The following is a 72,089-nucleotide window of genomic DNA, read 5'->3' as shown; positions in this document are numbered from 1 at the left end:
CACCATGACGATGCCGATGAAGACCGCGATGATGGTGGTCACCATGTAGTAGACCACCACCCGCATGCCCATCTTACCTGAGGCTTTGCTGTCCAGAGAAGAAATACCTGTGACCAGACTGGAGACTATGAGAGGCAGCACCAGCATCTGCAGCATCCTCATCAGCAGCTCTCCAGGGAAGGAGAAGTACTTGATCTCCCTCAGGGTCAGGTTCTGGGGCCGCAGGGCAACGCCCAACATCACACCCAGAGCCACTGCTGCGATGGTGAAGAGCACAAAGAGGTTCCGGCGTAAGAACGCCTTCACGCTCTCCCTGGTGACGCTGCTCATCCTGTCCTTCACGCTGGTCGCTCTCTTCTCCATGGCCCTGTGTAGCCGGCGCCACAGGGGGCCTCGTTCGGGGACGTTGGGGGGCTTGTCTGAGTCCTCGTTCAGGAAAAGGCTGGTGGCGTTGGCTGGTGGCTTTACCACATTACCGTGTATGATGGCTTGTATGCTGCAGTCCGGCCCCTCTGTCTGCACCTCGAACCTCAGCACGTCTTTGGTGCGCACTTTGCCCTGGGAGTACTGCATACAGCACTGGACGTCTCTCTGCATCTGGACCCCGTCACCTTGTCATCAGTTTGGTAACGACTAATTGTCCAGTTCCTCAACCAATAGAAACGTACAGTTCCTCAACCGATAGAAACGTGCTGTTCTGTTTCAGACGAAGTAGAAGTTTGCTCCCCACCGACCTCTTGCTTCCGTGGGATGACATCTTATCCAGTTCAGATGGTGAAAGTTTGTTTTTTTACTATGATGTTCTCTGGTAACATCTAGCTAAACCTTGTCAATAAAGTTCATCAAAGAAAGAGGCGTAGAGTGGCTTTTCAAATCAGGTGTATTGAACTGGTAAAAACTGCAAGACAAACAGCACAAAACATGTTTCAACAGGATGTTACAAAATAATAACTAAAAACATAATATTCCCAACAAATGATGACTAATATATAAAGCTAACAATCCAACACTTATATTTCGTACTTACAACATTGCTTTGTGTAAAACTGAACATGGATGTTGAATGATGAACAAATGTAACTTCTCGGTCTCTCTCTGGCAAAGAACGAACTCCCAAACCGGAAGTAGATTAACCGGAAGTAGATTTGCGGTAAACAGGAAGTGATGTCACTACAACAAATATGAACCTTTTAACTTTTCCTAAAGAAATAAAGAAAGTGTTGCGGGACAACACATACACCTTTATAAGATGTAGGTCCGCTGCATCAAAAAAGGAAACAATGACTGAGATATAAATAGGTTAGAAGTCACAATTCAATTCCAATTCAAACAGTAAAATTTCACAAGGTCAAGTGTTGATCATTGTTCAGAAAGTACCCTTGTTGTGCTTAAAAATGCCTTTCCCTGTCAACAGATGCAATTTGTGTTTCTTCCGTATTGAAGGATTTAATTTAAAGTCAGTTAGTTCTGTGTATGTGAATATTTGACATGTGTTACATGTGTAGAGTAATAACTGTAGTGTTTTGGGGGGGGGTTGAGTGAGGTTATGCACACATTGAATAAAGTATTACATGTATACCCAGCTCGAGTTCTTCTAGTTCTAGTTCTTCTCCACTAGTTCTTCTCTCTGGAATGACACCATCAACACCACGGTTCAGCCCAGACATGGCCTTAAGTTCTTTTATCTCCTTTCGGGTTTTTTCAGATGTGTGAAGGTTATTGCTTTTTTCGAACATCAAGAGCCGTTCAGTGCTTGTGAACGGCCAACTAATGCGTCTACTGTTCCTTTTTAACATCTCTTCCCTCAAAGTCGCTGCGCCCGCCTGCCCGCCTGCCCGCTATACCACACTTCTGCATGATGCCAACAGAAAGACACATTTCTCCCTGCCGGCATTCCCTTCGCTTCCTGGCATCTGCGCTCGTAATAGTCTCAGAAAAGATAGAGAGGAAGAAAGAGGCACAAACCATTCAAGCTTTTCCGCCTCTGCCTAATGTCATCATGCTGATGCTTGTGTAACCTCCAAATGCCTAGCGGGGGGAAGACGCATGCATAATCCACAGTTGTATTACACTACTGTATATGAATCATTGGAGATTGCATCTGTCTCCTGTCATTTCATCACATTGCAATTGTTGTTGTTGTTGTTGTTGTTGTTGTTGTTGTTGTATGTGCAGTCACCATGTCCAACCAAAATGATTACCCTAAGATTACCGAAGTATTACCCTAAGATTACCAAAGTATTACCAAAGAGTAACTACATTGCATTCGATCATCTAGGTACATTGATGGCTAGTCATTGATTGATTGACTGGTGGCTCTTGAATGACATGGTTGTTGAGGATTACCTGTTGAACAAATTGACTGCCAGACCTCATAAGGTCATTTTGTGTATTTCCAGAATTGGTTGGTCTGGATTTTTAGAAATGTGTTTTATGACTGTCCATATAGTATGACGCTTTTTCATAAGGTCATTTGTGTATTTCCAGAATTGGTCTGGATTTTAGAAATGTGTTTTATGACTGTCCATAATAGTATGAAGAATAGTTGTAGCCTACTATTGTTTCTTCATTTTCTATTAGACTTCCAATCAGTGGGATGCTTCGTTTTACTATACCTAACCCAGGCTTTATCCCTTTCTCTGGACAGATGAATCAAGTCATGAATCAAGTTATGTCTGCCCTTAACGTTTCTGTATCTGTATCTAACATAACGTATCTGTTCACAGATATCGGTGAATTCAGTGAAAAGGCCACTCCCAATCCCTGGGCTGTTGGTATTAATGTGTATTCATTTTCATGGATTAATGATTGCCAAATGAAAACCTGAACAGCAGACCTGCCTCAGGAACTACGTTTAATGACGATATTTACATTACAATGAACTATTTCACATACCAATACTTTGAATCAAATGCGCTTGAAATAATAGCCTTGGCCTTGGACCTTAACATGAATAATAATCATAACAAGACAACAGAAACAATGTTATGATTAGAACACGGTTCATCACTTTGTTATTTGACTGCTGATCTGTTATACATTGTTTGGAATGGCAGATCAAATTATATTTTAATTTGCCTTCTGGTGAAACATACTGGATAGATTGATTATCTTTTAATTATTTCCATCTCAGATGCAATAATAGTCTCTGTAATGGACCACTCAATCAGGATTCAGAACATCCCATTCCACTGACACATGCCTTCTCTATTTGAACGACCACATCAACCATGAGGTGGACTCGGGCAAGTACTGCGGCATGGTCATGCTGGACCTCCAGAAGGCCTTCGACACAGTAGATCACCACATATTGTTAGATAAACTGAAAGCAATTGGGTTCGATATAACATCGGTGAGCTGGATGCAATCCTACTTAGAGGGGAGGGAACAGGTGGTTAGTGTGAACGGAACACTGTCCCCCCCCCTCCCAGTGACCTGCGGCGTTCCACAAGGAAGCATATTGGGACCTTTACTGTTCCTAATATATGTGAATGACATGTCATCAGCATGTGATTGCAATTTGTTCCTGTTCGCGGATGACTCGGCTCTGCTGGTCTCTGACAGGGACATACTGCAGGTGGAAAAAGCGCTAAGCACTGAACTGAGTAGAATCTGCATCTGGCTAGCTGACAATAAACTATCAATACACCTAGGTAAAACTGAAACCATCCTATACGGATCCCCATCTAAACTCAGAAAGGCTGTAAATTTCAAAATAAAAGTGGGTAACATTAATATCACAAGAAAAGAGGATATTACATACCTGGGCTCCATCTTAGAGGCAAATCTTTCCGGAGATAAAATGGCAGCAAAAGTAATCAAAAAAGTGAACCATAGAACTAGATTCTTGTACAGGATATCCTCACTTGTCAGTAAAAACACACTGAGGACCCTATCAGGAGCTCTCATTCAATGTCACTTCGACTATGCTGTAACATCATGGTACTACAGAACCACAAAGGCCCAAAAAACAAGACTCCAGACAGCCCAAAATAAACTGGTTAGGCTTCTGCTAGGCCTCAACCCTAGGACACATCTAACCGCTGCTCATTTTTTGAGCCTTGATTGGCTACGAGTAGTTGACAGAGTGCAGCAGCTTGCACTGGGCCTGGTCTTCAAGATACGCTACACCACAAAGACACCCAAGTACCTGTCAACATACTTCCAAAAAGTGAACAACGTCCACACATACAATACCAGAGGAAGCTCCACGAACCACGTTCAACCGCGTTGCACCACAAACAAGGGGTTAAACTCGTTTGCATACTATGCAGTAAAAATGTGGAACGCCCTTCCTATAATCTTAAAGGAGTGCAAAACACTGCCCACCTTCAAAACCACTCTCAAAAAACATTTACAGGAGGCTGCAATCCGTAACTGGACCCTCTAAATCAAAAATCAGATTAAAAGACCCGAACTACCCACTGTACATACTTTGTGTTTTGTCCCCCGCCCCCACCTGTGGTGTATGTCCCCACCTGTCCTACCCGCTGTACATACCTTATGTTTTGTTGTATTGTTCTTCCCATGATGGATGTATGTTTATCTTGTAGATAGTACTAGTTATTTGTCTGTATTATCTTGTAGATAGTACTAGTTTTTTTGTCTGTCTTACATGTAACGATGAATTGAGAATCAAGGACCCCAATTGAAATAAGCCAGTGGCTTTCTTGGGTTTTTATCCTGTTAGTTGACCTTGTATGTAATATGTACTTTCATGTACCTACTTCTGCAAATCTTCTAATAAAGTTTTCAATCAATCAATCAAAACTCTATGTACTTGCGAGCAAGGTTATTGATTGCACTTATTTTTTTAGAGAGATGATGATGTTTTCTCAGTGTGTGTCGAGTGTCTTTCGGTCTCTTGTCAAAAGCAAAGCCGTTTGTGAGGTGACGGTGTTTGTCTGGACATGTTTCCCACCAGGAACAGTCCGGAGCTTGTCAAGTCGAAGTGTCAGGTTTGATGTTCTGTCATTTGCAATCACTCTGTGTATGATGTTATTAGTCCATGTACTGTATGATGCGCTTTAACAGCAGGGACACTGCAGACCTGTCAGCCTCTTGTTCTATCACACTGAGCTCTCGGAATTTCATTTGAACTTGCAGACGGACATTGACGATGATGGGGGGGGGGGGGGGGGGCTGGTCAAGCAATGAAGACCACCTGTGTGACTGTATTAAAGAGCTCTGCTGGGCAATCACTTACTCTGCTATCAGATTGCAGTGGCTGAATAACAACACCTTTTTTCTTCCTCCTTTCCTTGCTTCCTCACTGCTTCCTTGTCGTTCCATCTGAAGGACAGATTTTCTCCGCTCTGTCAGTGTGGGTTGTCTTTTTATAGTGTCACAGGCCAGGGCTGTGCTGAGTGAGACTGTACCGGTCAGGTCACCTGTCCCTGGCCCAGCTGGCGGGGAGGGGGGGGGGGGCAGGAGGACATGCTGGTCTGTCAGTCAGGGCCGAGAGGAGGGGGGGGGGGGGGGGGGGTGGGGGGGGGGGAGTGGTGAAGGAAAGTTCTAGAAGCGGTGAAGGAGAGAATGGAAGCTGTAAACTGTGTCTCGAGCAAAACAGGAAATGTCTGAAGGGGAGCCTTCTGGCGACCGATGGAATGAGAGAACTGAATCAAGTTAAATGAAATTTAGCGCCGGACAGCTGTGGAATTTAGCACTCGTATGAACGGACTGATGGGGGGTCAGCGTCACGGACGACGGCCCGGTGGCTTCTCGGTGAGTACTGAAAGAAGGAAGTTGGAGAAGCCGAGGGCAAGTCGCACTCCTGAACTCCTGAATAATAATAATAATAAAAAATAATAATAATAATAATAGAACTGTTCCAAATGTGTTCTACATCCACCCCACAGGGGGTGAAAGAGTTTAAGGGAAGCTGAATGATAAATATGACCCAGAGGGAGAACCAATGAAAAGGCAGTTTGGAAACAAGAAGTCAGAGAGTGGATGTTTTGGTGATGGAGGGGGTGGGAGAAGAGGACGCTGAGAGGTGAAAGGGTATAACAAGGGCAGGTGAGAGGAGGAGGAGGAGGAGGAGGAGGAGTGAGAGAATGAGAGAGAGAGAGGGATTGCCAATGGTAGAGGTGAAAGAATACGATTTTGGAATATAACGAATATTAGGACTGACGGAAAGGAAGATGAGAGGTGACGCAACGTTTGGAGCGGACAAGAGGGGGCGGAGTGGTAACGTAAAGTTGAATTATGTGCGGAGGTTAAGGAATGAGGAGGGATCAGTCTACATGGGAGAGCTTATAGTTATAGGCATGGAGAGGACTTGTCGATTTGCACTCAATATACACTATAACCAAACCATACCATAGCACTATTCCACTTCATTTAATTGGAATCGGATGATACATGAATACCAGTCAGTTATAGGAGAAACATTTCGAATCGAATTACGGTAAGCTGTAGCCTCTCAGCAGTTGTTGCGTGTCATTTATTAATTTGAAGGACACTAGCAAAGCTACGTCTTTAAAGAAACCAATTAATGTATCACTCTGCTGCTTTTCCGTTCATCCCATCCCTTGTCGTCAACCCTGTCCTCACACTGCCATCACCTCTTCGTTTACCTCAGAGAAAACAACATTAACAGTAAAGGCACACAGAACCGTCAACGTTCACCTACAGTACAAGCATTTGTCTGCACTGTGTGTGGGCACAAAGTGAGAAACAGAAAAAAAAAAGCCCACATGGAAATAGTCTAATTAGGCCTACTCTGATAAGGGTTCAATACATATTGAGCATGCAAAGGTCCTCCGATTACAGCCAGGGTCTTTCCGATAGAAGCCGGAGAATACTGAGTAGGATTTATATAGGCAGCACATCTGATATAGCTAATCAAATGCAATTAATCTCCATTGTAAGGGTATGGCGTGGTTGTAAAGTGCAGCAGGGCCCTGGCATCATTACACACTCGGATGCCCAGTGCCTTTTAAGAGGTGCGCAGTGCTCTATTTGTGCATCGGACCGTGCGGTGTACAATCAGGGCCAGGGACGTTACCCTTGCTGTGTGTCGTGACACCGTAGCCCTCATCGAGGTTAGAACCTGTGGCGAAGCAATCTGTGTAGAGATAATCTACGCGCGTGTTCTAATCCGACAGTCAGGCTTTGTCAAAGATATGGAAAGGAATCTCATTTTGATGATTTAAATTTGTTTTTGTTTTTGTGTGTGTCTTGGGGGACTGTTTGTGACTTTGGCATAATTGCGTCTACCCACTGAGAAGGTGATGTTATGTTTCTGTTTTTTGGATTTTGGATTGCCTAGTCTGTTAGTACGCAAAGGTCCGTGATAGTGATGTGACGCGCGAAGACCTTGAGAAAGGCGTTTTGAGGCATCTTGGGTTGCACTGCCATTAGAATTTCAATATTTTACGAGGCATTTTGCTTTAACTGTGTATGACCATGCATGCATGTAATTGCAATGTTTCTGCAACGAGTGAGGTAAATTATCATCCCTTCAGCTTATTCATTGTAGTGTAGTTAGTTCATATTACTATGTATTATGTGAGAGAATTTTGTAAGGTAGATCTCTGAAGCGTGCTTTAATATGATCACAATGAAGATTCATGCTAATGTCTCGTCCCTGAATATCGCCGCTGACAAATATATTCTAGTGTGATGTAATTCTATTGTGTTTTCGAGATATGTCAAGCATTCAAATGACACAAACAATTTGTCGTTTTCACTCCAATGGATTTCCCAATGCAATTAGACAGCCCGTTGCAGTCAGCTTGGTAAAAGCAGGAGAGAAATCACCATGCTACATTTATTGTTATTAGATTCTTGCATGGATGAGAGGAACAATCCTTCCCCTTTTGTAATGTCATGTAAATTAATCTGCTCATCCATAAAATCAGATCAAGGATTATGAGAAACGCTGAATCAAATGTTTTTTATGATCCATTAACCCCAGCACATATTTATTGCAAATTGTGTTTGTACAGTATGATCAGCACAATAATAACAACCGCAAACAAAATCCCTGGGGAAGGAGATGCCTGGCTTGGAGGCTGGGTTCCCAGGACTGACACAAGGTTATTTTCAATCAAGACAGGTGGATGTCTGAGTACAATTCCCCAGTAAAAAAAAAAAAAGACAATTGTCCCTGCTCTATGAAACTACCCAAGCTGGAAGCTATAGCACAACGCTGCAGAGTTAGCATGAATCTACCGTGCATTAGTGTTGGAGTGCTGTCGGGTTTGGGCAGCTCAGTTGATTTGTGCACGAAACTATCAACACCCAGGATGAGTATGTATGTATGAGCATGCAATCTCTCTGTGTGAACCTCTTGACACATTATATCCTGTGTCTCTATTCCCTTTTGAACAGGCACCACCATTACCATTAAAAGGGATTAAAAAAAGAAAAACATTCAAAAGTAGACGCTGCATTACCATACCTCCATCCTGCAGGGAAAGAACAATAGGAGATCTATGACCGGGTCTATGACTGGGTGGACACAGGGGTGACGGGACCGACATGCTTTGAGGGGACAAAAGGTGGAAGGGGGGCTTGAGGGAGACAGAGGGGTTGGGTGGGTTGACTAAACCAGAGGGGGACTGGAGGGAGATGGAGGGATCAGCAGGGGAACCTCGCTGCTGCAGAAGAGGAGAGAGAGGGACGGTGGGAACACGGCAGGGTCAAGGAGGGTCAGGAGGCACAGAGCCCAGGGAAATGGAGAGGTGAGAGGAGCTGGAGGCATGGGGTGAAAGGTCATTTGAGAAATTGGAATCAGAGGGGTCGCCCTCTGTGTGATGTGCGATAGAAATCTTTTTAAGGTCTGTGTTTTTTCTGGAGCAGATGAGAAAAAGTGGACGTGCTGGCCTTTTTGTTATAGAACAGTCCTGATAAGGATGTTATGACCACAGCCTACTGCTCGGTTTGCATTTCGGTGAGTTTTACAACACAGGGGAACAGATTGGAGACACTTTGTACTTCGCCCCCTTGATCTTTTCCAGCTTTGTGGATGTGCTGTGATCAGGTAGGAGTGAGAAATGTGTGGGACTCATTACCATACTCATTACCATGCTATTTGTGAGTTTGAGATGACTCCATTTGCTGTTCAATTGAACAAAACAATAGTTCCACACCATATGTTTGTGGTTCTTTCTTTATTTCAGAGTACACTTTTTTCAGTTTCATTTCCCATGTATCACATCAAGAGGGCAATGAAATGTTGATACATCACGTCAGATTTCAATCTACATTCCCTTTCTCTGACCAAAAATAACCACGACATGACTATGTATACCCAAGATGACGCCAGGCAAGTTGTTTTCTATTATTTGTGTTCCATTTAATTTATTATTTATGTCACAAAATAGAATTTCCATCTTTTCCCAGAACGCAAATATTTGGCAGGAAAAAAAGGGCACAGTAGTTTGCCTGAAGTACCCCCCACTTCAAAGGTGCTTCCTGTATGTAGACAACATCTCGCTGATTTCCCAGGGTGGAGCAGCTGAACACGCTGGCCTGTGTGAAATGACAAACGAAAAGGCTTTTTCCTCTCCCCTCGGATTCCCCTCACAAACACGGCTCTGATGAAACTAATTTTGCCCTGGGCTCTCCTCACCTGCTCGTAACCACAACAATAAATTATCAAATATCGTCGTAGTAATTCCCAGTCCGCTAAAACCTGCGGAAAATATACAACCGTGGGACATATCCGTTTCCCTCAAGGACCATGGGAAATATCATTGAGGCCTGTTATTTTTCCTGACTGCAACAATTACAAATGTCATGGAAGAAAAATCACAAGCTGCGCAAAGGGCCCTTAGCACTTTTTTGGGGGTGACATTGCCAAACGCAGAGGGGTTGTATATTTATTTCCTGTTTTTCTCTGCATAACATTATTCATGAATATTAATGTCGCCTCGTGGTGTGAACTGTTTGCAATACTCAGTGGACTGGAGTGGGCCATGAGACAAAGCAGAGGAACATCATACCCGCTAATGTGAGATGGGAGTTGCGGGCTTCCAATGGAATGGGTCGGAACAGCAAAGACAGACGAATCGCTGATATAACCACTCACCGACTCATTTGCAAAAAAAACTGTGTGAGGGAACGCAGTTGACTCCAGGTCAGGTATCATTAAGGCCAATCAAAAGTTGCTGCAACTCTTCCATCACTTCAAAACATATTAATTTGAGACTTAGCCCCTGAGCCATGTAAAAAATCGACTAACTCCACCAGAAATGAAAAGACACAAGGGGGGAGGGAGGGAGGGAAAGTGTGGCTCTGACCTATGGTGGGTCTCTTTTACCCTGATACTAGAACTGCTTTTTGGAACAGACCGGGCCAAACTTTGGGTCAGCAGGGATTAATTAGCTTTTCTGAAACCCGGCCCAGCAGATGTCAAGGTAATCTTGGGATGTGGGCCACAGAGGTCAACGCAATATCTTAGAGCGGGGAGAGGATGAGAGCTGAGCCCCCCCCAGTGCCCACAAGCTCAGCCATCAGAACCATCAGTCACAAACAAGTACACATCACTCAATGCAAAACTCCAGACCCTCTCCGTCTCCGTCTCACACTGGCCTCATTACCGACTCACAGCTCCATAATTGGGTCACTCTGCAGTCACTGCTGCAGATCCGTATACTGCGAAACAAGCGTTCTGAAAGACGTCGTTTGCCCGCTTCTACTCCGTGTGTCACACCACCGACGCACGCGTGAGACTCCAAAAACGCCTTTGATGTTGACATTCAGTAACGCTACAAATACGAGCATTTGCATTTCATTTTGTTCTGAGTTACTTGTTGCATATCTTTCGAATATTATGTGTCAGTATCGATTTGGTCTGAAACAGCTAGTTTTAGATTGGGAAAGTATGCATATGGACATACTATAATGTGTCCTACACATTGTTACAATGTGGATATATTCTAAACTCTAAAATGCACATCCTCCTCCATAAACCACTTTTAGGGTAGGCAACAGATTCAGCAATACAGGTGTAGAGGGGAACTATCTGACATGATATGAACAGGATGCTGGAATACTCTGGAGCTGTTTCACATGTACTGTACCGTACAGTACTATAGGTCGATCGGGCTGAAAATAGTTCCATTCTCCCTGTTCCCCGTCGACCCCGCTGTTCTGTGACAGCGACCCAGTCTGCAGTGGCACAGTGCTGCTAATGACTCAGAAAATGCAGCCAGACACAACCACTCCACAGGAGGCAGCAGAAATGGCCACCATTAACGTTCTCTGTGCACAGTCTAATAAGCAGGTCCAGCACTTAGAATGCAGGCCTCATCAAGTCCAGCAATTAATATGTTTAGTGTAACCTTGATGGGAGAGCATTTATTTCAAAATGAGCCCTGTTTTTTTAGGTTTTGTTTTGTTTTGATTTCAAACTTGGAAACCCAAGAAAACAACAATTAATGATTGGCGAGACTTGTGAACAGTGTGTTTCGGCAAATACTGCTACTACTTTACTTTTTTCCTTAATTTTAATGAAATTCTGTCTACATTCTCCTGACATTGATTTCCTTACAGAAAGAGAGAGGACACAGACCACGTTTCTCTCTATTAATATTTCGTTTGCTGGCAGTGGGAGTTGTGATTCATACTTTTAATGGGATGCTATTTCGGAGCCGCCGGGGTGGTTGTGAAATGCCACTTCCACATCTCCTCAGAGACGCGGAGCGAGCGCCCAACACCCAGACAGTTCCTGGTAGAGGGAACCTGTCAGGCTAAAAGAGCTCCAGCTCTCATTGTAATAACACGACCGATAAAAATTGGAGGCACTGATTTCTCCGCCTGCACAGCCCACAGAGTTGCCTAAAATGACTACAGGATCCCGTCGTTTGCTCCTGTTAAATGCACGGAGAGAAATAATCGCAAAGATCATGGATCAAGGAGGCCTTCAGTGCTAGCTATTCACGTTCTGATATGTGTCAGAGGTCTTCTAGTGTTCGTCTACCTAAGCCAAGGCCATATAAAGCACCTTGAGAGAGGATGAACATAGACCTTGAGGAAGGAAAGATATTGTGTGAATATTATTATATTATTGTGTCATATTCTTCCTTGATATACTGCTATGGTCTTGTCAATCAACATGTTATATGCACTCTCTCTCTCTCCCTCCCTCCCTCCCTCCTCTCGCTCTGTCTCTCCATCCTATCTTTCTTTGCCTCCCTCTGTCTGTGTGTGTGCGTGCGTGCATGAAGAAATACAGAGAGGAAGAGAAAGTGAGAGAGAGAGAGAGAGAGAGAGAGAGACAGACAGAGAGGATGAGCAATACATGGTACGACGTGAGGCCTAAAGGAAGATAACGTATTGAGATGACGATGCTTGTATAATTTTGTGCCCACAACATTTGAGTCCTTGTACTTTGCACAATAGTTAGTGAATTGCCAGTACAGCATCTGTTCTGCATCACTGTTACCGGTGAACAATTCAACTGTATTGTTCTTTCATATCTTTTAGAACCAGCAAAGGGAACCATTGTTGTTTACTTTTGTTTCCCAGTGAGGGGCATCTTTCTTCTTCCGGTGGCTTTTGTTTTCTCCGTCATTGACTGTAGGAGATGAAAAGTGATTCATTCATTTTTTGTTTGCTACTTCAAAAGGAAAAGCGTTTCCTTCCCAGGGTGATTTATACATACAGCAACAGCGTGCCAAAGGAAGCAAGCCCCAAATCGTTCGTTATCCAAGAAAGTGTCATTGTCAGTATGTTGCTTTTTTTTTGATCCAGTGCTTCGTACCCCGAGGCTTGTCATGTAATATGCAGAAAGAATGTTCTAGTTCTCTGTTTTCGTTTCATGCTTTTAAACTCTTTAACAAGCTTCCCTTTTTCAGTTCCGCATCCGTGACCAGATCCATTCATCTGCTTGTCTGTTCCCTGTACAACCTCTGATGTCAGTGACATGTTTTAATGGTACGAGGCCAACCCATTTGGGGCTATTATCACACAAGAACCCTTGTTTTATCAGTTACGAGCAATAACAATAAACCTGCATGAAATTAACTAATTCAGGGGACATATTGTACTACTGCTAGTTTCTAAACGTATTACACAATGCACTAAGCTCTATGCAGCTGCTCAAATCAAACATAGTGAGCCAAACTGCTCCACCATTCAGCTCAGAAGCATTTAGCTGATTTTCTATCCCACCTAATCTCATGGGCAGCCTCTAATGGGTCTTTGTTAGCCTATCGAAAACCTGCAATTATTGACAAAAGAGCATCAGAGTGTATTTGGTTGTACACGCTGTTTCATCATGATCATGGACGGTAAATATTTATCCAGCACGCCGCCTTACCTCACTTAAGGCTTGATTAAGGAGTCCTGTTTAAAGAACGAGAGTCATAAATATTTCAGGTGGGAGAGAGATGGGCGCTCGGCCTCTGTGTTATGACAGGGATCCCTATACATCACGAGTTCCAGTGAGTACCTCTTAAGAATATGGCAATCCGGACATGATGGATAGCTTTCACATTAGCCCTTGTCTAAAGCCCTCTTGGCATCGGACTCCGAGGCATTCAATCACACTTTGCGATGTGTGGCGCAAATATGGACGTAAATACCCATGCAATCTGTCATGGTTGGCCATAGCACATTGGGGAGCAATTAACTTTAATCAGGCTTCGCTTGGGTCAATAATTCCAAGAGCAATCACAATACATGAGGCATTTTGACATTAAAGATAGACTTTATACTCAGCTTTTCCTCGCTGACAACTTCATATTTGTTACGGGGGGGCCATTACAGTCAAAGGTAAACATAATGTGATTTTGTTCACTCAGAATACCTGCCTGCCTGTTTTTTTTTTTTTTTTTTACCCTTTGGAAATACAATAAGTCACGATTAAGTACGATCATGTGCAACTACGGAGAGCGGCGCTGTACTGTATTGTTGTGTTTCACTTGAATACTCTGAAGGTCCATTCCAGCAGGATGGGCTCTTGGGCAGCTTATAGGGATTTGAGCTTTGAGTCTTGTGGCTCTGCCTTTTTTCTTTAGTTCTTTGATTTCTATATGGGATAGGGGGAAAGGATCAGCAGGGCTGGTATTACTTCTAAACTACGTGTTAGAATGCACTGTGGACCACTGTCTCGTACACTGTTTGACCTATCGGTTGGTTTATTTATGACTTTGACCCTTTGGCAGCTGAAATCCAAAGGTGATGTCTCCCGTAATGACTCCAAATTAACTTGTCCTTCAACAAGACAATTATATTAAGCTTTGACCTTAATGGCTTTGGACATGGTCCCTGTGCACCTTCGCTTAAGACACCAGCCACATTTGTGGGCAGTCACCTTGAAAAGACACCATTATTAGACACAGGGAAAAACCCTCGTAATGAATCGCCACTCTAAACTTCCACATTCAAAATAACATTGCTTTTTTGGTCAGGGCAAGACTTCATTATTCAGAGAAGCGTCGTTGGAGAAGAGCCAACAGTTTGCCCTACTGTGAATGGGTACCTGAAGGGTGGGTTCAATCCTGTGTAAATGTAGCTTTCATTAACCGATGCCCCAATGTGAGTCTTATGCCCAAACAGAAATCTGAGAAAATCAATGCCCGTTGTGAGGCCTGCGCCACCCCACTCTCCTTGGTCAGAATCTGAAGTATTTCCCTTCAACAACACTTAAATATTACATCGATTTTTTTGTCTTTTCACTTGTATCCGAAGCGCAAGAGGAACATACGGTGCATAGCTTTGATACAGATAATACAAGAGGGTTGAGCGAACTGGTAAAAAGGGTTTAGACAAGGAACTATTGCCCGAGATCCCTGGTAAGACAGACTCAAGTTGATGTGTTAATGGCCCAGAGACAGAGACACACACACACACACACACACACACACACACACACACACACACAGCTTGAGTATTGTAATGGTGACAGTGGTTTATCTATGAGAGAAACAGAATAATGATACATTAGTATGATTGCATATTAGACCAAATGAACACTGTAATTATCAATAACTTGCAGGAATGAATATGGATGCTATGGCTGAGATGATATCAAGGCATAACACACAGAACAGAACTTCAAAAAACCCTGCAACCCTGCACCGCTATGCTAGCAGTAGGTTACATGAACATGACATAGTTATAGTTTAGTTTTGATTACCAATATATCTGAACATCAAGTACTTCAAGAAGTCCACCCCTAAAAAATACACAATTATGCATTCAAACAATTATAAAACACTCTAACTGAACAGTTGTCACACACTTTAAATGGTTTTGTTGATCTCAACAGCAACTAGCCTAGATACATTTAGATTGTCCAGACGCACAACTGACCATTGATCAACTGTCACTATTAAAACAAATCCAAAACAAAAAAGCAGCTCTAGGGTCTAATTATAATTCAAAAGGACAGACATGTCCAGTAAGCAGAGAATCCAGAAGGAAATACCTACAGTATTATTGTTTCACTCTGACACTCTGGCCCAAGCCTGGAGGATTCTACTTCCTGGTTCCTGCCACTACCTTCCGTGATTGGTCAGGAGAGAACACGGACAGGTCAGAGGTACCGATAAGAGTCATGGGGACTGTTCTGACACGAATGGACTGGTTGCAGAGAAACTCTCTCTCCTTCAATGAGGACCACTGTGTGGAAATAGCCCTTGCCTGTCCAGTTGGCCAGGATCATGGATGGACCAGGCCCGATAACTAAGAGGGAGAGGGGTTTTTTTTGCATTATAGTCTGTCAACACAGTATACACATGTATACACATACAGTACATGTCTGGCTGTTTGTGTGAGACTGATGTCAAACGTCACGATGTACATGCTATTCCACTGTTACGGGCCATGTCTGGGAGCAGGCAGCTGACATTCTACAGTAGCGTCGCACAGGACACTGGATACCCTCATCAATATTCAGACCGCGTCGTAAAATGTCATAAACAGATGGCTTTTCTGCTCTCTTTACATAAACGCAAAAAGAAGTCGCTACCCCCCCCCCCCACACATCCCCCACCTCCCCTTCCCCCCCCCCCCGCCCCTCGCCTACAAAACACAGCAGAGGATGAAATAATGGGATGCCACAGCATAATGACTACATTTCTGATGAATTCAGTCTTTTTTAATGGATTTATAATTAATGCGTGTACGGTGGTTCTGATGTCATTCCCCCCCCCCCTCCTGTGAAAGATAATGCTCCATAACCACCAAATCATCTCAGTCTGGTAGAGATCAGTGGAGGTGAAAGGGTTGATGATAACAGCTCTATTCAGATTCCCGGTGCTGCGGTTTAATGCCACCATACATCCATCCGGCTGTATGACTCAAATATTCTCACACGGCCATTTGTCTTATGTGTCAGGGCACTTGACATTAAAGACGGCCAGGCTTGCATCTCAAAGGGGGGGCTGAGGCTGACTAGGCTCTGGCAGCAGACTAAAGACTCTGCTGATAGATCAGGATTTAAAGTTGCACTCCTAGATGACTTTGTGAAAACTTGAGTCAGTCAGAGCCCTGATGGGGAGAAGCATGGGAAGAGAAGAGAGTGATTGATTAAATTACATTTAGTTCACTTTAGATCACTGTTGGTGTTTAATGAACAATTTTCTTCTGCCTTTATATGAAAAGAGCGTGTGTTCTTTTTCAAGAAAAGAATGACATGGTTAAGTGATGGCTCATGTCTGTGGTTTTTCTCTGCCGTATGCTACTGGTGAAACCAATTGGGGAAATAAACCTTCAGCAGTGTTATATCTGATATAAGTCTTGACAATGATTTATGTCTCCCAGATACCCGTTTTGTCACAATTCTGTCACATTCACTCAAATTGATCAAGGTACAATTTCATCAAATGCACCCCAAAGGCTCCTTTGATCTATTTTTGACATTTTTCCTCACATACCTGACAAGCAATATATGCTAATTACGGTGGTCTTATATGCATCCTCTTTGGTCCAATTTGGTTCCAACTCTTTACTCTGATTGCGGGTCTAATTTCGTTGGTGAAAATACCCTTATTATTTCCTGATAAGGGCATGCCTATTGAGATGTCACAATGTTGCTCCCGCTGAGCAATCACCCTATCCCTTCAATTTAGATTCAAAATATCAATTCCACTGCTCTCAAGAGAGATGGATAAACGCAGCATGCATGCACGCACACCCACTCACACACATACACCCCCCCCCCCCACACACACACACACACACGCACACACACACACACACACACTCACACACATACACACACCCCACCCACACACACACACACACACACACACACACTCACACACATACACACACCCCACCCACACACACACACACACACACACACACACACACACACACAAACACCCCAACACTCACAAGGACGCCTCCTCATTGTCATCTGAAATCAGACTTGTATGACGCATGACTGCACATTGTATCCAGGGGCAAATTGAAATACTAACGTCTCCCCCCCCCCCAACCCCCCCCCTGTCTGCCCCTCACCCCGACGGAGTGCATGACCAGACAGGGTTGCGAGCAGCATGAGGCGCGAATCCAGGGCAACCGTACGAGGCGGTGGCTCGATTTAGTGTGTCTAAAGAAGATGGGGCTGGTCTTGGCGAGAAAAGAGGTCAGCAAGAGGTCTAGTAACCACTTGCAGGTGGTTGCGGCAGTGAAGTGAGGGGATAATTGTGTCTTCATAGACCGCACACCCCTCAGGAGATAATTGTTCTATGATTCATATCAGGTATGGGCTGCTACTGCACTCTATCCATGTGAGGTCTGCTTTCTGAGATGGTGAAATATGGATCATACAGAAACGGAGCATGGAGCTGTTGGTGGCCAGCTGCACTGTGACATTTTGTATTAATTGAAATTGATTCTCCAATCTAGGACACACGGGTCATTAATTTCTAATCTCTGCTCAATCTATAATATATCGTATTCATTAATGCAGCTTTTTGTAACTTTTTTTTTTATGAATAAAAATGACGACGTGGATGGCGTTCTTTAATTAAAGTCAAGGCCCCCGTACCCTTTTGTTATTTTACGGAATTTCATGCATCCACAGCAAAATAATTGACTAATCTTGAACTGACTGATGTTTTGTATCGCATTTGCAATGTTTTTACATTGGCACTTTGATTAACATTGTTTTTTTAACTCGCTTTTAATTGTTGAGAAAAAGCGTTCATTGCTGAGAAAGAGTTTTAATGTTAGAGTAAACTAATGATGCCAGTTCTACTTTAACAGTTCTGCTTTTTTGCATCGATGCCAATGGGATATGCAAAATATACATTTGAGATGTGCGAGTGTTTCTGAAGTTATAGTAAATTAAATAATGATGAGGGTATTTCAGATGCAAATCATTTGGTGATTTCCGAAACCCACTCGAATAAACCTGTGTTCACTCAAATCCTGTTTATTTGGGTTCCTGCAGGACATCCATCATTTTCTCCTTGAAACAGGAAATGAACATAGCCATCTTCAACCACTACGCTCCCTCACAATGCACCCTCTGATTGGCAGTTGATTATGTTTGCATATTTGCCCATAATTGTTCGTGTTGTTAAGTGCGCCGCTTTCCCCCTGATTGCTGTGAGGTTTGGGATGACAGGAAGCGGTATTCTGCTAGCATCAGACACACTCATTGGATCACATTCAAGGTCCCTTAAGACCACTCCAGACTTCTCTCGAGTGGATTTGAAGTGTCTTGTATCCTTTGAGTAGCTAAATTCCTGAATAAACAAAGTAAAGCACAGTGCATTCCAAGAAGCCTTCAAACACTCAAATATCTCATTTTTGTCTTGCTAGTGAAGGAATCTAAAGAGCATGTGGGTTAGGGTCAGGATTTGATATGGTTACAGTATTTCGACCAATAATGATATTATGCTCTCAATAATCTCAAAGGATGGTATTTAGTGAAACCACACTAAATAATCATCAACGCATCAATCAATAAATAATCAACAGTGTATAAATAAATATATAAATAAACAATACATAAAGAAATACATATTATGAAACAAGAAAAGCAATCTAAACCATTGTAAGCATAAACAATTAATTTCAGATGATATTGGCATCCCCGCAGTCCCCCTGATAGTCTCATTTGAGCCATGGAATCATCATTGATTTTGATTCCATTACTGGTCTGAAATGGCGAGCAGGACGTAAGATAACAAAAACATCTCATAACACTGAAGCATGTTAATAATAGGCTCTTTGCACTGAGGCTATCCCTGTCCAGTAGTTTCAGGTCAAGATTATTCTCTCTGGAATGCAGAGCATTAAGGCCAATGCACACGGCGTGCGATTTTGTCGCACCGCAAATTCGATTCCATTGTTTTGAATGAGACAATGCACACGGCGTGCGATGCGATATTGTCGCTCGACAACATTCGATTCTCAATTCACACCAACAAAGTCGGACCAGGCAGGCTGAGAATCGAATGTTGTCGTGCAAAAAAATTGCACGTCGTGTGCATTGGCCTTTACACTCAATAGTCTCAGTTCAGCTATAACGCAAAAATGCTATTTGCGGTCTTCTGTGGCTCAGTTGGTAAAGCATTGTGCTAACAATGCCGAGGTTGTGAGTTTGATTCCCACTGGGACCATATATACTGAAACATGTATGCACTCACTGCAATGTAAGTCACTTTAGATAAAAGCGTCAGCTAAGTGGCATATACCGGTACTAAATAGTCTCAATTCAGATGAAGCTATAATAATAACGTAATAATAATAATAACATTTTATTTGCATAGCGCTTTTCCTGCAAATGTTGCAGCTCAAAGTGCTCCAATCATAATATAATCATTATTTTATTATTTAGTCATTTAAAGGCAATATTAAAAAGATGGGTTGACATTTGATGAGGTTGCATCCCTAATGTAAACTGGCAGTGCATTCCACAATTTGGGTATGTGGTACACAGAGAAAACCAGCGTCAGAAGACCTGAGAGCTCTATTGGGCTGATATGCTAAATGATATGATAGAGACCATAAAAAGAAAAGCACAACCTATATTTCATTCGCCAGTAAACAAATCATGTATATGACTAGTGAGTTGGGGAGTCATGTGAGGAGTATTAGCCTAGTATATAGCCAAATGTAGCCTGAACAAGAATATCCAATGTATATGTATTATTTATATGCATAACGTATGGCTATAGCTTCATCTTCTCAAAATGGTTTCCCCTTTCTCTGCTTAAACAAATCCATAGCCATAACATAGACTATCAACAAGGTGCATTGAAACATGTGTGCCTATAGCCTAACAAAACGGTGCTATTCATGCAGCCTAACCAAGGACTGTCTGACTTGTTTGCTATTCAATTGTAGGCCAAATGAATCGGTTATTTAACAACTAGACAGCATAAGCAGCACCGGCAATATCTTACATTTCCCCAAAATAGTCAATTCACCTCTGGTTGGCTGAGCAGAACCAACATAAAAATCCACTAGGTTTTGGACTTTTGCATCCATTTCAGGCCATATTTGTGATGCTAGCCTAGGCTGCAGGACATTTATTATCTTGAACTGCACAAAATTCATGTGCTTGTTGGAGCCAGGCCAGCAGACCAATATGTGCTCCCTCCTATTTGAGTTTGACAAGCTAGTGTGCATCTAACCATGCATGTCCAGCAACTGTGAAGACACATTGACCCGCTCTTAATGGGGGTACACAGCCCACTCACCCGGTTGCGGGAGGCTAAAGACTAATTCTAGCTATAGAGATGAATAAATAAGATGATGATATATCATCTTTCACCATTGATAGACAAATCACGAAAAATGAAAAGAGACAACCGAGAGTCGCTTATAGGACCTAGAATGAGCATAGGTGATCAAACTGGGCCATGGGGGAAGATCCGGCGTTTAGCCTGTAAAGACAGAAAACACATAAACAGTAGGCCCAGTAGACACTACTGTATGTAGACTCAGAATCTAATGTGGTCTGTTGATGTAGCATCAGCAAAATGCCTCATATTGGCAGCGGGACAATGTATATTTCGTGAATTTGACTCCAATGATCCATACATCAAATGTATATAGGGTAGATATCAGAAATGTATATATTTAATAAAAAGAACAATAATTAAGGGCAGCTAGTACTAAGGGAATTACAAGAGATAGAACGCACCTATGCACTCCGCAAGCCTCTGCTGCAATTACCTACTCAGGAGGCTGGCAATGGTGTTTATTAGCATTAGAACAGCCGTGCCTTTTTTACCTACAATAAGAGCCGCCTCGAGGGTCAAATGACCATCGTCTTTACAATGGAATGCTGCGATTTACACACAATGACCACTAGTTGGCCGGCTTGTAAAATAGCCAGCCTCCTACACCAAAAAACTGCAAAAGCTTATCCTGATGTGATTTTGAAAATGTAAGGATACTGGGTGGTAGAACGCACATATCTAGGAAAAGTCATGAAAGGAGGGTCCTGAAATTTGATCGAGTGCAACGATATCACTTTTTTTTACTCACAGGGTCAAATGATCCCAGTCATCCCACCCATGGAGGTTCTAGTGTTAGGATACAGGCAAAGGTACTAAAACACAAAGGGCAAATCCGTAGTCAGGGTTTGGTAACAAAGAGGTCAAAACTAACAAAGCTATCAAAGACACGGACGGGACCATGTGGGAAAAGGTTGTGAACGATAATATCGATAATAACGATAATCCCATCAAACCCCTTGCCCCAACCTCTATACCCACTGCCACCGAGGTTGCTAGCCTACAAAACACCACTATTCTGTCATGAACTGACCTGGTAATGAAGCATTGTTCTTTTTTATTTGATAACTTGTGTGATCGATTGATAATGTGAAACTTGTGAACAAATCGCGAGCGTCCATGCTTTTCTAGGACACTACTGATGACGTACCAGGGTATTGAAGGGTTGTCCAATTTCATAGGGGAGGATTTCAACCACTACCCCTTGTAACTCTGTTCCGAGGGGCAAGTCGAAAAGCGAGGGGCACTCGGAAAAGAGGGGTAGGGGTAAAAATAAGAAAAGGGATTGGGCCCATAGGGTGATCGGGAACTAATGAGGAACAGGTGAGGGTGATTAGTAGGCTGGGGATGTGGAGAGGGCATGGCATGACATCCGTGTTCCCGTGTGTTTTTCGTATTGATAACCCAGTGTGCGTATGCTCGATCGCCCTGCACATGGCTGCTCACACGTTCTTCTCGCGATTTTCTAGACGAGAGCGAATACTCTCGTCTAGAAGGCACAACAGCGGCTCTACTTCCTGAGAGTCCTCAGGAAATACCACCTCAGACAGGAGCTGCTTGTGACCTTCTACCGCTGCACAGTGGAGAGCATCCTCACCTACTGCATCTGCGTGTGGTTCTCCAGCTGCACAGCCGCAGAGAGGAAAGCGCTACAGAGAGTCGTGAGATCGGCCCAGAAGATCATCGGCGCCCCCCTCCCCTCTCTGGAAGAGCTGTACAACACACGCTGCCTCAGGAAGGCCTCCAAGATCTCCAGAGACCCATCCCACCCTGGGAACGAACACTTTGTTCGGCTGCCCTCAGGCAGGCGGTTCAGGACCATGTCCGTAAGGACAAATAGACTGAAGCTCAGCTTCTACCCTAGGGCCATTCAGACCCTGAACACAGCAAAGACCTATAGTCCAGTCAATCTGTGGTTTAACCCAGGGGAAATTGCAATAGTAATCATTCAAGTTTTTTTGTGATCCCTAGGGACAACCAAATAACATATTAAAAGTCTTAGTCTTAATATTTATTGGATCAAGGTAAATTCAGGGGTCGAAAATGTGGGTTTTTGTGCCAGGCGCAACACAGCCAGTTAATAGGATAAAAAAATTAACTAATAGATATCACCATGAAACTTGCCCAGTTAATCACTTACATTAAGACTACTATTTTTTGTATTACAAGTTTTCTGAAATATTATGTTTAAATATGCAAATTAGGCATTATCTAATGAAATATGTGCTAATTTGCATAACATTCAAGATCAGAAATCTGAACATTGGATAAAGCCAGGTTAAAAATTCTTGTTTCATCTTGTTGTCATATTAGAGTCAAGGTCCTCTATAACAGGGAATTTGGATAACTCTTTTTATCACTCCATAAATCTGAAAATGCTGTCAACAGCCATAAAAAGTAAGCTTTGCCATGTTTTTAGGAGTAAATGTTACATAAATCAGGCTATGAATGATATATTAACAAACCCCTCTATAGCAGAACTCGGAATGTAGATAGGAATACAACTGGAAAGTTTGGTGTATGTAAGTGCTACTGAAGTGGAGATTTCTGGCTCAGAGTATGAGAAAAAACAATTTTTGAGAAAACGGCCTTTACCCACAATTATATTTTTATTTTATTGTATTCAAACAAAGTCAATCAAATTAGTTTATAACACATTTATTATCATTGACATTTCGGAACATAGAGAAATGTTAATGTTTTTCTATGAAAACCATGTTGCATATCATATACAGATTAAACACTTCAATGAGAAATAAACCACATAAACCTATAAACCTATTAAAACTTTATAAATACAATATTTTAAAAATTAGACAAAGCTTGAAATATGCCTTTACTGTAGGCCTACATGTAACCTTCACTCCATGTCCTCATCCCAATGTTGTGCCGACATATTCGCGCACACACCTCTGCATTCTGAACAGGCTACAGAGCAATCAAGTCCTTGACGACGGCATTTGCAGCGCATAGTGCCACAACCTGACTTGCAATTACAGCGCACAAGCTCCAACAAGTATTGAGGAGCAGGGTCCTGGTCAGAATGGATGGGAATGAGGCATGAGTCTTGGATCCTCCAGCCCCATTCCTCTGGTGGTAGCGAGTTTCCCATCCATTCCTGAACCTGATGGTACACTCTGAAGCTGTGAAGCATGGCAGACGACGATGTTGGCGGCAAGTTGCGAGGGTGGATAGCCGTTTTGCTGTCAGTCACTTTAGTATAAAAACTTTTCAGCCTGAGGTCATTGAGAGAATCCATTTCTGCTCCTTTGTAGATTAGTATCATTGCCCTTTCCCCTGCAGCAGCAATGTCATCCTTGGTAGCAGATTGTTTCTGAAAAATGCTGGCCTGTACTCTGAATGAGTCGCTTTCTCTAACCAGACCCAGAGATACCCCTTTCCCAACCCCAAAGAGTCTGGATGTTGTATCACAGCCAAGCATGGCATGCGCGAATAAGATGTTGTTGCTAACGTCTTCACCCAACACATCTCTTGCTTGCCCAATGTTCAAAAACCTGTAACTTGATGAAGACGACTTCTTGGGCTCAGACATGAAGTACAGTTCTCCTTGCTGATAATGGTGTAACAGAAGAATGAGGAGGTCGGTGTCGTCTCCAACAAGGACAGTTCGATGTTTCAATGCTGCTGTCACTGCAGTTTGAACTATGAGCACATCGGCGTCTCCCTGAGCATTGTGAATGTCAAACCCTGCAAGTGTTAGTCCCTCCCCCAACAGGTTTATGAAACGTTGTTTGTTCTCATTGTTTGACAGAAATTCCTGTTTTTTCAACCTCAGTGACATGGTTGACGGGAATGAAACCTTCCGGCCAGTGTTTGTGTTCCTCCTTTTATGGGCACCATCCTTTGTAGATGGCTGGTTGCTGTACCCATCAAACACAATCACCACTGATTGCCCATAATGTTTTCGAACATAACCTATGTACGTTTCCACTATTGCTCCATATGTTTTTCCTATCTCCCAGGGTAGTCGGTGGAGGAGGGCCCCTCCATCTAAAACGTACAGAATGTCTCTTTCTGGCACATCATCATGAGGGACTGCGTTCCATATTGCTTTTGCAATTTGGGGTTTGTTCGCTGGGAGAAACACTGTTTTCGTTTCGAAGAGCGCAGGTGGATACCCGCAGAGTTCATACTTGAAGGCTTCAGCTAACTTGTCTGCCTGTGTCCCAGCAATCACTAGTCTCTGAAACAAGAGCTGCGAATCAATATGGACAACTTCTTCTTTGTTCAGTTTGACTGTGGATTTGGAATCCATGGTGACTGCATGTGCTTTCCTCTTGAAGGTATATTCTGTCACCTTTTTCCCTACCATGTCCTTTAAGACCTTTCTACCAACTTCTTTTGAATGGTCCACATTCACCGCATTATGGGCTGTCACACCAGTGATTAGGTGCTGAAGGTGTTCATACCCGGCAAACGGATTTTGTGACTCCAACAATTGAAGTATTTTGATAGTGTCAGCGTTGTTTCGTGCCTGTCTTGATGCAGAAAGGTCCTTGTGCTGTTCACTAGTTTCATAGTTTACCCCTGTCACTTCTTTCATGGCATTGTTGATTTCAGATGTTGCAGGGTTGGAAAGAACCCACACCAAACGTTGTGTTTCAGACATACCCCTTCCCCGTGTCAGTCCTCCGGTTGATTTCATACTTCGCATGAGGGCTTGTTCTATTACAAGGTCGGGGGATAGTCCGGCCCAGTATTCATTTGATCTACGAACAACTTGCAGACCATCTTCCTGAAATCGTTTGTAAACTTGGGGATGTGTGTCTTCTAGTTGGCGCATTTTCTGGAGGTATATGGTCAATGATTTTACATACAAGTTATGTCCGGAGGCAGCCATGAATGGCATCATGTCTGTCAGGGTATCAAGGTGCTGATCCCAATTTCCAGTTCTCTCCGATCCAATGAATGCACGGACTAGGTCGATCATCTCCATGTACTGTAGCCAGAGTGCTGCTGTCCGGTCATCTACCATGGTTCTCTTCTCTGCCTCCAAACGCTGAGCTATGATCTGGAGTAGTGCACTTGCATTTGTCCTGGTTGCAGTGGCAGCCATAACACTGTCATACAGATCTGAGGCTTCTGCTAGTTCTTCTGGTACTTTGGCATGGTCTGTGGATTCTCCATCTGGCTGATCAGAAACTGTTTCCTCACTGTCATCACCAACAGTACCATCTTGAGTCAACTCTGACACATCCTCTGAGTCCACAGCATAGTTTGCTTTGATTGGGACAGGCAGTTTGACATGAAAAGTTTTCGCTGCCAGTAGGGTGTTCAGTGCTCCATCAACCAGGAAATGACCTCGTATGGCCCTGGCAACTGCTTTTCCTTCGAGCATTTTGGGCACCGTATTTGGTGTGTACACTAATTCAAGGATTTCTTCCAAGCCAGAGCCTGACATCAAATGGCCAACTGCGCCAAGGAAACTCATGAGCACATGGAACCCACCAAGTCGGAGAACGATAGATTTCAATGGACTGCCAGGTGCTTCACTTTCAATAATTGTCATCGCTTTCCACCATAGTGGTTGATCAAAGGTTAGAATTGGAGTGACCTGGTAGCGAGCTGCGTGATCATGAACGAACTGCAGAGTGGAATGAATGCAAGTCAGATCTCCTGGATCCATGTCAATCATGGGTAGGAAGATGACTGACGACTGACCAGGATGATCTCCAGTGTTGAGCATTTTCATCATCCCGGACCATCCAGGCCTTGAGCATTTGCCGAGCAGCAAGGACAGCTTCCAGAGTCTATCAGCAGGCGTCTCTCTATCGTCTTCAGAGTGCTCTTCACATTCCCTGTAGGTAAGATTCTTGAGGCCCCCAGACTTCTGTACATATGGAACAATGTTAATGCGTCCGACATCTGTTAGGTCCTTTGCTGTCACCTTGATACGTGGAATGATGGAAGCTTGTTCAGTTTTGGAGGTGATGCATGCAATAATTCCCATGCCATGGAACGTTCCATGGCCATCAATTGTTCGGATATTATGGTCAGCATTATCAGCAACATATTGTATGAAGTGCCCAGGTGTGAGTCCACGTACCTCAAGTTTCTCAGCTACTACTAATGTGTTTTATTGTATTGAGTGGTAGAATTAAAGAAATGTCTAATCCTTTGTTTGAACTAGGCTACTTACCAGTGACAGCTGTACACACACTGTGGCTAGCTAGCAAACGTCAGCTAACCGCTAGCGAAGAGTAACCTGTAATTCAATGCAGCAAAAATGACGATTGATGACAATTATAAATGTGTTTTATTGTATTGAGTGGTAGAATTAAAGAAATGTCTAACATCTTTGTTTGAACTACTTACCAATGACAGGCTGGGAGTGGTGTTTTCATTGTGTAATTGTATTGAAATTACGTCATTCACTTCATTAATCAATGATGCATCAAGTTGTGTGTTATATATTGTATTCACAGGATGGGGGGGGGGGGCGTGACACATGATGAGGAACATTTGTGATGAAAGCCAGTCTAGCGCTAAACCAGTCGCAGAAAATGAGAGTGAAACTTATTGTGTCAACAATATTTGGTTTCGTTTTTTTTTTCTCATAACACGCAACTTTAAGTTTTAAAATGTATTTTCATAAATATGTAGTACCGGTAATGTGTTTTTAGCATGTTGATGTTCTCTCAGTATGTTGGGATCTTATAAAAATGCAGTTAGACGTTCGTAGCGATGTAACACTGTTAGCAGCGTTTGTTGTGGTTTCATCAGTGACTTTTCTCCCATTCTGTGTTTGAGGTGCACCAACATTCAAATACTCGTGTCGTCTTCAATTTCTGTCCGATTTCAATGTGTGACACATCATTTGAAAGCTTACAATCTGTATTTTCAGAATATGTAAAAAACTGAAAGTGTATGTTGGCAACTGATTGATGAAAACATTGTCTGGCGTCACATTTGGCAAATAAGTGGGTGTTGGGGTAGTTGTACCCCTAATACAGGTATAAGACTTAAGAATATCCTCTGAAAAAGTGTTTTATTGGAAAGATTGACCCCCAAAACATAGGAAAAGACACCAAATATGTTGGATAGGTATACATAGGCCCTCCAATATTAACACCATTTTACCCAGATGGCGTCACTCAAAACATTGTTTAACCTCTTTTGACCTTGAAAAAAGTATGATCCAATAAATTAATTAATTAAGACTTTTAGTATATGATGCAGGAGGGTATTAGGAACAATAAAAACTATGAAACATTACTATTGCAATTTCTCCTGGGTTGGGCCTTTTTTTGAGTTAGATTGACTGGACTACTAGGTTCTAGGCCCTGGACAATCTAGACAATTTGATGGCAGCTACTAGATTGTAATCAAGTGCAATACTGAAATACAACTGTGAATATTTCAAACCTGCAAACTGCGACACTTTAAATGAATGTGCAATAATACTATGTGCAATATGACAACCCTCGTGTACATAAGGTTCAGAGATAGGAAATGTTAGGATATTTATAGCATAGCATAGAGTACAGCACAGTGTTTTATTTGTATAGTATAGTATAGTGGATAGTGTATATAGCCTTTATTTATGTAAACCAGCTCTTTCCCTTCTTGTTCCCCCCCTCCTAAATTTCGTTGTATGGTACCTGTACTGTATTAATGACAATAAAGACCATTCATTCATTCATTCATTCATTCATTCATTCATACTAAGCACGTTCAGTAGGCGTACAGACCATAATGGCGATGGGGAACTACGCATTTCGTTGGCGGATTAGCGACACCATCGACTACCATTGAAATGAACCGGGTGACGTCAGACTTCAACGTGTCCATTCACTGACAGTCATTGATTCTACCGTGATTACACTAAGAGAATTGCCACAAGAAATTATAGATTTTGGAAACAAGGTATTCTAATTGCACTGAGGTAGTCGACTGCAGTATGCTAGTAGAGTGATATATTCACAATGTGAAAATGACAACATCAATGACAGCTGCTAAAGCTTACCGTTCCCAAAGGAAGAGAGAGAAACCCCATCTGTTGAGAATAGATGTCGAGGGTAACAATATCACAGATCAATATTGTCCCCGCACAGCTGGGACACAACATGCGGGATGACCTGGCCTGGAAGGACAACACTAAAGGCACCATCAAGAGGGCACAACAGCGGCTATACACCCTGAGATGCCTCAGGAAACAACACAACAAGAAGGAGATACTGGTGGCCTTCTACCACGGCGCAGTGGAGAGCATCCTCACCTTCGGCATCTCCAACTGGTTCCACAGCTGCACAACAGCGGAGAGAAACGCGCTACAGAGAGTCGTGAGAACAGCACAGAAGATCACCGGCGCCCCCCTCCCCTCTCTGGAGGAGCTGTACAACACACACTGTCTCAGGAGGGCCTCCAAGATCTCCAAGGACCCGACCCACCCTGGGCACGTACACTTTGTCAAGCTGCCCTCGAACAGGAGGTACAGGACCCCGGCCGCTAAGACAAACAGACTGAAGGACTGCTTCTACCACAGGGCCGTCAAGGCCCTGAACACAGAAAAGGCCTAAGTTCTGGGCCCAGGACAGTCCGGACGGATTGTATGGCAGCTAGTGCTGAGGCACAAACATGTACATTTTCAAGCCTGCAAACTGTGACACTTTAAAATAATGTGAAAAAATACTTTCTTGTGCAATATGACAACCCTAGTTGACTATCTGTGCAGTATAGTACAGTGGATTGTGTACATAGCCTTTATTGATGTAAACCAGCTCCTTACCTTCTTGTGATTTTATGCATCTATGCTTTTTCTAAAATGTGTTTCTTTTTCCTTTCCTAAACACCAGGGGAGCCTCCCCTCATAAATTTCGTTGTTTGGTACCTGTACTGTAGCAATGACAAATAAAGTCTATCTATCTATCTAAGCTAACAAAACCTTTTTTTATAAGCTATATATGTCTCTTCAAATGTAAGCCTATCTGTGAATTTAGTGAGACACTAATTTTTTTGTCCCCTACCATATATGTAAACAAACTGTCAGGCCACTGCTCTCACCTGCTTGGATTGATGCACACGTTAGATCTGTGGCCTGCCAAAAAACAGTGAGGAGCTGCCAACTGAGATGGCTTGCGACAACAGTGGCTAAACCAATATGGAGGTAGAGATCTAAGATAGAGAGGAAATTTGTCACTGATGTTGAGGTGGAAAAGGCCAAATTAAATTTAAAAAGAACCTGTCTAACAGAGACACATCAACAACAGACATATCGTCTTACAGAGGTGTACACTCATATAGACAGGGGTAGCAGCTTTGATATCCATTTTTTTACATTGATGTTGCATGATGGTGTGGCGCGCTAGTATTCACTGTTAACACAACTGTTTATTTCAATAATGTTGTGCGAATGTCTTGAATTACTGAGGGGAATGTCAGAAACACACACCAATCAGAAATAGGAGCGATACCACATAGTACTATGGGTGGTCTTAGCTATAGTAGCAAGTAGCAGATCAGACCTTTCTAATGATGTGAGCCTGAAAGTTGGAATGCATGCACACAGCAAACCAAATTTAATTTAATATTCCCCGGTGTTTGGGATTTTAGAGGCCACGACGTTGAATTGAATTAATTATGATTGTGTGGATGCTTTCCAACTTTTAGGATCACATCATTAGAGAAGTCTGAAGTAGTACTGTTATTTTACATCAAATATTTCCCAGTCAGAAATTGATCCGGTGGATGCAAAAGTTAGAGCCAGAGGGTCACATGCAATTACAGTTTTTACTGTTTTTGTCCATTAGTACCTCTGGCATTGTCGCAAACAGGGAGTTTGGCTTTTCTATTTTTATTTCTGTGCAATCTAAAATGACACATGTGGTGGGGTATTCCAACTTGTATTCTACATTGAGCATGTGTGAAGTGATGGGATAAACCCACATGTGCAAACGTATAGTTACCGTCAGTAGATCGATGTGAAACTTGAAGGCCAAATCTTTAATGTCAAAGTTGTTGAGCTGTTTCATGAGAACAAGTAAAAACTGCAAACGCTTAGTCAGTCTTCTGAATGTTAATGGGATCTGTTTATGGGACTGCTGGGAACTCTAAATAAAGCATAGAGTTCATTAAACCCGGTCGTATGTAAACCCTGTGCTATACTCAAAGTATCTGGGAATTGCGCGGCCGTGTATTATCTCAGGGGTCAGCTATTGAATGTTAGAGAGGTTTAAACTAGGTATTGACTGCTGCTCCAGATGCTGCTATTTGCTTTTTGAAAAGTGCCAATTTCTTGTAATTGCTTAGCCACTTTAGTCTTCAAGTCGTTTTGGTTTCCCTCTCGCATCGTGTTATCTTTCAAGCTGACAAGATGGGGGTGTCATGAGACCCTCCACTCCAAAGGTCCACATACATCCCCAGCCTACTAATCGCCCTCACCCCCCGTTCCCCCGATCAAACCTTTGTTCTCACTCCCCTTATAATTCCCTTCAGCTTCTCGCCACCTCAGGCAGTATTAGATTTCCCACCTCGGTATTATCATTCACACCTGTTTCCCACACGGTCCCCGCCCCCGTGCCTTTTTTGAAAGCAACATACGTCTGTAGAAATTCCCAGATAGGCACCTGCACAATTCGTGGTCTACTTTTGCAGCCCAGTCTGCATTTTCTAGGAGCTTCATTTGATGCAGTTATTTGTGCCAATGGGGGTGAGCAGAGCACTGTAAGTAAGTAAGTAAGTAAGTAAGTAAGTAAGTAAGTAAGTAAGTAAAGCTTAAGTTATATAGCACCTTTCATACAAGACATGCAGCTCAAAGTGCTTTACAACAGGAATAAAAACACATACAAGCATAGAATGAATATAAAAATATTCATTCATATGGGGAAAACAGTAAAAGTAGGTGAAGTGTCCCTTCAGTGTGAGAGACATGGCGACGGAGGGTGCTGTGTCCTCAATCAAGACTTCTGTTAATCAAACAGGGTGAGGAGATCACCATCTCAAAAACCCACTACTGCTACTACCAAGTACAAGGGCAAACGCGGCTTTGTCTGGTTTTGAATTTTGCGATGTCGCTTTGTACACAGAAAGAGATACTACTGTATGTTTGTTCAGAGAGTGCATAGACGACGACACATTCATCAACATTATGAGATGCACATGTCCTCCACACCTTGCACGAGAGGAATTTGTAAGATAAATAAAAGAAAGAAAGAAATATAACTCATTGCTTTCAGTCCCCTCTGTGCCCTCTCCATCGGAGGACTTATCTGCGTCGTCGGCCTGCGTCCTCTGCATCTCCATCTAATTACATTACAACATGGAAGTCCACGGTGAATACCGACAGTAAATTGCCAACTATAATAAAGTAGAACCCTCGGAGAGATACCCACAACGGCCGGGGCTCACTTCCTCTGAACTCCCGACGCTCGAGCAGAGACAAGACGTCAGCGGCGGAGAAGGGCGTTTGTAGAAATGTGCCACGAATCCAAATAGTTCACGAATGATTTTGTCTCCGACACACCGCTGCCTCAATCCTCTGATGAGTACATGCGGCAGCAAAGGCTTGTCTAATAAGAGATGCATTGAAAGAAAGCCTGAAGATCCCCAAAGCAATTCGCTTGTAATTTGTGTCGCGGCATTAAAATGCCTCTCGGTAGGCCAAGGCTTATTAAGCTGGCGTTTTCTGTCAGGCCCGCCTTCGGCCCACTCACAAACACACTCACTCACCTGCTAGGCTGACAGCCTCGGATCCAATTATCCAATTACACCCCAGTGTCACACCTCTCCCGCTCGATCACGTCGCCTCGAATGAAGAATTGTCATAGCTTCGCTATGTTAAGATAGTGGGGGAGCTTAGAGGGCCCAAAGAGACAATGATACATCATAAAGATCAAATCATTTCGATTATTGACCGGAGGCATTGATAAAGAGCTGTGTGGAGGCAAACTCAAACGCTCCGACCGAGCTAATTCACGACTGTTGGATGTAATGCATTATGTGTGAAAAACGTTTTAATATTTTTCTTTTTTGAATGAAATGCGCACCATAGAAAATATAACTCATTATTGAGAAGCAGCCTGAAGTACTCTTCTCCTCCTTCGCCCCCTCTCCCCCCCCCCTCTCTCTCTCTGTGTTTCCTCAGTTTGTTTATTTATAAAGACATTCCGGGGATTGAATGCTAATGCTGGTGTACCGCTGACTCTCGGTTCCAGCGGGGATCATCAGACAGACGGGCTTTAGAACAGGTGTGTCCAGTCTCCTCTGGGACTCTCCACTGCTTGTGGTGATCAAGAGAAACACACACCCAAATATATCACAGATATAATGTTCACAGAAACAACTTGTTGTGTTGTGTTCCCAACGCTCAAGCAGAGATAGAATATACAAAATATATCACAGATATAATGTTCGCAGAAACAACTTGTTGTGTTCCTACTTTATTTTATCAATTTTCCTTCAAGATGTGGAGGTCAAACAAACATATTTTGTAAGCCGGTTGTTGTGGGAGTAGTTATCTTTCAACACATATTTTGTGTGGGGGTCAGTGTAGTAGACTGTGAGAGTGTGGGTGATGTCTTAGTAGTAGTGATGAAAGCAGCGAAGATGTCAGTGTCAGCCATTTATCCTCAGTACTGACCTCACGCTGCTTCCCCCGCTCAACGCAGTCTGATTTAGAAGGGCACCGTGCTCCTCTGGATCCCAAGACACATCTCACCCATATGCTGAGAACTATTCATGAGGACAAAATAGCTTGTCTCAGATTTCTCTACACTAATCTCTCACAACATTTCACCGATTTAAAAGCTGTGTGTTTTGAGTCCTTTACGGATTTCATATCATCTTATCTTATCTCTCTCCGTCTCTCTCTCCCTCTCTCTCTCTCTCTCTCTCTCTCTCTCTCTCTCTCTCTCTCTCTCTCTCTCTCTCTCTCTCTCTCTCTCTCTCTCTCTCTCTCTCTCTATATATATATATATATATATATATATATATATATATATATATATATAGAGAGAGAGAGATATACAGTACCAGTCAAACGTTTGGACACACTTCCCCATTCAAATGGGAAAGTGTGTCCAAACTTTTGACAGGTACTGTACATCACTCAATCAACACTGAGAAAATGTGACACGCCTGTGAACCGAGCACTGGTGTACGAGCCTGTTTCTCCATTGTATACACACAAGAAATGGAACTATGCGCTATTTAAGTCTGAACACGTGAAGCTCATGTGTCAACAACAACACCACTGCAAAATGCTAAACTCAGCACAGACTGCTTGTTTCCACTCAAATAGAAATTCTAAATCAGATTTTTCGCAAGACTCAAAGCACAAAACATGTAGAACCCTTTTTTTCACCTGGAAAACATTGGCCTTCAAAATGCCCTAATTACCAGTTGGTGTCACTCACTTCTCACCTGTTCAAACTCGATTGGCAAAACACTTCAATCATGTGTCAGAGCATAAACGAGGCCTCAAGTGACCTCTACTATGTTGGTGGGGGGGAATGGAGCAACATGGAGAACAGAGAGGAAGAGGAAGAGTGAGAGCAAGAGGAGGAGAAGGAGGAGGAGGAGAAGGAGGAGGAGGAGGAGAATGAGGAGGAGGAGAAGGAGGAGGAGAAGGAGGAGGAGGAGAAGGAGGAGCAGGAGGAGAAGGAGGAGAAAGGCAAGCCAATATGTCTAATGAAATCCACGCCCCTTTACTTGACCATGTACTCAATCATGGCCTAACAATGACCGGAGCCTCAGTTATCCAGGCATCCAGAGATGAGAATACGTGAGTATCACTTCAGTAGTCTTCTAGACCTTCTACAGTAATGTGCAACTTTATGGTATCTATGGATATCTACAGTGCTTAGAGAATGGTGTAGTGTAATATTTTGTCTTATATTTATGAAATATGTGTAGTCTATAGTGTATTCTACTGTATATACTTTCCAGGCAATGGAGGTGTGTGATGACATCCACGTAGACACGTGATCCACCACGCCAGCCTACAAATAACCTTGCAGTTAGTTCAGTCGGTTGAACATTTTACTGTATTACAGTAACAAATACATATTTGCTTTGTTACCTTTTTGTATTTGTGCACTGATTTCATCATTACATCTACTTACAATCTAAAAACATTTTCTTACTTTAGTGTTTTTCATTTTACTTACTATCAGTGCAATTACTGTGAGTTTTCGCCAAAAGAGGTAACATTTGTGTATTCTCAGGACTCTAACAATGTTGCATGTATCAAATATAAGTTAACAGTATGTTAAATTGATGGTCTGTAAGAGATATTCATATGATAGCTGTGTATCGGTTTGGTGGAAAGAATCCGTTTTGAGAAGAGATTTTGAAGTTCTGACAAAATGGTGAACTCTCTTCAGTTTCGAGTGTTCTGAGTTTTGAGAAATTGAGCTACAGTTTCAGGAAATGTATTTAAACGATTCGGGGGGGGAAAAACTGTCAGTAATGTCGTTGACACTGCATCATCGTCGGAAATAAAAGTCAGGATTGATTTGTGGTTATACAAAACACATCAGGCGGAAACCGTCACATCAGTAATAAATTGCCTCTGATCTAGTCTGGGTTGCGGGGGGGGGGGAGACACAATACTAGCAGGATTGTGCTTCCGAGGCTCCTCGGCGAACAGTGCTATCGATCTCCTTGCAGAACCCTTTGTTCTCTCAGGTAATAAAGCAGCATATTGATTTATTGGCCGACGTCGACGGTTACCTTTTCGCCTTCCTCCTGGTGTTCGCTGCTTTCAGTCTGCTAGCTAGCTCCCCAGGAGGGGGAAGGTTGTGTCAACCCAGGAGCCCAAGATCCTCATTCTGTGTCACGGTACAATGGTTGACCTGTGGACATTAAGATTTCAGTTTACGGAAGGACAATGCGATGGTGTATCGATCCCCGCGTGTGGCTTTTCTTTACATTGTGTGTGTTGTCAGGGACACTGGAGAGTTACGCAGCTCAATTGTGTTACTCTAATCTGTTTGTTGATTTTCTGATAGGGATCCTCTCCTCTCCACTGAAGAGCCGCCCGTGGAAGTTAGTCTGCTCTCAGCATCTTTCAGTTCATTCATCATCAACACCCACTTTGATTCGTGTTAATAACTTCAGGTCTGTGTGTCCAACATGGACTGGTGCAATGCAGGGGTGACGGATGGAAGAACAGTCGGGGCCTCCGGCATTGTGACACGTTGTCGTGTTCATCAACATGACAGAGCTGTCAGCCACTGTATATGGATCTTCTCAGATTAATTTGAAAACGGAAGCTTTTGCATGAGAGCCAAACTAACCAGCTAGCAGCTTAAACCCTGTTATGTCCAGGATGAAAAGGTTCATATGATACTAACTAGCCAGTTAGCAGCTTAAACCCTGTTCTGTCCAGGATGAAAAGGTTCATATCATACTAACTAGCCAGTTAGCAGCTTAAACGCTGTTATGTCCACGGTGAAAAGGTTCATATGATACTAACTAGCCAGTTAGCAGCTTAAACCCTGTTATGTCCAGGATGAAAAGATTCAGATTTGACCGATTTGATAGACTGTTATTGAAACACAATAAAAAAAACTCACAAGTATTTGTCATGTGTCTGAGACACTCTTGATTGACAGCTTCAAAAAGGTCAGGCGTTCTGTAATCAACGCTCGCTTCACTCCACCCACATAATGAGACAGACCCCCACAGTATGAATACAAACTATTTACCACCACACAATAATGAGTAACGGCTAACCTGCCTCTGAAGCAGGGTTTTAGAACTGAGCCTTGTAATTGCAGAACGAGCCTGAGGGCTGTTAAGCATCATAATTACGGGGGTATACCTGGGGATCTTTTCACGTTGCCTGAGGAAGAATAAATCGTGTGCCGGAACGCATTGTCTGTCTTACTTTTGTTCTTTTTTACACACAGGATTCCTCCAGCATCCTCAATGACTTAGCTACAGGGACAATTTTGTTTGAAAGTTTATGTGATTCCAAATGATAGAATCCTCCTCTTCAAAATTGCCTTTCGTCTTGTTCTGCTCTCTTCCGTGGATTTTGAGGTTTTCAAAGGGTGCGACGGTGTGCGATACACACCAAACATTTACACCGTTTAGGACAATCTCAAAATCCACGGAAGAGAGTTAGAAAGAGACCCGAAAGGCAATTTTTGAGGAGGAGAATTCTATCATTTTGAATGGAACAAACGAACTAAACTTAAGTTGTCTCTCAAACCAGATGTTTTGTTTCCCGTGAAGTGCATACTGTATGCTCCCAGCTATGGTAACGTCTATACACTTGTTGTTTTCCATGTTAGACAGAACAGGAGTAACCGCGTCCCCCCGCAACACGTATGTACAGTATATAAGCCTGGAATAATAACGAGAGGGACATGCGGGCACAAACGGGAAACACGTTATTCCTGCTCTGAGCCTCTTCCTCTGATTCCTCCATGTCCTTTGGAGCCCCACCTACCCTAACATGGTTTCTCGGTAGTGTGTTTGTCTCTTCTCCAAACCTTGTTGTTTCCAGACGTACCACATCAGTCGGTACTGACGGGCTCGAGAATAGAACTCGAGTGGGGTGGGTGGAACTACTTTCCCACAAAACCAAATAAGAACACGTGTTTATGTATATATTTGCATTGCCGCTTGCATGGAAGTCACACGCGGTATTCATCTTGAGCTCGTTCAGCACATCGTTGATCCCAAAACTAATGGGCCTGAGATCAAGTATTCACACCGTCCGTGAAATGGACCAGGCACTATGGAACATGACCCGGGGTGGGTGGGTGGGGGGGGGGGGGGGGTGAGGCTTCAAGATGGCTTGTGATTCTCATGGACCCCAGCGTCTCTCTAAAGGACACTGTGACATTCAGTAATACATTCAACACACAGCCTTGCACACCAAGCGCTATTCATCCATGTTACCCTCCTCGGAATTCAACTTTTGACACGAGTTGGATTTGATGAGAGGTGCAGACAAATCGAGGTGGGAGCCCGTTGACCTTCACGGGTGCTTGATCTCTGGCTCGCCTGCTCTGCCGGGCCCGCCACGCCACAGAGACACGGGAGTGTTAGTAGATTAGATGTGACACCTTCCTCCTGACGTATTAATGCTGCAGGTATGGATCTGTGACCGATGGCTGTCGAGGAGTAGACCTCTGGTTCCTGGAGGGCAGCTGTGTGTGTGTGTGTGTGTGTGTGTGTGTGTGTGTGTGTGTGTGTATGTGTGTGTATGTGTGTGTATGTGTATGTGTGTGTGTGTGTGTGTGTGTGTGTGTGTGTGTGTGTGTGTGTGTGTGTGTGTGGTGTCTTCTCGTCTGACCTGTCACTGACTTAAAAGTTTTCAAGTGTCAATAAAAGTGCCTGTCATCTCGGGGCTCTGATCAACTTTGTGTGTGTGTGTGTGTGTGTGTGTGTGTGTGTGTGTGTGTGTGTGTGTGTGGTGTCTTCTCGTCTCACCTGTCACTGACTTAAACGTTTTGAAGTGTCAATAAAAGTGCCTGTCATCTCGGGGCTCTGAGCAACTTTGTATGTGTGTGTGTGTGTGTGTGTGTGTGTGTGTGTGTGTGTGTGTGTGTGTGTGTGCGTGTGTGCGAGCATACTTTGCATACGCACATTTGCATGCGTGTTGCACAGATCATTTCTTTTGTAATGTAATTCAGGGTTAGGGTTAGTTAGTTAATTGTTCCTGACTAAGCCTACTTATCAAGTAAACACTTGGCCACAAACTATCATGTAACCATGTTAATAAATATAATGCAGGTTAATGATTATTTCATCAAACTCTGATGTCTGTCATGTTTAATTTCATTCGCTCCGTCCCTAAGTGATCTCAATTGCAGCGTTAATTCTTTGAATTACTGAATTACTGTAGGAATCCCAGCTGTACTGTAGCTTAGCTCGACGTGTGTTTGACAAACAGAGTATTGGGTTTGGGTGTTTTATATTACATGATGTTTTAATAACAATTTATCTACAAAACTGACTGACACCACTGTATTCTGGTCTTTATGGAAAGTGCACTGTCACTGAAGCAAAATAACATAGAAAAGTTACAAACAAACATACTGTACCATGTATCTGAAAAGGTCCCTTCATTTGGCTTCAGTACATAACTGTATAAATGAGCAGGGTTGTATTTAAACAGGATGGTCAAGTGAATGTAGACAGTTAAATATTTGAATTTCTCAATTTTTGTTTTGTTAACGGTTTGTTCGTACGTGTGTCTTCTCCGGCCCAAAGCACCGACACCGCTCAGTCAAGTCCTCGCCACACAACGAAAAGCAAAAACGTCCGGCACACACTTCATCCATCTGTCCCATAGTTATTCCCCTGTAGCCGTTGACTACACAAGTTTGGTGGCACGGTATAATCCAGAGGCTCGGCCTACACCGGGGAGCCTTATTACTGTACCAGTACACAATCCAAATGTCAAAGCGTTCTCCCCGAAGCCATTAGAATCCCACCATGTTTCCCTAACAGCTGTTAACTACACAGCTTGGTGGTCTCGTAATCCAGGGAGTTGGGCAGGCGCGCGCTGAACGCCTGCAGGGAGCCGTGGATGCGGACCACCTCGCTGGCGGTGAGTTTGAGCCGGTGTCGGAGCAGACAGGCGAACAGGTCCAGTTTCTGCTGACCCGGAGGGGAGAGGCGGTTGACCCGGTCTCGGATCTCCAGCAGCTGCAGCAGCGCCGTGTCCTGCGAGCCCTGGGTGTACGGGTAGTCCAGCTGGAGGATGAGGTCGCGGATGGCTTCCGGGTCAAAGTGCATACTGTAGCCGAACACCTGGATGCTGTTGATCTTCATGTAGCCCAGGTTCCGCGAGGGGTCCACCATTTCCAAGGGCTCGTAGTAAACGCTCTCGTTCGCGGCGGCCGGACCGCCCTGGGTCGTCGCCTTTATCCGGCTCCTCAGGTAAATGTGGATGGTTTCGAAGAAGGTCTTCCACTTGTTGCCCAGCGTCAGGGTCCAGTTGTAGCACTCCAGCGGAAGGTCCAGCTTGGTGGCCTGCCAGTCTGGGAAGCTGTTCTCACTCACAGGGATGTACCAGCTTTCAGAGTGACTCCCTCCGAAGGGGTTGATGTAGAGGGTCAGGACGGGCTCCAGGGTGCTGTTCTTGGTAAGGCAGATCTGGAGGGACACGCCCAGGAGCATGTGGACCATGTTGGACTTGTACTTGTTGCTCTTCAGCGTCAGCAGCATCCTCTTCCTCCACGACGGGTCGAACCAGCTGTTGAGACGCATGTCGTTGCTGATGAAGATGGCGTGAACCTGGAGACACACACGCACACGTACACACATTGAGATAAAGTTATCTGAGGGAATGTGGAAAAGGCAGAAGTTCTTGAACCCTCCACTTCAACCATACCTCAAATGGAATCGATTAATACCAAATCAAGCAACTGCAACAAAATATGAATGAATACTGAATCATTGATTAGATGATGAATGATAAAACCGATTCCCGCAATATGAATCGATACTCCCTGCAAACTAGAGGAGCTAGCGTTGTCAAACCAATCACTTGGCTATTACAGTTTAGCTACACAAATAATCACACTGAACCTACACAAAACGTAACATAAAGTATGTTTACCTCCAGCCTCCGGTCAGCCCTCTGCAGCAGGTAGCGTAGCTCCAGGTCTTGGAGGTCTGTCTCGAAGCCCAGGTAGTTCTCTGTAGAGTCAGCCACCATGGGTCTGCAGGCCCCCTGGATCAGGGCGTAGCCCGGGTTACAGCTCCCACAGCGGGTGTGGTTGTCCGGGGCGCACGCTGCGCAGGTGGGGCCGTCTCCGATGGCACACGGCGGAGGGATCTGGCAGGGACTGTGTTCGTAGTTACAGGTGCAGCTGTGGAGCTCCTCGGAGAAAGAGCCTAGCTGGTTGTTCTCAGAGCAGTAGAGGAGAGACTGGAAGCGACTCAACCAGTAGGACTGTGGTCTGAGATGGAGAGAGAAACCGGGAAAAAATAATGCCTCAATACTGCAGGAGCCTTTGAACAAGAGAAATGACAAGTGCTCGACAATGTGACAATGAAAGGAAAGTGTGGAGATGAAGAACACATCATTAGGTCTAATGGCGAAAGGTTTGAGCACAAAGTACACTTTTAACTAACTCTGAAAGTCTTATTACTATTCGCTGAATAAATCCATGCTGCCTTCTCCCAGTAGATTATCCCTTCATAATTGTCAGCACAGTGGAACTGGCCTGGGGAACTGAAATCAATCATATACTGTATCTCTCATCTGCGTGAAGTGCTGAGAACGTAGGGATGTAGGGAAGCCTTTCAAGTGTTCCGCTTCACTCCCAGGCAAACTGACAAACATTCTACTCTCTCTCTCTCTCTCTCTCTCTTTCTCTCCCTCTCTCTCTCTCTCCCTCTCTCTGTCTCCGCAGTCGACAGATATTTTCTCTTCCGTAAAAAAAAACAATAATGTAACGCCTCACGTTCGGCACACCAGCAATAACGTAGATAAACACTGCCTGGATGGGAGGAACTCTCCCACTCACACGTGGAAGCGTAGCGGGATTATCCGCTTCCCGGATTGTTGATTGAAGTGTAATGTGGCTGTGTGTGTGGTAATTTGGACGCGGGGCTCACCGTTCCCTAGGTAGGCGGATGTGCGGCTGCCTCTGACATCTCTTGCTGAGGCTGAAGAGTTTGAACACCACTCTCTGGGCTCGTCTGAAGAGCACTCTCATGCTGTTCTCCAGCTGCTCGTAATGCCACTGGAATACGCCGTCCAGGGACCACAGGTGTTGGATGGTGGACACGTTCAGGAAAAAGTTTTGCGGGAGCCTCGTCACGAAGGTTTTGAACTCGTCTGTTTTCGTGGGGAAGAAAAAGAGGAGAAAAACCATGAAAGGATTTGTAAAAATGCTGTCAAAGAACAAAAGCATACAAGAGAGGATTGTGTTGAAATTAACATGACTTTGAAACAGTAGTGCCACACACAATTTGATGAACCCCCACCAGCTCTTAATTAAAAAAGAAAAGACATTGTGATAGTTTGGAGATAGTCTGGCCCTAGAGGGGATGTATAACTTGAAAGGAAATTGCACTTGATCAACTTCATACATGTTGCAAGTCGTTCTCCGAGGCTTAGGGAAATCATTAACAGTGTCATTGGGTTTGGCGACCGCCGCCATCCCATGTTCCCGCGGTTACGCTCCTCCTCCTGGCATCTCATTGTGCTGATGTAGCAGAACGTTGGATGTCTTTGATATTCCCCACCGAAGGGCACATTTATGACACCTGAGAAACTCTATTCCTGGCACTCCCAGCTCTCCTGTCTCTCCCCCCATGCTCTTAAAACATAAAACGTTGAAAGTAATTGCACTTACGAATATTTCAACCAAAAATCGAGATGAGAAAAAGCCTTCCATTCTCATTTCACTCCAGCAATTATAGCCTACTGCAGGGTGACCTAGCATAGCAATAACACCCAAACATTATGCTAAGTGCTCTCACTCATTGCTTACCACGGTGATGTGAAATGCTGGACTGGCAATAAACTTGTTTTTATTGCTGATTAATCCGCTCTAGACATATTGTAAACTACCTGTGCTATGGGGATATGTTTATTTTTTTAATCCAGTCCTGTCATGCCGCTGATTTGCTGTACACAGAATGGGTGCCAAGTCTTTGGTTTTTCACAGCCAGACATTACGTTTTATATGGTTGACCCATAAATCAGAGAGGAATCTGGAGTCCAATCGAGGGACCGGTTCTTACAACTTTAATTGTCTGACTTATAATAAAACACTTTTATTAATTCAGTCACCAAATGTTTCCTCTAAGGATCTGACCAAGGGCGGTAAAGGGTAAATATTAGCATTTTGAATTATAAAGCTATACACACCATGGCCCCACACATGGAATCGTGTTGTCACGACAACATGTCAACGTGTTTGAATCGGTCCCTGCTAAAGTGAAGCAGAAATAAATTCTACTTTTTTTCGTACCCGAGTCCTCAAACTCTTTGTAGAGGGTTCCCCACGTCTCCGTGATCCGCTGTAGGCTGTCCTCCATGGCCTGGATGTCCATGTAGGGACAGTTGCACTCGGGGAACTTGGGGTCACACTTGCACCAGCAGTCATTGTCTTTGCAGACGAACCCCCCCTCTCCGTTACAGGCGATGTAGCTGAGAGCAGCCTGGACGAAACTGTCTCTCAGGTATTCAGGAAGTATAACCTGCAGGCCTGTTAAAAAGGAAGCAGAGATTTAGTACCGTCGTCAGACCGTACAGTTATGGTATGACTCACCTGTTGTGTGTGTGTGTGTCTCTCTCTCTGTGCCAGAATGTATGATACTAAACAAAATCAATCTTTCTAAATCAATCTCCTACTGATGCTGATGTGGGACAACAATTATGTGCAGTATTTATAGATTATACCGATTTTAATGTCTGACATTGACATGGCAATAATATTAGGGTCTAGGTGTCACGCAGCACAATACAATTAATACTAACCTTGTAAGTGGACTTTGTTTTCAGGGCTCTGAACCAATACGGAGCTGACGGAATCAAGGTTGTCATAGTTACTGCAGCCGAGAGGGCCTGTCCGGGTCTCTGTTACCTGGGAAACAACAAGAGACCAGGCTTTTAAATATACATATTTATATATAAATAATAATAATAATAATGTTATGTATTTTTGTATAGCGCTTTCCTGCTAATTCTATTATATTATATATGATATATATTATAGCATATTCCTCCAGCACATCAATATAAAGCAAAGCACATTCATTCACATCATGCATTTATTATAATTGACGTGTTGCCAAGTTTACTCCCTCTCTCTTGTGTCCTTACTCTTCTACATAATTCACATAAGCACTCAATAACAGCAACAACACACGGTAGCTCAACGTTTACTGGACTTTGGTAACAAGACACAAGAAGGAGAGATGAAACAACACCACCCCCCCTTCTTCTTCGGAGGACTAATTGAACCTTTTATTCTTCTTCAAATGACAAACCAATGAAAGAAAATAATAGTCATAGTCATAATCATAGTCATAAGGATAACAAAATGACTTGAAAAACAGACGGAGGAAGGGGTGAATAAGCCAGCCACCTTGATAACATAGAACAAACATAGAAATAATAATACATCATTCAAGAGCAGACGGGGACATGTATGGAAGCAGACCAACATCGACAGACAACAACACGCTATGATGTATTATTATATATATTATATTATCAACACACGTTCTATGACAGACATAGAACAAAGACATAGAGATAAAGCCCTGTGTTTTTTTCATATTTTGTATATTATTTGATTATTATAGTAAATATAGATATAATAATATTATATTATAATGATGTAACCAGGGAGTAGCTAAAGGACTGTAGAATTTAGGAAGGGCTGGTTATCTAACTAACTCGGAGCTAAATCGGCAGTGTAGGAGGATACAGGCAGGGGGCGCCAGCAACCCTTTAGACTAGCAGTACTAGCATTAGCATTAGCATTAGAATTAGCATTAGCATTAGCATTAGCTAACAGACAACTAAACACACAGTAATGTAGCAAAGATGAACAAACACATTTATTTAGACAAATGATATATACATCCCCGTATATACTCCCTCCCAGCCGGCCACACACACACTCAATCACTCACTCACACGCAGGGCCTGGCCTGGAAAAGGCTTAGAGTCCTGGACTGAAAGGAGCGCGTTGAGGCCTGGTTGGAGCTCGCATGTGCTTCGAGGAAGGCAGCAGACAAAGGGGGGGGGTGACGTAGCAACTCGAAGGGAAAGGGGTTTCTTCGTAGTCCACGACGAGGTGTGAATGGCTCAGGTCCGGTGGTCCACGGTCGGTCGCAATCCACCTCGTGGAGGCGACGGCTTTGTCCAGCTTGGGTCTCGCTTGGTCCAACGTTAGCAGCCGGCGGCTGGCAAGGCTGGCTAAAGGGGACACAGCTAAACTGGGCTAGCGCTGCCAACTCAACGAACTCCGAACTCCCGCGGTGCTGCGGGTAGCCCGTGATTCACTACTAACAGTCAATGCCAAAGGCAGGTCTCCTCCGACACTCAGAGTCTCCCGTTCTCCTTGTGGACTGTTGAGAGATGTTGAATTGCTGCTGTAAGGTTTGCCCTCTGTCACAGTGGTAAACTCAATAATCACTCTTCAGGTCTTCAGCTTCAGCACGGTGTGCGTTTTACTGACTCCGCCATCTTAGATCGACTTCTCGTTTTCTCTGCTTCTTCTCACTCTCGTTACTCTCATCACTCTAACACACAGACCACTTCCGTCGCTATATATACCAACCGAACCTAGCATCCGGGTCACGGACACAGCATCCGGGTCACGGACACACCCCGGATATACCACGTCATTAAACATATACATAAACATTACAATAACAATACATACACTATTCATGAAAACGTACATGAATAGTATGGAAAATAATAAAGGAAATAACAGGGGCAAAATAGGGCTGATTCGGGGAAACTAACTGGCTCTAAATTGTGGGCCTTCATAACAGCCGCCCCATGAAACCCTCGGTTTCATTTAACTATGGAAGGCACACTGGCTAGGCTGCTCTAGCAGCGTGAGGTATGAGGTGATAGTGTCCCTTGTAATCTGAGGGAGTTTCTCCGCGGCAGAACGGACATGCCGGTGTCGTCCATGAACCTCTGCGGGGTCTTGATGACCCGCGAGGACCGGGCGCCGACCACCGGCATGATGAAGTGCTTTATGGGTTTGGCGAACTTTGATTTGCCCGGCTGGGCGTCGAGGGAGTCCGACGTCATGTCTTCGTCGTCCACGGTGTCCTCTTTCACGTCCTGCAATAACAGTTGTTGAGTCAGGTCCATTTCCACCTGCTTCGACAACGTTTTAGGCCGGGATCTGGGTCTTTTCGACCCGAGGAATTTAAGGCTTGAGGTGGGGACCTGTTTTATGTTTTCGCTAACATCGTCTTCGACGCCGTCCGGACTTGCCCCGCCTCCGGGCGATATAGCCTGACGTCTTAACCTTTTCTCTCCCGGTTTCTGCTTCGGTTTGCACCACTTTCCTTGTAAGTTCCTTCGCCTTTTCTTGCCGTGTTTGAACGGACTTTTACGGATGCGTGGTTTCGTGTCTTCGGCTACGGGGTCGTCCAACAACACCACAACTCCGCTGCTCTCCGTTGGCTCCGCCTCTAGCTCCGGCTCTGGCTCCTCCTCCTTCACCTTCAGTTGGGTGTAGGCCATGGCCACAGGTGCAGGCCGAGCTAGCTCCAACTCAGCGGTCAGCGGAGTATCGTCCGGCTCTGGCACCGCCGGCGTCTTCCTCCTTTGAGCTGACCTCTTCCTCACCGACAAGCTAGTAGATCTTTTCCTCCTCGGTTTAGACAAAGGGCTGGTAGATCTTCTCCTGCTGGGTTTCGAGACAGGGCTGGTAGATGTTCTCTTCACGCCCTGGACTTCGATACGCACTGTCTTTGCTTTAAGGAGGTCTATGGCGTAGACGTCCTCCTTTGACCGTACGTAGAGCTTCTCATTCTTGTAGGGCGCAACGTCTAGCGTCCGCAGCTTCTGGACGTTGTCTAGTAGCGCCGCATTCATGGAGTCCACACTGGTGGGAAGGCAGTTGATGGTCTGCACTTCTTCGGTTCGGACATGGAGGGATGACGTAGCTCTCCCGTCTCTATCTCTCCACTCGGTAGCGCCTTGGAGGGCCCACCCAAGCGCAGTCTTAACAGCCATCGGGCAGCCTCGTGGTCCTCTCAGCGGAGGACGGAGCGACACGATCAGTGCAGCGTTGTCCGAGCCGATGAGAAGGGTTGGCTCCGCTCCTTCTATCGGATGTAGGTCTACTCGCCGTAGGTGGGAATATCTTGCGCGTAATCTCTCCAGGGGGTAGTCGTAGCGGGAGAGCGCTAGCTGGTCTGCGGTGAAGACATTCTGAAGCCGATATCTGTCCGACGGCCGCCCCGCCGGGGAGATAGAGAAGTTGATTCTCGCCCCGGTGACCTCTTTAAGGTCGCGACGTATCGTGCGCAGAGTCAGCTTCTCCTCAGTCCCTTGGAGCCCCAACTGGCGCACTGCCTCCTGGAGAAGGATGGTCCGTTCCGACCCGTCGTCTAGAACGGCGTACGTGTCGTACACAGCGTTGTTGTGGTGAAGTCGGACCTTCACCACCTTCAGTAGGACCTTGGAGCCGCTGCTCTGGGTTGGGTCTAGGTAGTAGACAGGTGTTTCCTCTTCCGGTGCGCTACCGGACCTAGGGCTTCTGGTGCCCTCCGTGGACCTGGCGAGGGAGACCTCGTGTAGGATGTTGAGGTGGACCTCCTCACAGCGGTTGCACTTTCTCCTCAAGGTGCAGTTCTTAGCCAGATGGTCGCGCCCACAGTTCCAGCACCTCTTGTTCTCCTCGAGCCACCTCTGCTTGGCCTCGGTACTCAGGTTGTTGAAGTCACTGCACTCATTGAACCAGTGCTCGCTGGTGCAGTACGGACATGGCGGTGGACCTCTCCGTCCCCTTTGAGGGGGTTGAGAGGAATCCTTTCCCTCAGGTCGGGCTTTCCTCTCTCTCCGAGGCTCCTCCTCCGTGTGCAGCACTCCTACTGGGCGTCCTCTGTTCGAGCTCGGCCTGTCCCAGCGGTCTCCCTTCTCCCTCTCCTTCTTCGGCTCAGCGTAACCCATGGCGTCTACGTTGGTGTCATGCACTTCCTCCAGTAGGAACTCCGCGAAGGCAGCCATGCTCAGACCCAACTTCCCGGGGTTACGAACGCGCTGCTGTCGCCGGAACCTCTCCTGCCGGAAGCGTGGGATCTTGCGGAGCAGCCGCTCTACGTTGGAGGTGCTGTTGATCTCGCTGGCGCCAGCTGGGCCCTGCGTCTTCAGCATTCCAACCAAGGTGTGCACGCGGAGCGCGAAGTCATCCAGCGCCCGTTCATCCTTGATGGGGGCCTGCTGTTCGAGGGCTTGCAGTTCAGCAAGGGCGTGGTTCCAGGGACGACCGTAGCGGGCATCCAAGTCGGCGAGCGCTCTGGTGTAAGGTGTCGGTGCGGAGGCATGGGCCAGAACCATGTTGTGGGCTCTGGGGTTCCTCACATGCTGAAGGAGAATCGCATATTTGTAGGACTCTGAGCAGGAGTCGTCCAAGAGCGTGTCTAGGCAGATGCGTAGTTCCACATACTGGCTCCTGTCCTCGTCCTTGAAGAAGGGGAACTTGGGTCCCTCCACCTGGGGAAACATCCTGTAGTGGATGATCGGGGCTGGAGTGACGGTCTGGGTGTCCGGCCTGCATGCATTTTGGTTCACTGGAGGACCTAGGGGTGTGCTACGCTCTTGGGGAATGGCTCCCCTCCCGGGCAGCGACGCTGGCTCCCTCTGGGCCGCGTAGCGGTCGGGTCCCTGGTCCTCTTCCTTCAAGGTGGTCAGCTGGGCCTGTAGTTGGACAGTCATGGCGGGGGTCATGGAGCCATCGGCGGGGGGTTCAGGAGATGGCACTCGAGAGGGCCGTGCGGATGATGCTCTGGAGCTACGGGCCGACGGAGCTCTGCTGATGCACACGTCGCGCATGGTCTGCATCACTTCCTCCATCTTCTCCGCGTGCAGTTGCTCTCTCGCCATCTGCCTCTCCGCCGCGCGTTCCGCCCCCTCCATCTGGAGGCGCTCGCGCTCGAAATGGATGCGTTCCCTCTCTAACGCCTCCTGGCGCTGTCTCTCCGCCGCACGTTCCGCTCCTTCCATCTGGAGGCGTTCACGCTCGAACTGGAGGCGTTCCCGCTCTAACGCCATCTCGGCCTGGTGGCGCATACATTCTGACAGCGCGGCACTACTCCCTCTGGAGTGCATGCTATCCGCCCCAGAGGCAGAACTGCCCACGGAAACCCTGGACCGGGAGGAAGCCACTGAACGGCAGGAGCTAGGTCTCGAGCGCGCCGTACTGGGAGGCAGATCGTTAAGGCTGAGGCCCTCCCTCTCCCGCCCGCAGGCGCTGTCAGACCGGGCCTCCCCTTCCTGCTCTTCCGTTTCTACGGCAAAAACCTGCTGTTCTGCCATCTCATCCTCAGGCTGGTGCTCTTTGATGTCTGTCTCGTCTGGTTGGCTGCGCTCAGCCATGCTATCACTACACAACCTATCCGGCTCGAAGGACCAATTGTAACCAGGGAGTAGCTAAAGGACTGTAGAATTTAGGAAGGGCTGGTTATCTAACTAACTCGGAGCTAAATCGGCAGTGTAGGAGGATACAGGCAGGGGGCGCCAGCAACCCTTTAGACTAGCAGTACTAGCATTAGCATTAGCATTAGAATTAGCATTAGCATTAGCATTAGCTAACAGACAACTAAACACACAGTAATGTAGCAAAGATGAACAAACACATTTATTTAGACAAATGATATATACATCCCCGTATATACTCCCTCCCAGCCGGCCACACACACACTCAATCACTCACTCACACGCAGGGCCTGGCCTGGAAAAGGCTTAGAGTCCCGGACTGAAAGGAGCGCGTTGAGGCCTGGTTGGAGCTCGCATGTGCTTCGAGGAAGGCAGCAGACAAAGGGGGGGGGTGACGTAGCAACTCGAAGGGAAAGGGGTTTCTTCGTAGTCCACGACGAGGTGTGAATGGCTCAGGTCCGGTGGTCCACGGTCGGTCGCAATCCACCTCGTGGAGGCGACGGCTTTGTCCAGCTTGGGTCTCGCTTGGTCCAACGTTAGCAGCCGGCGGCTGGCAAGGCTGGCTAAAGGGGACACAGCTAAACTGGGCTAGCGCTGCCAACTCAACGAACTCCGAACTCCCGCGGTGCTGCGGGTAGCCCGTGATTCACTACTAACAGTCAATGCCAAAGGCAGGTCTCCTCCGACACTCAGAGTCTCCCGTTCTCCTTGTGGACTGTTGAGAGATGTTGAATTGCTGCTGTAAGGTTTGCCCTCTGTCACAGTGGTAAACTCAATAATCACTCTTCAGGTCTTCAGCTTCAGCACGGTGTGCGTTTTACTGACTCCGCCATCTTAGATCGACTTCTCGTTTTCTCTGCTTCTTCTCACTCTCGTTACTCTCATCACTCTAACGCACAGACCACTTCCGTCGCTATATATACCAACCGAACCTAGCATCCGGGTCACGGACACAGCATCCGGGTCACGGACACACCCCGGATATACCACGTCATTAAACATATACATAAACATTACAATAACAATACATACACTATTCATGAAAACGTACATGAATAGTATGGAAAATAATAAAGGAAATAACAGGGGCAAAATAGGGCTGATTCGGGGAAACTAACTGGCTCTAAATTGTGGGCCTTCATAACAAATGATATTATTATTATTATTTTAGACTGTATGAGAGGGGGTATAGTAAGGGGTGGGGTTGTAATATGAAGATGATCGTAGTGATGGGGTGGTGTTTAGCTCACCGGCAGATTGAGAGCCAGGATCATGTACAGTGAAAGGACACTGAAAATGGGTCGTGGATGGGTCTTCCAGCACGACAACGACCCAAAACATACGGCCAATGCAACAAAGGAGTGGCTGAAGAAGATGCACATTAATGTCATGGAGAGGCCTAGCCAGTCTCCAGACCTTAATCCTATCGAAAATCTGTGGAGGGAGCTGAAGCTTCGAGTTGCCAAGCGACAGCCTCGAAACCTTAAGGATTTGGAGAGGATCTGCAAAGAGAAGTGGACTAAAATCCCTCCTGAGATGTGACCAACTACAAGAAACGTCTGACCTCCGTGCTTGCCAACAAGGGTTTCTCCTCCAAGCTCTAAGTCATGTTTTGCTAGGGGATCAAATACTTATTCCCCTCCCACTCGATCAAAGGCAAATCAATTTATTACTTTTATATAATGTGTTTTTCTGGATTTTTTGGTTGATATTCAGTCTCTCACTGTTAAAATAAACCTACCATTACAATTATAGACCGTTCATTTCTTTGTAAGTGGGCAAACTTACAAAATCAGCAGGGGATCAAATATTTATTTCACCGACTGTATGAGAAGTTTTGATTGAATTCCGTGATTTGATTATTTCGTTTGGTGGAGACTTGCTCTAGTGATATATGTTTTGAGAGGAGGAGACTTACTCTAGTGATATATGTTCTGAGAGGAGGTGCTCTAGTGATATATGTCCTGAGAGGAGGTTCAACCATTGTTTTATGGAGAGTAGGTGTCTGGATTTCCAATTGAGGAGAATCATTTTCTTGGCGACAGCTAGAGCTACAAGTAGTGATGCATTGCTTGGTGTTGTTAGGTCTGACAGGTTCGCCGAGAAGGCAGATGGATGGAGATACTGGACTGTTACATGACAGAAACTCTGTGAGTTGGGTTGTTATGTCTTTACAAGAGCTTTGAACCAGGTGATTGCCGTGGGTGTCAAGGTCACACTGTGTGCAGTACTGTGAGGTGGTGAATAACCATTGTGTGCATTCTGTGGCCTGTGAGATGTGTGCGGTGTATGACTTTGTATTGGATCAGTTGTAGATGAATGTTTCTAGACATTTGAAATATGGATTGACACATTTGTAACCAGACGTTGTTATCTGGATTGATATCGAGGTCCCTTTTCCATTTTCCGATTGATCGTGATATTGTGGAGTCAGCAGATAACATTTTGTAACATTTGGAGAGTTGTTTCGGGGGTATTTGCTATGGTAGAGATATTTTTTTAGCAATGGGGGTGGTGTTAGGGGGCAGTGTGTTCTCCTGGTTTTCCGCCGGGAGTGACTTTTCCATGAGGGAAATGCAATGAATAAAAACAAACCAAACCGAAATTCTCCCCCTGAGGAGCAGATTCAGACTCAGTCATGGCTGCCTTCCTGCCTTGGATGACTCACTGCAGAGCCCCAGTTAAACAGGTTCGCGTGGTGGCGCATTCCTCTTCAGATAATCACCCACTGCTCAGGAACAGATCTCCATTCCACCACGATACTCAGAAGAGAAGAACATAAATACAGCCACTGTACCCTCTCATCTCTTGCCTTTTACTCCCACTAACAGATGCTGCATTGAGAATTGATTTGCTTGCAGCATGCGGTTCTGTACATTCCCTCTTTACAGGCGTTCGTATGCTATGCACCCAGAGTAAAAGTTGTTTATGTTGTTTTTCTCTCGCAGTCGGAGAACAGATCTAAAACTCAGGCTTAGGGTAGGGCTGAGGGAAGGCCCATGCAGCACACGTGACGCCAGGTCTTTTTCCTCCTATCGACTTGACGTCTCCATTGACCTTTGCTGCGAATCCGTCTCCACCGGTGCATCCTCTCTCCACCTTCGTTTGCGACACGAGATCTCATTCCCGATCTCCTTCTCTGTTTTGGCGTGACATGCTGGGAGGAGCTCCTAATTGATTCCCATTTTTCTCGCTTTGTGAGATTGGTGGTCAGTGTCGTCGACCCAGACGTCTGCCTAGGTCTCGCCTGTCGGGGGGGGACAGTCGGTGGGCAGAGACAGATGGATGAGGCGAGACAATGGGGGTCAGTCCATCAGTAACACAATCAAAAAAGTGCTGAGGGGTAGGGGACCTGAGGCCAACAGTATAGAGTGAAAAAGTCATGGAGGTATTCAATCAAACCAGGAATCCAGCGAACCCTCGGGTCTTTGGAGAAAAAATAAATGCGCCATGCCATACAGAGGACGATCGGAGGGACCATCTGTGTGTAATGCTTTTGCTGTTATATTTACGGCACGTCGTAAATCAACACGCTTCCTTTCATATGGGATTTCATAGCTGATATGAATGGGAGGAAATTAGGAACGGCGCAGGTTTTCGGGGACACTTATATATTCAATCTATATGGAGCATTATTTGATATGCCATATGACATCCCATATGGCAGTACATTGACTGATGAGCAGGGCATTCAATTTCCTCTTTGGATAGCAGCTGCTATTCATTGCAGATACACTCTGGTATATTACAAAATGCTTAATGGCACATTATTGGCCACCTGTAGGGGCTTTAGGCAGACGCTGGATTCTCAGAACGTCTTTGATGAAACTTTCTTTCTGTTATCCTCCTTTCTTTCATCAGGCCCGAGAGGGTGAGAGGATTGGATCACGTTCACGTTCACGTCCGCCGTGTTGATCTGACCGTTCAGGTCCGTTCAGATGATGCTGGTAGGAAAGGAGGCAAGGGAAGGAGGCAAGGAAAGGTTGCAGTTTAAGACTACAGCCTGGTACGCCGTCTACACGTGTCAATTCTCAGCCCTTAGGCATCAGCGGGACATCGATTGCGTCGCTGGGGCGGAAAAATCAAAACCCAATACCGCCATAATGAGTGTAACATAACCTGATACCAGGTCCGACTCTTCGAGAGCAAATAAATACGAAATCACAGTGTTGAAAAAGAGAGGGCCCGCGGCTTTTTCCGAGTCCCTCTCATTCACTGTTCATCATTCTGTAGACACACTCTCAACAATTGCTCAGGTCAGGAGGGGATATCAGCATCGATTTAGTCGGGAAATTGTCAAATCATAGCAAAAATGATCCCTGCCGCTCCGAAACAGCTTGAGTCATTACTCATTATAGCAACAACCTGCCGTCGAAACTGAAGAGGCGCTCCGGTCCGTGACTTCTTCGGGAGAGCTCAGATTTCAACCGGCAAACCGGAGCGCAGCAGAGCTCTAACAGGCTTTTCCTTCTTTCCCCTCCTCGATATTCCCCTCCACACAGCCGCGGCAGGAGGCCAATTCAGCGTCCTCCTGAAACACCCCCCTCCCAACCCCAACCCCAACCCCCTCCCCGCCCTTAGTTCCGTTTCACAATCATACCGCGGAGCGAGAGCGTTTAGTGGCGGATGTCGCGCCCACGCAGGGGGTCGACGCCCCTGCGTGGAGACGGTTGCGCGGTCGCGTCGAAGAATCGGTGGGCGCCTCTCGGTGATTCACTCCGCCGCTCCGGTAACGGAGCCGAACCCTCTCCCTCCTCCTCCTCCCGCCTCTGTGCTGTGACCTGTCAGTCATGCCAGATGGTCTCCTTTGGAACATGAAAAAAGCCCCTCGCTCCCTCAACCGACGGAGGGAAAAATAAAAAGAGTAACTCTCATATCAACAGAACCAACAAAGCAGCTCGTCTCAGTGTTTGAGAAGACACGCTACCTTGGGACGTGATCAAAAATGTCCGACCTCCCCGAAAAAAGCCTCGTCGTCTTGCCTTCAGGAAGGGAATAGGGAGCTTTGATATGAGAAGAGGAACCGTGATTGATAGTTTATAGCTCTGTGACAAGAGCACATGCCCTGGTGTACACTACTGTCAGTCTACTCTATACAGTAACACGAGCAGCAGTTAGTGTAATCTCTCAGACGGAAACATACACAATCGGCGCTCCGGCTGTCACAAGACTGGCGACTGACTTTCATCTGAGACCATCTTTCAGGTTCAGAGGAAACACGTCAAAAACTGTGAATCAATCGTTCTCTCTCGTTCTACGCCTTTAGTACAACACCCAGCACTCATTACTCATCTTGATGTAGCTACTGTACTATACACAGTATATCACGGTGCGTGTGTGTGTGTGTGTGTGTGTGTGTGTGTGTGCGCGTGCGCGTGCATTTCTGTTTGTATGTCTTAGTGTGTGCCTTTACAGAGAGTGAGAGAGTGAGAGAGAAAGAGAGAGACAGAGCAGTTTACCTTGATAGCAGTGGAGGCTATCTGGATGTGTGTGTGTGTGTGTGTGCGTGTGTGTTTTTGCATGCGTGCATGTCTTAGTGTGTGCCTTTACAGAGGGTAAGAGAGAGAGAGAGAGGGAGAGAGAGACAGAGATTACCTTGAGCAGTTTACCTAGCAGTGGAGGCTGGATGTGGTGCAGCTTGTGTGTGTGTGTGTGTGTGTGTGTGTGTGTGTGTGTGTGTGTGTGTGTGCGTCTTAGTGTGTGCCTTTACAGAGAGAGAGAGAGAGAGAGAGAGAGAGAGAGAGAGACTAGACAGAGCAGTTTACCTTGATAGCAGTGGAGGCTATCTGGATGTGGTGCAGCTTGCGTGTGTGTGTGTGTGTGTGTGTGTGTGTGTGTGTGTGTGTGTGTGTGTGCGTCTTAGTGTGTGCCTTTACAGAGAGTGAGAGAGAGAGGAAGAGAGACTAGACAGAGCAGTTTACCTTGATAGCAGTGGAGGCTATCTGGATGTGGTGCAGCTTGCGCAAGGTGCTCTCTCTGTCTATGAAGTAGGAGGCGGCCAGCTGGTGCAGAGCCTCCAGAGTCACAGCTGAGGAGTTGCCAGAGTAGTCGCTGCCTTCCGCTCTCTTACTCAGTTTTCTCTTGTCCACAAATATCGTTAAGGCCTCTTCTCCTGCGAACACAACCGGTTCAATTGCGAATGTTGTTAATACAGTGTTGGCTGACATTATTTATATCGGTTTCCACATATTTCGGAGACAGTTTGCTGGCGTTATTAAAGCAAGCTACACCTCACCATCGATTGCAAATTAGTGGGATCAATAGTATTGGTGGCCACTCATATTTGACGATAATGCATTGGCAATAGTTTTATTAATTTAAACATACACACATGTATATATATATATATATGTTTAAATCAATACAACTATTGTCAATGCAGTGTGTACATATATATATATATACACACACACACACTGCGGAAATGAACATATTGCAGTAGTATGGCTGGTGTACACTACTGGTGGGTACTATTACTTGTGTACCGTTGGAGTGATTCACTGCTGTACTGTATTGTGTTGTGTATTGCGCTTCGTGTCATCGTGCTCTGCACAGCATTTTTTTGGGCACTATTGAGGCCACTGTGAAATTACCACTTTACCAAAAGGCCACTTTATTTCCTTGTCATTGTGGAATGACTTTTTTGCTTACTTACCTTGCTTATTATTACTGTGTTACTGTTGTGTTGTTTTCCTGTATCTGAATGCTGCAATGTCAATGTTGAGGAACCAAAGCCAACGAATCTTACTCTTGTGTACTAGCACATTAAGATGTAATAAAAAATTCTGATTCTGATACATTTATACAGTATATACTGTATATATAGGCCTCATAGCTTAAACAGGAATATTTTGTTTTTCTTTCTCAGCTGAAGAAAGGTGCCCTTAAAATATCACTATCTATTTATGTTTTTCATGAAGTCCATATGTTCCAGGACACAGATAGGCAATCCATTTATAACCCTAGCTAGCACATCGCTGGCGCACCGCCAGAGCTTCCCAGCTTCTCATTTTCCCCTCCTCATACTTCCCCGAATTGGTTGTGTGCCAGAGCATGGAAGGTGCAGGGGGGGCTCGGCCAGCTGGGGGGTTTATGCATTATAAGGAGCCACTCATAACCGCAACCTTTCAGGAGCCGGGAGCCAGGGCTGAAGTAATCGTCAAGTGTTGCTCTCTAAGAGGAAACCCATTCTGCCCGCTTCCTTGACACGCACAGGGCTTTGTTACTGAAATAAACTCGTAAAGAGCACCCCCCCCCACACACACACACACACACACTCTGTCTTTCACTTGTTCATCAACAGCACTGTGGGGAATGAATAGAGTGGTGACTAGGGTGGCGGATGTTTCATTGAACAAATATCGTCACCTTGAAATAATGGCTTAAGTGACTTTGGAGGGAAATAGTTTTTGCCTAAATATCATATATTCTCGATTTAGTTCAGTTTATTCCGTTTTCCGCAAAACTTGAAAATATGACTTAAGCCATTATTTTTTACGAAGGTGACGATATGCTCCATGTTTATTGTTTTTGTATATTTTGGGTCAAGCTCATAATAAGTCCAGTGTAATGACTGTGTTTACCTCCCAGAGTAGCCGACAACAGGAAGTGAGTCCCGTATTTCCTGATCAGGTTGTCTGTGATCAGCTGGGTGGTGGGCCGCCGGCCCAGCAGTCGGATGTTGCGGATAAACTCTGGAGTCAAGGGCAACGGGGACTCCAGGAAATCTCTCCTCTCCACGGCCAAGTTATTCACCTTCCACCTCCCGAACTCCCTAGGAAGCATCAAACGAGGAAGAATGAACATGCCACTGAAGGCTGCCATTTTGGTAAACAAGACTGTCACTAATGATGTGTATTTATGAATGTGCGTCTGGCAGGGGCAGAGCAGAGGTGGGTCTGTGGGGGCATCCGCCGTATCGCTTCACTGCATCATTAGCTTTAGGTCCTGACAGGAGAGAGGCAGGAGGGAGAGAGAGAGAGGGAATGAGAGAGAGAGAGAGGGGGGGAGAGAGGGAATGAGAGAGAGAGAGGGGGGGGGGGGAGAGAGGGAGAGAGAGGGGGAGAGAGGGAGAGGGAGAGAGAGGGGGGGGAGAGAGAGGGGGGGGGAGAGAGAGAGGGGGGGAGAGAGAGAGGGAGAGAGAGAGAACGAACCGAGACCCAACAGGTACCATTTTGGAAGATGAATGTTGCTTGGGAGGGAACTGTGCTCAAAGCATGCAGCTGACAGGTGCTCTCCTTAATAAACACATCATGACAAAAATATGCACTGACAGGAAAACCCATAGAAATCAGCACATTGATGACATCCGATACGTTTCATAATTAGGGAAGAAAGAATTGTGCCGGATAGAGGTGTACAGAGATGTCATTATGTGTGTCTGTATCTATATCTGTTCAACCATCAAAATGATCTGTAGCTGTATTCAGATAGAAAACCCGGAAGTGGGCTTGGTTTATACTGGAAGCCACATTAAATCGGGAAAATGTTGTATTTTCTAACCTAATATTCATTGGGAATGCAATTTGTGTGGCTTCAAAGCATCAGATGGTTTCATATTGGCATATCATTAATTCTGAAATATATTTCCACATCCTCATACTGTACTTTTCATCTCTCTCTCACTCTTTTTTTTCATTTTAATTTAGATTTTTAACTAAACACCCCTCTTTAACCCCTTTAACTTTGAGACAATAATAAGCAATCAGAAACGGATTTCTTTATTTTATTTCACTGGAAATCTTTTTACTGAATCCCACAACCACCCCGCCTAAACTATCTGGGGGACACTGACCAGTCACTGTGAATTAGGAAAATTAAGCTTTATAAATCAAAACAGTCTTTTAAACATGTTCTCACTGAGCTCTTTTTGTAAGCCTATACCTCCCAAATCACTTGTTACTGTCACTTGAACTTTGTTAATACCGTAACCATGACTACCAGTAGCCTATTTCGTAGGGTGTTAGTGGACGCTAAGTCAAAATTACATTAAACCTATAGCTGATATACAGCATATTAAACGGATGAATATTGACTTACGATCATTTACTTACAATATTGAAATAAAAGTTAAATATTTAATAGTTAAATACTATTTCAAAACGACAGGTTCTAAGCTTCATTTTGATGTGTTGGTTGTGGGAGTTTCAAAGAAAAGGCTTTCTGTCTCATTAGCTCCTGCACGTGACGCCTCCTCCGTAATGTGGAACTCTTGCAGCTGAGTCGGGGGGAGCGACTACAGAATATAGCGATCACTTTTCAATAATGTGTAATAAATGAAACGACAAGTTCGTGAAATCAAAGTCCTATTGTGCAAACGGAATGGGCATTTTTTTTATCTTGTGGCCATCCAGAATGAAATATTAATTGATTTAAAGAAACATGATCATGGGTGATGGCTGACACACAGACATGTCAATCATGGCTTTTCTTTCCAAATTATAACGAGCAGCTTCGGGTAGAATCTGTATCTGTTTCCATCGCATTGTTTGTGCTTTCCCAAATAACATATTCATATGCAGGTACATCCTTAGTGGTATAACATATTCATATGCAGGTACATCCTTAGTGGTATAACATATTCGTATTCAGGTCCATCCAAAGAAAATGCAGGAGGCAACCGTAAAGTTTTGACAAAAACAACACATTCTCCTCAGCATTTGTAACTTTGACATCTGACATCTACAGTAAGGTATTGTATACACAGCGTGGTATGCTGCAGCCTTAAAGATGAGTTCATCATCATGTGTTTGTGTTAATCCTCTGTGTTTGAATAATTACATAATCCATTATACTTCAGTCTGGCAACCTTAAAATGCAGTGTGTGTGTGTGTCACTTAGCTAGAGGCTAATCTAAAAATGGGCCATTTACACAGTGTTACAGCCTATAAAAAGATCTCTCTTTCATTCTGTCCCTCTTTCATTTCTGTCTTCTAGTCAATGCCTCCAACACGCACACACGCACGCACACACACACACACACACACACACACACTAACGCACACTAACACTAACATATAAAGCCATAGGTACGGATCACTAAATGATGCAGTGCACTCTGAAGTAAAAAGCTTGTGTGCTGTAATCAGAATAGGTTGGGCAACCTTGGCTGTGGATGATGGATGGAGAGAGAGTGGCCCGTTGAAAGGATATACATCACATTAAAGCAGGAGTAATGAGGAACCCCCTCCCCTCACCACCCAGACATTGGATTGATTCATTCAAGGTAAACCCCCTAAATTCAACCTGCGTCCTGTGGAGCCATATAGGCCAGTGTGAATCTATGTCAAATACCAAATACATACGCTCTCAAGATGCTGTTGGTCTGTGGGAATAATACAAGTAGTTCCATTTGTATAATTTAAGCTTGCTGTCCCCCTCCAAAATGAATACAATAAACAATGAACTGTAATGTCAAGAGCTCACCCAGTTACTTATGCCGCGGTTTGTTTTAGACATGGACCTTGACTAATTTGTCGGTCAGTTACATCTAGTATTACCATTCATCTTTGCCTATTTCTATGTCATACAAATAAATTGCCTTTTCAGCTGGGCCACTACTTCACCTGAGTTCTTTCGAGAGAGAGAGAGAGAGAGAGAGAGAGAGAGAGAGAGAGAGAGAGAGAGAGAGAGAGAGAGAGAGAGAGATAAAGCAAAGAGACTATCCTCACCTGAGTTCTTTCAAGAGAGAAAGAGAGAGAGAGAGAGAGAAAGAAAGAGAGAGACAGAGAGAGAGAGAGAGAATGCAAAGAGAGTATCCTCACCTGAGGTCTTTCGAGAGAGAGAGAGAGAGAGAGAGAGAGAGAGAGAGAGAGAGAGAGAAAGAGAGAGAGAGAGAGAGAGAGAGAGAAAAGCAAAGAGAGTATCCACAAAATCCCCTCAGTCGTTCGTTTCTTCAGTTATCGTTGACTGTGATAAGCTAGCCTTGTCTAATCTTAAACCCCCCATGGGCCAAATGGTTCATCCAACAGGGAATGAGAGGAAATGTAATGGATTTCACCATGAACCTGTTTTGGGGGTTTGCAGTCTTTCCTCAGACCTGGCACTGTAGTCATTATATTTATCAGACTTATCTCTTACAGTTCACCACAGGTAGCTGCATCTGTTTCATTTAGCACTTTAGCGATACCGTTAATTTATTTTCAAACTGCACTCACATACTGTACTGTAGAGGACCTCTAAAAGAACACGAACATACTACATTCTGCATCTCTGAAAGCACATCAGAACATACACTAATCCACTAACACCAATGAGCATATCTGAGATATCCAAAAGACACACACTGACTTTATCAATATAATTGCAGCCTTCCATTGTCAATAATGAGGCTGCAGCAATACCATAATGTATGCCATGTATCCTATGGTCTTTTCGACACACATTCAGGTGTTTTTGACCAAACTGCAATATGTCAACACTGTGGAGGAGACACAAGATACACAGGCATCTGGCGTCGACACCGTTGAGCATGGCAACTGTCCCTTGGCATGGGTTAGCATAGACAGGTGGTATAACGGAACCCCATCTTTGCACATGAGAGCCGTCCGCCAGCCGACATCCTCTCTCCACAGTGATTTCCTTAACAGAAAAACAGATCCCATTTCCTTTAGAAGACTCGTCGAGGATCCTTTCAAATTCAATCAAGACGAGAGGTCGGAAAATTGAAAGAGGGATGAGATCGTGCGATTTCATTACCCAGACGCTGTCGTGTGGTAACACACCTCACTGTAACCAGAAGCACCACTTCTGGTAATTCATCTTCTTTCTGTCATTGAGGATTATTGGAATTTAGCAGAGATCCAAGCTCCACAGCAGGGGAACCGGGCACCGAGAATAATATTGTCACTTTTAATCTCCTCAGGACTGTTTTGCACAGAGATTATGTGTTATTGGCCAGGGGAATAGATTGTCAAAAAAAGAAAAAATCTGATGTCATTTGAAAACAAACAAACAAAGCTTATTGGACTGTTTGGCTATGCAGCTATCACAGGACATTAGCAATGGCACTGACCTACGCTTGTCAGCAGGGTGACCTCAACCAAACACTTATATTAAAAGTGAGACAGGGAGGCAATTACCAACTCCAAGTAAGCAATATGTCCACACCGAGTTAAAAAGCAATATCATTCGGATTACATTGTATTATACCGTTTGACAGCAACCCTCTTTACCCAGTGGGAACCGTCTTTGACATGCTGAGATCGTCGAGGGAATTTGAACAGAGAAGAACAGACAGAAAACATCAGTGGAAAACTACAAGCTGGGAGAGTTCTCACTGTTGCCTCTCTCATGTCCCATCGTGAAACCCAGCAGCATTCCCTGTGTTTTTTGGTTACTACAGCCTCAGTGTTTCTGTAAGGGCATTGGATGCAGATGATGATCCAATTAAATGGAATGTCCCTTATGTGCATCACAGTATCAACAGCCTAAAGGAGTGGGGTGTAAGTCTGTCCCCCCTGGCCACCTCAGAAATAATAATAATTATGATTATAATTATAATGATAATATCATAATACAAACCTCCAAAATGATGGATGGATAAGAGACAGAAAAGCGAAAAATCTGTGAGTCCACACCGCTAAGAACATGTTTGTATACAACCTGAGTATCAGGTAGAACACTCTAGAACACTCCATGTTAGAAAGTGCTTTTTTTCGCAGGTCCAAAACAGCGTTGGTGTGTTTTCTTTCAAGACATCAGAATGCTAGCTGGCTACAGTTTACAGGTTGTGGCCTGTAAAAATAAGCTAATAAGTCTGGAACAGAACAGAAATCCAATCCAATTTAGCCTTTGCACTACTGCTGGTTGCACCGTGTGCACACCCCTGGTTAATGTGATCACTCTTTACCCTTTGCACTCCTGCTGTTTAGAATGCTACCTTATGCACATACCGTATTATTGCACATATCTCTTTGATGTTGCCTTTTTTATCTTTATACATCTGTACATAACATACTGTACATAAGCTACCTTAACTGTACATAGCTCATAACTGTACATACCTCTAAACTATCTTACTCGCCATACTGTACCTATCACTATCATTGTCATGTTTTTATATCATGTTCTTATATCTCTATTTGCCCTTCTGGTTAGATGCTAAACTGCATTTTGTTGTCTGGTACTCTGCAATGACAATAAAGTTGAATCTAATCTAATTTAATCTAAAAATGCAACCCATAATGATTGGGAATGAACACATCTTGTCTAGGGCCGGTTGAAAGTAGGCCCCTAAGAGTAGGCCCCGTGGTGTAGAAACGTCCATGAGCGATCTACCCATGCCAACCTCGGAGTCTCCAGACAAAAACGCTGCATGTGTGTGCACCACTTTACTGATAATGAATCTAGGGACTAGTTGATTAACGATAATAAGCCGAACAAGTGAACGGTTTACATCATGACTCGTGACAGTTTGAAGTCGGTTGCCTTAGAACGATATTAGCCATGATTGTCTAATGATCTTCGCGGTGACGCAGTTATGTCAGCCCTAGGAACCAAGTTCAGTGTGAGCTTAATTGATATCCCGGTAGGGGTGCCCATTAGCAGTTATCATCTCAGAGCAAACAGTGTCTTATTGATTCATATAAATTGGCCCATGAAAGCTAAAAAAAACAAAAAACATAGCATTAACATAGCATTAACCCCCCCCCCCCCCTCCCCAACCCCCAAAATGAAAAGGGTTTAATAAATATCATTGTTAATCAAGGATGGTTGTAATCTAGCCCGCCTCAGACCCAACCTTGCAGCTGACAGTAGGCTCCCAGGGGAGCCTGTGATAATGCAGAGTAATAAGTATTAAGAGCCCACTAATCACTTGGCCACATGATAAGACTATTAATCTTACCGCCGATGCAGCAACAGAGAGGGTGACGGCCCAGCCTTAGCCAGAGGAGAAAATATTAAAAAGCTTTAACGCGCCAGCCGATCACCAAAGCCATAAAACATCCCGCACAAATCCATAGATGTCAAGAACCCCCCCGTCTGCCATTTCCCGGCGCATGTCCAATATCCTTCCAAATGATGACGGATATATGATTTATGACACATTGCCGCTAATTTCCATCACAAGCCAATACCGTACCTAGGAATGTGTTCACATTATGAATAATCATGTGTCTCCCCAGTCCACTAATCAACATGTGTTACCAGATCAATTTGGGATATGAATTCTGCTTGGGGATTTGGGGAAAACTAGAAACTGCCCATTTTCTGTACATGCAATACTCAATAACATGGCTAATAAATCACAGATTCTAGAGCTACTATAGGGTATCTTGATATATGTGCTATATGCCGTAAATGCCAAACAACGTTTTCTGCCTGTCTGTGCCTGTATTTTATACTGTATGTCTTCTGCTGCACAATGATGTGTCCCTCATCTTGGTCCTAATGGTAAAAGAGAATGTCATCTAAGTAACCTACGGTACAATATCTGGTTTAATACAGAACCATATGTCAACACACACGTTTAGACTGGAGTGATAATGACATTAATATTTACTTTAGACAAATGTACTTTGGATAAAAGTGTCTGTTAAGAGTCATGTGAATGCACCTGACACGTTGGCCTTGTCAGTCACCAGTAGAGACCGCGTCAAGTCGTAGACCCTAGTCGTCTATCTGTACAGTATAGTACAGTGGATTGTGTACATAGCCTTTATTTATGTAAACCAGCTCCTTCCCTTCTTGTGATTTTTTTTTTTTTAAAGTGTTTTTTTTCTTCCCTTTCCTAACACCAGGGGAGCCACCCCTCCTAAATTTCGTTGTTTGGTACCTGTACTGTAGCAATGACAATAAAGTCCATTCATTCAAGTCACGTCAAAATGAAGTGAAACGATTCAAGCTTATAAAATACCACTAGGATAAAAGTATAGTACTAATCCTGAATAGCTGTACTTGATTTAACAGGCAGACAATGGTGTTATTGGTTTTAATATTTTGGCAATCGTGCCAACGACATGTCATTTTACGCGACGTTGATCGCAACATAAGCAAGATGGAAATGTATCTGTCACATTGTTGCTGTGGCAAGAGAATAGCAAACTGCTTCTTGATCAGGAAAAACACGTGAAGTTCTTCTGAATGAGCGCTGCGTGAATGGAGCAATGTTTATCCTCGTTCAGAGAGAGAGAGAGAGAGAGAGAGAGAGGGAGAGAGAGAGAGAGAGAGAGAGAGAGAGAGAGAGAGAGAGAGAGAGAGAGAGAGAGAGAGAGAGAGAGAGAGAGAGAGAGAGAGAGAGAGAGAGAGAGATACCACCAGAAAAATACTGCCCTTCACCCGATGTTCTTTTAACTTAATAACATAATTATAGCCTACGTGGGGTTTCTGCTATGACTACCGTATTTTAATACAGCTTTTAATTTGTAAACAGATACTGGAAGTGTTGATTTAAAAAAACTAAAAACTAGACATATTTACAGATGTAGACATTGAAAGTGTTGTGTATGTTGCTGATAGCATTTTCAGGTGGGCGGCACGCAGAGAAAATAGGCTAGCCTCCGACTCTAGCGAGCATGGCTTCTCTAACCCGTTAGCATGGGCGCCAAAATGAAACTCACACACACCGCTGAAGTTGACGCTGCATGTGTGTTTTGGCCCTTATAGACAACCTCCCTGTAGATTCTATCTGGCTCTTGTAATGACCTTGATCAACTCAAATCCTTTAACAAGACCATGTAATCGTTCTTATTTTAATTGAATACAAACACCCCTGTGTATCTTAAAAAAAAAAGTCACTGTATGTTTTTTGTGAGAAAGGTCGTCACTAAATATGTTTAGTCATTATTGTCCCCTTGCCTCTGCCTTGGTGACTTACTTTGAGACTAGATTTGTAGCAATAGGCCTACTCTATGAATGTCCAGAAGTCATAAACTGTAGAATGTAAACAAAGCTGGAGACATTGTTATGATTGCTAGCAAAATAAAGTCAGCACGGTAGATTACTCATTTGCAATTACTTACCTGCAAGCATAGTAAACCTTGGGCAAAATCCTTACATATTAACCATTTGTTAGCAAGTTTTGCAAGTTGTGCAAGCAATCGGTGACATCTGTCTCCAAAACGTATGTGTCTCCAGTCTACTGTATGTCTCCAGTTATGTTTACATTCTGCAGTTTGCGACATGCAGACATACTAGAATAATAAATTAGACAGCAGGTTGTTTTTCTAGCTTGCAAAACACAACACTGTATTTGTCTTACCATTCTGAACAGTCGTGCTGCATTTCACTACAACATTTGCTTCCCTCTGGAAGAAGGTTGCGGCTGCCTAAGGCACTGAAGGCCCGCCACAGGCTCAGTTTCTTCCCCTCAGCCGCCAGGCTGCTAAATGACTCTGGCTTCCCCCTCCCCCCCGCCTCCAAGTCTGCCCAGGACTGAACATGCACTAGACCAGGGGTGCTCATTACGTCGATCGCGATCGACCAGTCGATCGCGAAGGTAGTGTGGGTAGATCACATGGCATTGTAAAAAAAAAAAAAAAAAAGTGTGTTTTTTTTTTTTTTTTTTTCCCCTGTGTGGTCCAGACGGGACGCCTCCCGTCTGGACCACACAGGAGAGGGCATCACTCAGCCCCGCGCCGCCTCACAACACACACACACACACACACACACACACACACACACACAAACACACACACACAGACAGACAGACAGACACAAGCACACACACATGCACACACAGACAGACAGACAGACAGACACACACACACACACACACACAGACAGACAGACACACACAGACAGACAGACAGACAGACACACACACACACTCCGCCGCCCGGAGACGTCGATGGCACCTGGCTTGGCACTGGCCAGTCTGGTGTAAACCACTCAGAGCTCCTGAGTTAATGTTAATGTTAATGGACTACCAGTGTGAATATTTGTTATATAGTTTAATAAATCTCTTCTTTGATTTTGAAACAGTGTAGCGTGGCCTTAATTTGTTATTATTACAGTAAATGTTTGTGTTCGCAGCAATGGCAATATGTTTTATTTGGTTGGTAGATCTTATTGAGCTGGTAATTTGAAAAGTAGCTCACAAGCCTAAAAAGTGTGAGCACCCCTGCACTAGACCTTGTATAACTCTGCACTGCACTTTATTTACAGCACTATCCATGCACTGTCTGTCCTGTGTTGTCCTGTTTTTGCCTGTTTTTGCATTTGTATTGTACTTGTTTTGTTCATATATATGTGAAAAAAGCATAAATGCACCTTCTGTAATGCCAAAGCAAATTCCTATATGTGTCAAGCATAATGGCAATAAACGTTATCTGAATCTGAATCTGAAATTTCAATGGCCAGTTCCATCTAGTCTCGGCTGTTATCTGCCCCTCTCTGGAGCTGCTATCATTGGTTGATTTGATTGAGGTGTACAATAGTTGTCATTGGTTTATTAAAATCAGATCCTTGTGTCACTTTGTGGGGGGTGGCAAAATCACACCCACGCAAAAACAAATGTTTAATTGTTTTACGTTTTCAAAGGGAAAAGGGAAGGTCATCCTACTTTTCACAATTTCACAATTTGACAGTCTTCAACCTAATACTGTGCAAATACCATATAAAGACCACCTGGCCCCTTTAACTGCACTGTTTGCCCACAGCAGAACTACAAACACTGCATAGGTGTCGTTTAATTACTGGAGAGATGAGAGTCACTCTCCTCCCCTCCTCATCCAGAGCAATTTATTCATCCACCTTGACTACAGTGCAATTTATTCCGTTCAATAATGTTTCCCACCAGTGTGTCTTAATAAGGGTTCACCCTTCAAATCTGTGTAGCAAGGACTCCCTACATAGATTTGAAGTCGGCCTTCTGGTAGTATTCCACACCTTATAATGCTGATGCCTTTATCCAAAGCTCCCAGTGCGAATCGAACCCACAACCTAAGCATTGTAAGCGCCATGCTCTACCAACGGAGCCCACAGAGGACCACCTTGAAAACCAATTAGGCTTTAAAACTTGCTTTAGGGTTTTTCTTATCGATATCTAACATTCTCTACATAACTGTATCAGTGCATTGGATCTCTGTGTCGAAAAACAATAAGATACAACTCAGATCCGTTGCCTGCGATGCGCCTCATAACTTCAGCCCTGCAGGAGCGTATCTAACGTTTTCCTCGAACAAAGTTATTTTTATAGTCTACACGTCCTTTTGATCACTATCTCACATAACAGCGCCCGAAGAGGAGCAGAACTGTGTTGCTTTTACCTTTTTTTAATCGATAACAAACAGCTGCTCACTATTTATGAGCATATGGCCTCTGTTGTACATTTTAGAATGACCGCCTTTGGTCACTGGACTATCGTTGAGTCGGACTCATTTTGACATTTTGACATTTTCGGCATTTAGCAGAAAGCGCCTTATTCCAAAGCGACTTACAACAGATACATTCGAATAAGCAAGTGAATCATCAATCCACCAGTCGTAGCAGGAAGAGTAACGTAGCTCAGGGCCAGGGGCCGTTGGCAGTCGTGGTGCTAGAAGACTCACCTGTATATCTTGTATCGGGTGGAGAACCCTTGCCGGTTTCTCTCCACAAAGTCGGTGTACTCCTGGGAGTGGTGGAAGGGTCCCTTGTCGGACAGGAGCCAGTCCAGCGGACCCCCGGGGCGGTCGTGACTGCCGGGGAGGCTGGCTGCCGCGCCTACCCAGACCCAGCAGTGGAGGCTGAGGCTGAGGACGCCCCATAGAGCCATCAGAGATGGAAGGAGCGAGGGAGGGGTGGAGGGTTCAGCAGCCGCAGCTACGCGCCGAGCTCACTGCTCCGCTGAGTCCACCTGGGGATCTGCATTCCCTCGTCTTCCCCTAAGCACCTGGGAGAGCACGGTGCGGCCCACACACACACAAGCGCACACACGCACACACACACACACAGGTACACACACACAGGTACACACACAGACGCACATGCACACACACACACACACACACGCACAAACACACACACACACACACACACACAGGCACACACACACACACACGCACAAACACACACACACACAGGCACACACATACAAGCAGGGACATCGACAACCAGGAAGCACGCACATGCAAGCATCCATATATTCCCACACAGACACACAAAGAAAAAACAACAAAACCAATTAATCTTATTATACAGCAATTCCCACAGCATGTGTCTGAAAACATCTTGTATGCGTTTTCATGTTTTTAAAGACTATTCACTGTCATTAGAAACCACACATTAAAAATACCAAAGAACACTTGGCCGTATCCAAGACTTGGCCGTATCCAACAGTCATAACTTTTGCCTCTCTTACTCTTATGTAAAAAAAGCTGTTTTTTTGTCTTCCGATCTTCCGTTGCCATAACACATCACCAGTCATCTGTTTTCAGACTACCCTGCTGTTCCACCCCTTGTTCAGGGCTCAAATCTGTCTCCATCTCCCTCCTAAGGGTTGTCAATCATTCCTTGTACCCGTGACCAGACCAGATGCTTTGTTAAAGAAGAAAAAAAGTCCCATTACTGTATTCTGATGACAATCTGTCAAGTGAAGTCAGCCATGTGACTATGTGTGTGTGGGTGGGTTTCGAAAATCATTATTCTCCAACAATACCACATGACACAGAGAGGGTGGGGGGAGTGGGACGGTGCGTAAAGATGGAGGGAGAAAATAGATAGAGAGACCGAGAGATATAGGGGAGTTCATTACTGAGATTTGACCCCCATAGGAAGACGTGGTCTTGGTGGTTTCATGAGATGAGATGAGATGTCATGATGTTGTTTACTTCTACATTGATTTGAGCCTGGGTTTGACTGTCAGCTGCATTACCCTGTTTGTGTGTGTGTGTGTGTGTGTGTGTGTGTGTGTATGTCTATGTGTGGGCGACTATAATGAACTGCACGCTGGGTGTAATTCACAGATAAGTGGATCTCCACACTAGTGTGAAAACAGACCCAATCTGGTGTACAATGCCTTTTTGCTGTGATTACACTGGCTTTAAAAGCTCAGGTTTTGCTGCATGACATCTAATTCCTCAGTGCAGACATCCGTGCCTGGCCATGCATATTGATGAGATGGGGTGGGGGGGGTGGGGGGGGACAAGGTGGTATTGGATAGTAACAGCAGGGAGCCGACAATAGCCTAGGAGACAGTTCGTACAGTGATGTTCCAAATACTGATATGTGGGGGGGAAACTGCGGTAGCAAACACCGAAAACAGTCTCAATAATTCTCTTTTAACTTCTTCTTTGGTTTTGTTGTTATTGTTGTAGTTGTTGTTGTTGTTGTTGTTGTTGTTGTTGTTGTTGTTAAAGAGCAACATTACCCTTTAGCTTTATAATTTTTAGACTTCGTCGTGATTCTGTTGTGTAATATATCGCTTACAGAATGCATGTGACAGGGGAACATAATTCCCAGACGGTCAAACCAGCTGCTTTGGTTCACTAAGCGTATGCAACACCTGGGTTCGAAAATAGCATTTTTCTCTTTCCAATACTTCTCTTCTTATCTGTGCTTGATTGATTGTGCCTGGCGCCTATATATGGAAAAGTCACAAAAGTGCATCGGGCACTCTAGGCAGGCTGGCGAAAAATAAAAAATAAAGCAAACACTATCTGAACCCAGGTCTGAGTTACATTGTTTAAACGTGACCTTGCACAGAGGGCACTGTCTACCCAGTTAATATCATAATAGAGGACAGAGGTCACCTTTAAAGACTCTTTAATCCTATCATCCAACAGGCAGGAGTCCAAAAGCTGATGCAGAGAGGGGGCGGGTGGTGAGGAGAGAGGGGAACACCCCCCCCCCACCCTCTCTCTGTCTCTCTCTATCTCTCTCTCTCTCTGTTTTCCTGTTTTCTCCCCCCCCCCTCTCTCTCTCTCTCTCTCTCTCCCCCTCTACTGTACACGCCCGAATATGAACATCCTGTATGTAAACATTCATCTGTTCACACATGATAGAATCAGCGTGCTCTAATCACATTATCAGCCAAAAACACAGACACCACCACTAACCAGATTGGTGTAATTATCTTTCTAAATGAAATCAGACATTTGCCATTCCATTTTTACAAGGGCATAACTGGATCACATGTGCTTGTGTGCAAATGTTACATTCGATCAAACCCCTTCCTTGAGCCTCGCGGCCACGGGTATAACAATCTTGAAACAACAAATAGCGATGTCAGGTTTGCGAGTAGAAAGCATTTTCATTATTAGCGGTGAGGTGGGAGAGCACCAGCTACTCCAGTAGCTCCACTCAAATATGATTGTACACCACGTAGGCCTGGAATGACCCCGGGCTGTTTGAAGCTCGGTGTAAAGGCAGGCACTGCATGTGTTTCTCTGAGGCCCACAGAACGGCTTCGTGAGACGAGAGCGGCAATGATGTGAAATGCTCATTTTCCCTAGTCTGTCCAGAACACTTGTGCTCAACACATACAGTGCATACAGTATGTATTAAGGAGTCATACAAGGTATTTTAGAAGCGATGAATACAACTCTGCACATGCATCTCTGTACTAGAGGTGCACAGAGGCGTCATTATCTGTATCTGTATCTGTTCAACCAACAACATTATCTGTATCTGTTCAACCAACAACAGTATCTGTATCTGTATCTGTTCAACCAACAACATTATCTGTATCTGTATTCAGTGTAGAAGACCGTAAGTGGGAGTGGTTTATACCAGAAGTCACGTTAAATCGAGCAAGTGTATTTTCTAACCTAATATTTATTGGCAATGCAATTTGTACGTATTCAAAGCATCACATTGATTTCCACATCCTCATACTGTGCTCTTTCATCTGTCTCTCTCTCAACTCAATGTAACATTTCAAAGGGCTTTATTGGCATGGGAAACATACATTTCCATTGCCAAAGCAAGACAGTGTGAAGATAAAAACCAAAACTAAACCAAAAAGAATGTAATGTACATACAATTAAAGGTATACTAGAATAAATAAATGATTACACTTATTTACAGTCTTGTGGTGTTTTTATCCCTTTTGACGCCCTTTTTCTATCACAACAGCTAACAAATATTGCTGCTGTGTTTGCACATTGTCGTACTTCACCCAGCAGATATGGCGGTTTCTTGACATGTTGGGTGTTGGTGATCAGTGGGAAGTATGTGTCTCTGATGTCTTTGTACAGCTGGCAGGTGGTTAAAAAGTGCAGCTCTGTTTCCACCTCATTTTGTGTGCAGTGAGTGCACAGTCTGTACTTTCTTGGGAGCCAGGTCTGCCTGTGGAGGCCTCTTTCGATGGCGAGGCTGTGTTCCCTGAGTCTGTACATAGTCAAGGATTTCCTTAGTTTTGTGTCTGTCACAGTATTCAGGTATTCCGCCACTCTGCATTCTCTGTTTAGAACCAAATAGCATTCCAATTTGCTCTGGTTTTTGGTTGATTCTCTCTCTTTATGAACTAAATACCTCTAAATACCTGCATTTGTATAACCTGTTGTGTATTCTAATACTGTATGACCTCGTAAGACGACAGTGTTCTTACTAATAAGAGTTTTAAAAGTGACAAGGAAATAGCATATTTCAGGTTATCAGTATGAACTGCATAAACTTTTCAGAATCCACTACAGTGGGGCTGGGGAGGAAGCAAGCCAGACTAAGCCAGCCTTTAATTTACGGTCCGCAGATACCTCAGCCTTACATCACCTCAGCCTTGTCACATGACACACACAATATTTCATTCAAAGTTTCTGTTCAAAAACATTTGTGCTGGTCTGCTGGAACGTACAGTACAAGGTTTCCATCAATGAACAAAACACTCCTAGACCCGCAGTTTGTCATCTAAATGGTGCCGGTGACAAGGTCCTCGTTATTTCCTCAAGAGGGGATTTGGGGACATATCCTTTTCGGAAAAGCCACTTATACTTTTGATATTCGGGCTATAAGACGGGGAGGCGTTTGAAACAAATGACCATTCAACTGACATAAAGCCCATCTGGTTTAAACTCTATAGTGCTTTTATGCTCACCATCCAGAGTAATGGCCGGTGATAGTCATTAAATGCCAGTGAATATCAGCTATTCCAGATGAAGGAAATACGCCTTAATAGAGCCATAAGAGAGAACCTGCACCCTCTCTCATCAAAGCCCGGGGACCAGGTTTTCCGGGGTAAGTCAACAAACAGTTTGGATTCACATTCTAAAATGCTAACGAATCCAACTTTCGAAATCTTTCGAAATCAGAATATTTTTCACTAATCCCAAAGGCTCGTATGAGCCGTTTGGATTGCAACACTTTTGCCATCCAGTATACTGATATCTAAAGACACAGTAAAACAATAAAACAAATATTTAAAAACATAAAAAAGAGAAACATAGCAAACCTAGACAGAAACAACAACTACAGTATAGATTGAAAAT

At 44.5% G+C, this 72,089-nt stretch overlaps 1 protein-coding gene across 1 annotated transcript; it reads right to left on the bottom strand.

Moving 5' to 3' along the window:
* Positions 1–39,095: 39,095 nt before the first annotated feature.
* On the bottom strand, positions 39,096–67,441 carry brinp3a.2 (bone morphogenetic protein/retinoic acid inducible neural-specific 3a, tandem duplicate 2; the record flags this gene model as incomplete). The annotated part of the gene is made up of 8 exons (XM_080537146.1): positions 39,096–39,881; positions 40,207–40,549; positions 41,211–41,433; positions 42,575–42,811; positions 43,084–43,189; positions 54,666–54,856; positions 56,328–56,518; positions 67,236–67,441. 8 exons carry the CDS (start codon positions 67,439–67,441, stop codon positions 39,096–39,098), a joined length of 2,283 nt encoding a protein of 760 aa, XP_080393272.1.
* Between the last annotated feature and the right edge of the window lie 4,648 nt (positions 67,442–72,089).

The sequence above is a fragment of the Nansenia antarctica genome (genome assembly GCF_963989245.1).
Source record: "Nansenia antarctica genome assembly, chromosome: 7".
Taxonomy (NCBI): Eukaryota; Metazoa; Chordata; class Actinopteri; order Argentiniformes; family Microstomatidae; genus Nansenia; species Nansenia antarctica.
The sequence above is the reverse complement of the archived record's forward strand: the minus strand, read 5'-3'. Positions and strand labels throughout refer to the sequence as shown.